This window comes from Brachionichthys hirsutus, unplaced genomic scaffold (genome assembly GCF_040956055.1).
Source record: "Brachionichthys hirsutus isolate HB-005 unplaced genomic scaffold, CSIRO-AGI_Bhir_v1 contig_479, whole genome shotgun sequence".
NCBI lineage: Eukaryota > Metazoa > Chordata > Actinopteri > Lophiiformes > Brachionichthyidae > Brachionichthys > Brachionichthys hirsutus.
The window spans coordinates 1-61,960 of NW_027180452.1; the positions used below are offsets into that span (position 1 = coordinate 1).

General features: G+C 55.2%; 2 protein-coding genes across 2 annotated transcripts; one reads left to right on the plus strand and one right to left on the minus strand.

Annotated features, from left to right (window-relative positions):
• Positions 1-17,669: 17,669 nt before the first annotated feature.
• On the minus strand, positions 17,670-25,640 carry LOC137915009 (SNF-related serine/threonine-protein kinase-like). Its single transcript, XM_068758488.1, is given in 8 exon segments — positions 17,670-17,985; positions 17,987-18,056; positions 18,632-19,314; positions 19,483-19,586; positions 19,676-19,874; positions 20,981-21,115; positions 22,982-23,194; positions 25,585-25,640. Coding segments are annotated over 8 exon segments (1,776 nt in total).
• A 1,763-nt stretch (positions 25,641-27,403) lies between these two features.
• Positions 27,404-35,387, plus strand: LOC137915006 (anoctamin-10-like; the record flags this gene model as incomplete). Its single annotated transcript, XM_068758485.1, has 10 exons — positions 27,404-27,527; positions 27,759-27,943; positions 29,658-30,042; positions 31,168-31,223; positions 31,313-31,387; positions 31,467-31,655; positions 31,743-31,934; positions 32,068-32,196; positions 32,922-33,038; positions 35,334-35,387. Coding segments are annotated over 10 exons (1,506 nt in total), but the record flags the coding sequence as incomplete, so codon positions are not given.
• Positions 35,388-61,960: the final 26,573 nt, after the last annotated feature.

The window sequence follows — 61,960 nt, forward strand, 5'->3', positions numbered from 1 at the left end:
CAGTGCTCCTCAGGGGACATCTACCCCGCGGCCGTCGCTCCACAGTGGTACTCAAACCACAGCTACCCGCGCCGTCGCTCCACAGTCGTCTTCAGGGGACATCTACCCCGCGGCCGTCAGACGTCGCTCCAAACTGGTCCTCAGGGGACATCTACCCCACGGACGGCGCTACACAACGGTTCTCAAAGGACATCTACCTCGAGACGGCGCTCCACAGCGGTACTCAAACCACAGCTACCCGCGCCGTCGCTCCACAGTCATCTTCAGGGGACATCTACCCCGTGGCCGTCAGACGTCGCTCCAAAGTGGTCCTCAGGGGACATCTACCCCACGGACGGCGCTCCACAACGGTCCTCAAAGGACATCTACCTCGAGACGGCGCTCCACAGCGGTCCTCAAAGGACATCTACCTGGAGACGGCGCTCCACAGCGGTCCTAAAAGGACATGTACCTGGAGACGGCGCTCCACAGTCGTCCTCAAAGGACATCTACCTGGAGACGGCGCTCCACAGTCGTCCTCAAAGGACATCTACCTGGAGACGGCGCTCCACAGCGGTCCTAAAAGGACATCTACCTCGAGAAGGCGCTCCACCGCGGTCCTCTGAGGACATCTACCTGGAGACGGCGCTCCACAGCGGTCCTAAAAGGACATGTACCTGGAGACGGCGCTCCACCGTGGTCCTCAGAGGACATCTACCTGGAGACGTCGCTCCACAGTCGTCCTCAAAGCACAGCTACCTGCGGACGTCGCTCCACAGCGGTCCTTAGGGGACATCTACCCTGGAGACGTCGCTTCACAGTGCTCCTCAGGGGACATCTACCCCGCGGCCGTCGCTCCACAGTGGTACTCAAACCACAGCTACCCGCGCCGTCGCTCCACAGTCGTCTTCAGGGGACATCTACCCCGCGGCCGTCAGACGTCGCTCCAAACTGGTCCTCAGGGGACATCTACCCCACGGACGGCGCTACACAACGGTTCTCAAAGGACATCTACCTCAAGACGGCGCTCCACAGCGGTACTCAAACCACAGCTACCCGCGCCGTCGCTCCACAGTCATCTTCAGGGGACATCTACCCCGCGGCCGTCAGACGTCGCTCCAAAGTGGTCCTCAGGGACATCTACCCCACGGACGGCGCGCCACAACGGTCCTCAAAGGACATCTACCTCGAGACGGCGCTCCACAGCGGTCCTCAACGGACATCTACCTTGAGACGGCGCTCCACAGCGGTCCTCAAAGGACATCTACCTGGAGACGGCGCTCCACAGTCGTCCTCAAAGGACATCTACCTGGAGACGGCGCTCCACAGCGGTCCTAAAAGGACATCTACCTCGAGAAGGCGCTCCACCGCGGTCCCCAGAGGACATCTACCTGGAGACGTCGCTCCACAGTCGTCCTCAAAGCACAGCTACCTGCGGACGTCGCTCCACAGCGGTCCTCAGGGGACATCTACCCTGGAGACATCGCTTCACAGTGCTCCTCAGGGGACATCTACCCCGCGGCCGTCGCTCCACAGTGGTACTCAAACCACAGCTACCCGCGCCGTCGCTTCCACAGTCGTCTTCAGGGGACATCTACCCCGCGGCCGTCAGACGTCGCTCCAAACTGGTCCTCAGGGGACATCTACCCCACGGACGGCGCTACACAACGGTTCTCAAAGGACATCTACCTCGAGACGGCGCTCCACAGCGGTACTCAAACCACAGCTACCCGCGCCGTCGCTCCACAGTCATCTTCAGGGGACATCTACCCCGCGGCCGTCAGACGTCGCTCCAAAGTGGTCCTCAGGGGACATCTACCCCACGGACGGCGCTCCACAACGGTCCTCAAAGGACATCTACCTCGAGACGGCGCTCCACAGCGGTCCTCAAAGGACATCTACCTGGAGACGGCGCTCCACAGCGGTCCTAAAAGGACATGTACCTGGAGACGGCGCTCCACAGTCGTCCTCAAAGGACATGTACCTGGAGACGGCGCTCCACAGTCGTCCTCAAAGGACATCTACCTGGAGACGGCGCTCCACAGTCGTCCTCAAAGGACATCTACCTGGAGACGGCGCTCCACAGCGGTCCTAAAAGGACATCTACCTCGAGAAGGCGCTCCACCGCGGTCCTCTGAGGACATCTACCTGGAGACGGCGCTCCACAGCGGTCCTAAAAGGACATGTACCTGGAGACGGCGCTCCACCGTGGTCCTCAGAGGACATCTACCTGGAGACGTCGCTCCACAGTCGTCCTCAAAGCACAGCTACCTGCGGACGTCGCTCCACAGCGGTCCTTAGGGGACATCTACCCTGGAGACGTCGCTTCACAGTGCTCCTCAGGGGACATCTACCCCGCGGCCGTCGCACCACAGTGGTACTCAAACCACAGCTACCCGCGCCGTCGCTCCACAGTCGTCTTCAGGGGACATCTACCCCGCGGCCGTCAGACGTCGCTCCAAACTGGTCCTCAGGGGACATCTACCCCACGGACGGCGCTATACAACGGTTCTCAAAGGACATCTACCTCGAGACGGCGCTCCACAGCGGTACTCAAACCACAGCTACCCGCGCCGTCGCTCCACAGTCATCTTCAGGGGACATCTACCCCGCGGCCGTCAGACGTCGCTCCAAAGTGGTCCTCAGGGGACATCTACCCCACGGACGGCGCGCCACAACGGTCCTCAAAGGACATCTACCTCGAGACGGCGCTCCACAGCGGTCCTCAACGGACATCTACCTCGAGACGGCGCTCCACAGCGGTCCTCAAAGGACATCTACCTGGAGACGGCGCTCCACAGTCGTCCTCAAAGGACATCTACCTGGAGACGGCGCTCCACAGCAGTCCTAAAAGGACATCTACCTCGAGAAGGCGCTCCACCGCGGTCCTCAGAGGACATCTACCTGGAGACGTTGCTCCAAAGTCGTCCTCAAAGCACAGCTACCTGCGGACGTCGCTCCACAGCGGTCCTCAGGGGACATCTACCCTGGAGACGTCGCTTCACAGTGCTCCTCAGGGGACATCTACCCCGCGGCCGTCGCTCCACAGTGGTACTCAAACCACAGCTACCCGCGCCGTCGCTCCACAGTCGTCTTCAGGGGACATCTACCCCGCGGCCGTCAGACGTCGCTCCAAACTGGTCCTCAGGGGACATCTACCCCACGGACGGCGCTACACAACGGTTCTCAAAGGACATCTACCTCGAGACGGCGCTCCACAGCGGTACTCAAACCACAGCTACCCGCGCCGTCGCTCCACAGTCATCTTCAGGGGACATCTACCCCGCGGCCGTCAGACGTCGCTCCAAAGTGGTCCTCAGGGGACATCTACCCCACGGACGGCGCGCCACAACGGTCCTCAAAGGACATCTACCTCGAGACGGCGCTCCACAGCGGTCCTCAACGGACATCTACCTTGAGACGGCGCTCCACAGCGGTCCTCAAAGGACATCTACCTGGAGACGGCGCTCCACAGTCGTCCTCAAAGGACATCTACCTGGAGACGGCGCTCCACAGCGGTCCTAAAAGGACATCTACCTCGAGAAGGCGCTCCACCGCGGTCCCCAGAGGACATCTACCTGGAGACGTCGCTCCACAGTCGTCCTCAAAGCACAGCTACCTGCGGACGTCGCTCCACAGCGGTCCTCAGGGGACATCTACCCTGGAGACATCGCTTCACAGTGCTCCTCAGGGGACATCTACCCCGCGGCCGTCGCTCCACAGTGGTACTCAAACCACAGCTACCCGCGCCGTCGCTCCACAGTCGTCTTCAGGGGACATCTACCCCGCGGCCGTCAGACGTCGCTCCAAACTGGTCCTCAGGGGACATCTACCCCACGGACGGCGCTACACAACGGTTCTCAAAGGACATCTACCTCGAGACGGCGCTCCACAGCGGTACTCAAACCACAGCTACCCGCGCCGTCGCTCCACAGTCATCTTCAGGGGACATCTACCCCGCGGCCGTCAGACGTCGCTCCAAAGTGGTCCTCAGGGGACATCTACCCCACGGACGGCGCTCCACAACGGTCCTCAAAGGACATCTACCTCGAGACGGCGCTCCACAGCGGTCCTCAAAGGACATCTACCTGGAGACGGCGCTCCACAGCGGTCCTAAAAGGACATGTACCTGGAGACGGCGCTCCACAGTCGTCCTCAAAGGACATGTACCTGGAGACGGCGCTCCACAGTCGTCCTCAAAGGACATCTACCTGGAGACGGCGCTCCACAGTCGTCCTCAAAGGACATCTACCTGGAGACGGCGCTCCACAGCGGTCCTAAAAGGACATCTACCTCGAGAAGGCGCTCCACCGCGGTCCTCTGAGGACATCTACCTGGAGACGGCGCTCCACAGCGGTCCTAAAAGGACATGTACCTGGAGACGGCGCTCCACCGTGGTCCTCAGAGGACATCTACCTGGAGACGTCGCTCCACAGTCGTCCTCAAAGCACAGCTACCTGCGGACGTCGCTCCACAGCGGTCCTTAGGGGACATCTACCCTGGAGACGTCGCTTCACAGTGCTCCTCAGGGGACATCTACCCCGCGGCCGTCGCACCACAGTGGTACTCAAACCACAGCTACCCGCGCCGTCGCTCCACAGTCGTCTTCAGGGGACATCTACCCCGCGGCCGTCAGACGTCGCTCCAAACTGGTCCTCAGGGGACATCTACCCCACGGACGGCGCTATACAACGGTTCTCAAAGGACATCTACCTCGAGACGGCGCTCCACAGCGGTACTCAAACCACAGCTACCCGCGCCGTCGCTCCACAGTCATCTTCAGGGGACATCTACCCCGCGGCCGTCAGACGTCGCTCCAAAGTGGTCCTCAGGGGACATCTACCCCACGGACGGCGCGCCACAACGGTCCTCAAAGGACATCTACCTCGAGACGGCGCTCCACAGCGGTCCTCAACGGACATCTACCTCGAGACGGCGCTCCACAGCGGTCCTCAAAGGACATCTACCTGGAGACGGCGCTCCACAGTCGTCCTCAAAGGACATCTACCTGGAGACGGCGCTCCACAGCAGTCCTAAAAGGACATCTACCTCGAGAAGGCGCTCCACCGCGGTCCTCAGAGGACATCTACCTGGAGACGTTGCTCCAAAGTCGTCCTCAAAGCACAGCTACCTGCGGACGTCGCTCCACAGCGGTCCTCAGGGGACATCTACCCTGGAGACGTCGCTTCACAGTGCTCCTCAGGGGACATCTACCCCGCGGCCGTCGCTCCACAGTGGTACTCAAACCACAGCTACCCGCGCCGTCGCTCCACAGTCGTCTTCAGGGGACATCTACCCCGCGGCCGTCAGACGTCGCTCCAAACTGGTCCTCAGGGGACATCTACCCCACGGACGGCGCTACACAACGGTTCTCAAAGGACATCTACCTCGAGACGGCGCTCCACAGCGGTACTCAAACCACAGCTACCCGCGCCGTCGCTCCACAGTCATCTTCAGGGGACATCTACCCCGCGGCCGTCAGACGTCGCTCCAAAGTGGTCCTCAGGGGACATCTACCCCACGGACGGCGCGCCACAACGGTCCTCAAAGGACATCTACCTCGAGACGGCGCTCCACAGCGGTCCTCAACGGACATCTACCTTGAGACGGCGCTCCACAGCGGTCCTCAAAGGACATCTACCTGGAGACGGCGCTCCACAGTCGTCCTCAAAGGACATCTACCTGGAGACGGCGCTCCACAGCGGTCCTAAAAGGACATCTACCTCGAGAAGGCGCTCCACCGCGGTCCCCAGAGGACATCTACCTGGAGACGTCGCTCCACAGTCGTCCTCAAAGCACAGCTACCTGCGGACGTCGCTCCACAGCGGTCCTCAGGGGACATCTACCCTGGAGACATCGCTTCACAGTGCTCCTCAGGGGACATCTACCCCGCGGCCGTCGCTCCACAGTGGTACTCAAACCACAGCTACCCGCGCCGTCGCTCCACAGTCGTCTTCAGGGGACATCTACCCCGCGGCCGTCAGACGTCGCTCCAAACTGGTCCTCAGGGGACATCTACCCCACGGACGGCGCTACACAACGGTTCTCAAAGGACATCTACCTCGAGACGGCGCTCCACAGCGGTACTCAAACCACAGCTACCCGCGCCGTCGCTCCACAGTCATCTTCAGGGGACATCTACCCCGCGGCCGTCAGACGTCGCTCCAAAGTGGTCCTCAGGGGACATCTACCCCACGGACGGCGCTCCACAACGGTCCTCAAAGGACATCTACCTCAAGACGGCGCTCCACAGCGGTCCTCAAAGGACATCTACCTGGAGACGGCGCTCCACAGCGGTCCTAAAAGGACATGTACCTGGAGACGGCGCTCCACAGTCGTCCTCAAAGGACATCTACCTGGAGACGGCGCTCCACAGTCGTCCTCAAAGGACATCTACCTGGAGACGGCGCTCCACAGCGGTCCTAAAAGGACATCTACCTCGAGAAGGCGCTCCACCGCGGTCCTCTGAAGACATCTACCTGGAGACGGCGCTCCACAGCGGTCCTAAAAGGACATGTACCTGGAGACGGCGCTCCACCGTGGTCCTCAGAGGACATCTACCTGGAGACGTCGCTCCACAGTCGTCCTCAAAGCACAGCTACCTGCGGACGTCGCTCCACAGCGGTCCTTAGGGGACATCTACCCTGGAGACGTCGCTTCACAGTGCTCCTCAGGGGACATCTACCCCGCGGCCGTCGCACCACAGTGGTACTCAAACCACAGCTACCCGCGCCGTCGCTCCACAGTCGTCTTCAGGGGACATCTACCCCGCGGCCGTCAGACGTCGCTCCAAACTGGTCCTCAGGGGACATCTACCCCACGGACGGCGCTATACAACGGTTCTCAAAGGACATCTACCTCGAGACGGCGCTCCACAGCGGTACTCAAACCACAGCTACCCGCGCCGTCGCTCCACAGTCATCTTCAGGGGACATCTACCCCGCGGCCGTCAGACGTCGCTCCAAAGTGGTCCTCAGGGGACATCTACCCCACGGACGGCGCGCCACAACGGTCCTCAAAGGACATTTACCTCGAGACGGCGCTCCACAGCGGTCCTCAACGGACATCTACCTCGAGACGGCGCTCCACAGCGGTCCTCAAAGGACATCTACCTGGAGACGGCGCTCCACAGTCGTCCTCAAAGGACATCTACCTGGAGACGGCGCTCCACAGCAGTCCTAAAAGGACATCTACCTCGAGAAGGCGCTCCACCGCGGTCCTCAGAGGACATCTACCTGGAGACGTCGCTCCACAGTCGTCCTCAAAGCACAGCTACCTGCGGACGTCGCTCCACAGCGGTCCTCAGGGGACATCTACCCTGGAGACGTCGCTTCACAGTGCTCCTCAGGGGACATCTACCCCGCGGCCGTCGCTCCACAGTGGTACTCAAACCACAGCTACCCGCGCCGTCGCTCCACAGTCGTCTTCAGGGGACATCTACCCTGCGGCCGTCAGACGTCGCTCCAAACTGGTCCTCAGGGGACATCTACCCCACGGACGGCGCGCCACAACGGTCCTCAAAGGACATCTACCTCGAGACGGCGCTCCACAGCGGTCCTCAACGGACATCTACCTCGAGACGGCGCTCCACAGCGGTCCTCAAAGGACATCTACCTGGAGACGGCGCTCCACAGTCGTCCTCAAAGGACATCTACCTGGAGACGGCGCTCCACAGTCGTCCTCAAAGGACATCTACCTGGAGACGGCGCTCCACAGCAGTCCTAAAAGGACATCTACCTCGAGAAGGCGCTCCACCGCGGTCCTCAGAGGACATCTACCTGGAGACGTCGCTCCACAGTCGTCCTCAAAGCACAGCTACCTGCGGACGTCGCTCCACAGCGGTCCTCAGGGGACATCTACCCTGGAGACGTCGCTTCACAGTGCTCCTCAGGGGACATCTACCCCGCGGCCGTCGCTCCACAGTGGTACTCAAACCACAGCTACCCGCGCCGTCGCTCCACAGTCGTCTTCAGGGGACATCTACCCCGCGGCCGTCAGACGTCGCTCCAAACTGGTCCTCAGGGGACATCTACCCCACGGACGGCGCTACACAACGGTTCTCAAAGGACATCTACCTCGAGACGGCGCTCCACAGCGGTACTCAAACCACAGCTACCCGCGCCGTCGCTCCACAGTCATCTTCAGGGGACATCTACCCCGTGGCCGTCAGACGTCGCTCCAAAGTGGTCCTCAGGGGACATCTACCCCACGGACGGCGCTTCACAACGGTCCTCAAAGGACATCTACCTCGAGACGGCGCGCCACAGCGGTCCTCAAAGGACATTTACCTGGAGACAGCGCCCCATAGTCATTCCCAAAGGACATGTACCCGGAGACCGCGCTCCATAGTCATTCCCAAAGGACATGTACCTGGAGACGGCGCGCCACAGCGGTCCTAAAAGGACATCTACCTGGAGACGGCGCTCCACCGCGGTCCTCAAAGCACAGCTACCCGGAGACGTCGCTCCACCGCGGTCCTCAAAGCACAGCTACCCGGAGACGTCGCGCCACAGTCGTCCTCAAAGGACATGTACCTGGAGACGGCGCTCCACAGCCGTCCTCAAAGGACATGTACCTGGAGACGGCGCTCCACAGCCGTCCTCAAAGGACATGTACCTGGAGACGGCGCTCCACAGCCGTCCTCAAAGGACATGTACCTGGAGACGGCGCTCCACAGCCGTCCTCAAAGGACATGTACCTGGAGACGGCGCTCCACAGCCGTCCTCAAAGGACATGTACCTGGAGACGGCGCTCCACAGCCGTCCTCAAAGGACATGTACCTGGAGACGGCGCTCCACAGCCGTCCTCAAAGGACATGTACCTGGAGACGGCGCTCCACAGCCGTCCTCAAAGGACATGTACCTGGAGACGGCGCTCCACAGCCGTCCTCAAAGGACATGTACCTGGAGACGGCGCTCCACAGCCGTCCTCAAAGGAGACGTACCTCGAGACGGCGCTCCACAGTCATTCCCAAAGGACATGTACCTGGAGACGGCGCTCCACAGCGGTCCTAAAAGGACATGTACCTCGAGACGGCGCTCCACAGTCATTCCCAAAGGACATGTACCTGGAGACGGCGCTCCACAGCCGTCCTCAAAGGACATGTACCTGGAGACGGCGCTCCACAGTCGTCCTCATAGGACATCTACCTGGAGACGGCGCTCCACAGCGGTCCTCAAAGGACATCTACCCGGAGACGTCGTCACATACGCCCACTGGGGGAATTATCGGCTCGCGTTCCGGAGCTCAGCCGTAACCGTGACGCTGCCCGTCAGTGGGACGCCGAGGCTGAGCTCAAAGAGGACACCAAAGTTGTTGTTGTTGTTGTTAAATCCGAGTGGGTTAGAGCAGAAAGACACTCTCCAACGTCCTACAGAAATTCTGTCCCGTGATTTTTAACAGAAACAAACGGTCTGCTTCATTTCTGCAGAGACAGAAGATTCTCCAGCGTCTCCTGATAACAGGATCAATAACAGTTTCTGCTTTAATCAGATTCGCTTCTCTGAACTGGAAGATTTTTTTAATTTTCTAAATTATTGTACGTTGACCAGACCTTAATTCACATTAAACATAGCGGATTAGTTTAGCATCACCCTTAATCCATACAATATCTTACCTTAATCACACGTTATTGACTCAACCGCCGGGGCCAAACGGCAGTTTTAGCTTTAGCATTAGCATTAGCTCCTCTACAGCAAGCATTTCCTCAGAAGTGACCTTCTCTACTTGCTAATTATTGCTCTAAGATTCTCAAAATACTGAATTAGAAGGGATGGATAACCGGATAAAAGCTACCGGCTCAACTGACGGGGCCCAACGGCAGTTTTAGCCTTAGCATTAGCATTAGCACCTCTACATCCAACACACATACCTACAATTGACTCAGAAATTATCTCCTCTACTTGCTAATTCTTACTCCAAGACTCTCAAAATACTGGAATGGAGAAATTACGTTTGATTAAATTGAAACTTGCACTTACCGTGTTCGTAGATTTTCTCCTAAACGAAAGACAAAGTCATGAAAAGTTGTCTTCAAGAAGAAGAAGAAATCTTTGATGAAGATATTCTCAAGAAAAGTTACTAAATGAAGGTTTCCTGTCGCTGCGTCTGCAGGTGCGGGTCCGGGTCCCTCCGGGTCCGGGTCCAGGTCCGGGTCCCTCCGGGTCCGGGTCCAGGTCCGGGTCCCTCCGGGTCCGGGTCCCTCCGGGTCCGGTTCTGGGTCCCTCCGCGTCCGGGTCCGGGTCCGGGTCTGGGTCCCTCCGCGTCCGCGTCTGGGTCCGGGTCTGGGTCTGGGTCCCTCCGGGTCCGGGTCCTGGTCCGGGTCCCTCCGCGTCCGCCCTCCACCTCAAAGAGTCAACGAATGAAAGCCGCCCGCGGGAAGGCGTCTTTTATAGTCGCAGATGACGTCACAACAACCGGCGTCATTTCGCTTTGATCGTGTCCCGTCGCTACAAATGTTTCTGTTTCTGTTCCTTTCATTTAAACGTCTGAAACTGGAAAGCTCCGTGTTGAAGATATATTATTGTAAAAGCCTTTATTTTGGGCTCATAAATATTTGAAAACAACAAATAGTGAATCCAGGACGAGTGATCGACGGACCACAATTGATTAGTTATGCCTGCAGAAGCCGAAAGGGGTTCCCGTCACGATCGGTTGGTTATGTCTGAAAAGGCCGGCAGGAGGAGCGCTGGGTCCGGACGCTCATTCTGGATCCGGGTTTCCCCAGGACACAGGGGCCCGGGGCCCGTTTAAATATTAATATACACTTTCATTTCGAGTCTTGGTTTGATTTGTGTTCAATAACTAAATCAGGTCCGCTGATAGTTTAACAGGATAAAACCCTGTAAAATAAACGCGTGATCATCTGAAGGACGTTGCTTTATCTCATACAGGTATCTCAGGTAACTTGGGTTCGTGGAAACACTGAACAGGCGAGCAATTAGAACAAATAAAGTTGCTTCAAGAACAAATATATAAGTCAATATTCGCAAAATCTGAAATCCAAAAATATTGAACTGAATTTCTGATGAATACAATTATGTGGTAATAAAATACATACATTTAAAATAAGTAAACTGTGAATAAAATTGAAATAATGTGGAACTGAAAATCATTCTTCATTTTTGCTCTACAAACGCTGCAGAATGTGACAAATGAGCATTAACAGTCACAACAGTCCATTTCTAGCACGTTACAACCATTTTATGTTGACCTCTTCATGAGACTCTCAGACATAATCAGGTCCAGTCTGGGTGGACTGGGGGCAAGTAGTAATGGTGCTCACGAAACCCCCTACTGGACAAGTGTTTAATGGCAGGCAGCGGTATCTGAACCACATCATGTGTGATGCATTGAATTTTTGTGTCTGTTGGGAATGACTATGAAGTAAAAAAAAGAATTGCTGTACATAAATTAACACATATATGTTTAATACATTTTTGAATGTATTCTATGAGCTTAAATGTTCCCAAAATGGTAATATAATATAGCAGGTTGTGCAATGTTTTATAGGCATAATCAGGCAGAGGGCGAGGAACGAGGACAATGATGTACAGGACAGGGGACAGGGGGACAGGGGGACAGGGGGACAAGGGGCTTCATCCAGATCCTGTTTTCTGGTGGCTGCTTAAAAGAGAATAAACACACACCATTATTTATTTGCACAATAATCAGAAGTAACCATGGAAACATTGTCATAGTGTGTTTATAATATTGATATGACTTACCATGGCTGGATGAAGGCCGAGTTTCCTCCTTATTCTCATGTAAGGCACCGTAACGCCTTCACATGGATGAACAGCAAAATAAACCATCCAGTCCAGGGGTCGGGAACCTTTTTGGCTGGGAGAGCCATGAACACCAAATATTTTTAAATGTAATTCTGGGAGAGCCATAAAATATGTTTAAAACTAAATACAAGTAAATGTGTGCATTTTATGTAATGACACTTTTAAAGGCCAATAAGTCTCTGAATTCTTTGTAATAACATTGTTATGCTGTTTCTAACCAACGATGGATATTTCTTACCATTAATGCTGCACTAAAACTAAAACAAAGTGAAAAGTACGATTCTCCTCGTCTTTTTTTCTTTCAGCCATCTTCTCCAAAGGGTTTCTAGAGTTAGCGAGCCGACAACGCGATTAAAACGAGGGAAGTTTACTTCCTGATCTCACAACCGGCCGTTGGGCGGACACTTTTGCACATCGACTGCTATTTTCGACAGCGAAATACAGCAACCCCACTTGAACAGTGTCGCTGCCTCATCTGCGTTGCCTAGGCGATAGATGGATAGATAGATACAGACACAACGACATGCATGTTACTTACCTACTGAAATGACTGCTTTGACTGTTTCTGAACGCAGATCGACCCGCTATCAATCACCGTTTGTCCCTTTCCCAGTGAGCAGAACGCCGTTTGTAAGCCGGACTTCCTGATCGCTGCCTCATAGCGAACCGGCTTTCTCGTCGCCGGTTCACACATGCACATTACAAAGATTGAAACAGAACAATTTTTTTTATAATCCAAGATTTGTCTGCGAGCCAGATGCAGCCATCAAAAGAGCCACATCTGGCTCCCGAGCCATAGGTTCCTGACCCCTGATCCAGTCAATCCTGCGCAGTTTGGGTAGGTCTGTAATCACCTCCTGAAACTCGTCTGGAAGAAATCTCCCCCGGTTTAACATCAAGCCGGGAGAACGTGCACGTGTGTCTGCGCTCTGAGGGTCGACCCCGCTACCTGCTGCATTTTCACTGCATAAAGTGTATTTTTCGTGGTAATATTCCGGTGAAAATGGGCAAAAATGTTTCCGTGTGTGGTAAACACTTTGAACGAGACGCTGCTAACTGAGTTGCTAGTAACACTGTCCAGTCGGCTGTGAGAGACGTTTCTCAACAGTGAAATCCAAAACCTAAAGCAGACCCGGGAGCACTTTGACCCGGAAGAAACTCGAGGTATTCATGCTCATGTGCACTGAGAAAGAAATGTATTAAGGTTGTCGGGTTGGCCATGTTTCTTTGAAACTGCTCTAATGCAGAGGAACAAAGGATAATGGCATCATTATAAAGTTATGTATACTGTGAATAACACATTTACAGAGAACAGTGCAATAATTATTTTATCCTTTATTCATAAGGATTAGATATGTGAACACTAATGAGCTTGATATTTGATATTGCAGAAAAGGACATTCTGATGTTGTAAAGCAGGGGGGTCAAAGTCAAATGGACAGAGGGCCAAATAAAACATGTAGCTACAAGCCGAGGGCCGGACTGATCGAATGCTCATTGATAAATGTTAAAATGGCCGCATATAGTCAAGCTGCTCTTTAGATTGATCTATTGATCGACTGGTCTATTCGCTCTGAACGGTGTTCCTGCTCAGGCTCACGTTTAAAGAGTTTCTTTTTTTCAGGGGAAACTACGTCACAAACTTTAAGCATTCATTTCTTGATGAAATCCCCGTCTGTAAATGGCCGGGCTGATTTAGCGATCTCTTCAGCCAGAATAAAACTGCCCTTGACAACAGCCTGATTTGTGATTTGGCTTTTCTGAACAGAGCCTGTTGAGATCTGAGGCCTCGTTTTAATTCCTCAACCTTCTGTAGCCTTTGTTCCGTGTCCGTATTCTTGTTTTTGTCCGTGTTTCGTTTCATAATGTCTCAGATTATACTCTTTCAGTACCGCCTCACTTCCTCCACACAGAAGACACGCAGGTTCTCCAGCTTCCTCCATGAACATGAACTCCGACCCCCACCTTGTCTGAAACCCCCGGTTCTCAGTGTGAAAGTTAACTTTACCGTTATGCTAACGACTGCTGCGTTAATAAATATTGAATTGAAGCGGCCGACTGCTCGGTGCGTCACCGTTGCATTGTGGGAAATGTAGTATTGGTGCGTGTAAAAGATCCGCAGGCTGCCGGCTTACTGCGGGCCGGTTCCAATAATAAATCAATATCATCCCAGGGGCCGGAGAAAACCTTCTCGCGGGCCTGATGTGGCCCCCGGGCCTTGACTTTAACATATGTGCTCTAAAAGCTTCGACAGGAATGCAGTTTGAAATTGGCCGATAGTTAGCCAAGACATCAGGATCCATTGTTGGTTTTTGTGAGTATTTTTTTGTATTCTTGACACCAGATATAAAGACATAAGGGGGCAAATAGTAAACGTTGTAGGAACTGTGGGGAGAAAAATGCAGACTATGTACATATTCGTTATGCATGCAAAAACAACACAATCTTACTGGAAAGAAGTACTTCAAAGGACAGATTTCACATTTGGAGAGAAATTGGACTTTAAACCAGAAAATATTATAGTAGGAAAAACTCACACAAACATAACTTCAGATTAAAAGTACTTTTTCCATATACTTTGAATTACAGCATTAAAAATAATTACAAAGGAATGGAGGAAAAGTAATTCACCAGATGTAAGGAATTGATTGATACAATAAAATAAGTGAAGTAAAATGAGAAGATAAATGTCCTTCATGGTCGATGAAGGACATTTATCATTTATAAACAGACACACGTCTGTCGGGCGTCAGCAGCAGAACCTCCAAACATCATCGGACCCCTCGAGGATCCGCCCAATAAGAACTGGTCACAGGTCAGATTAATTATTGCCATTTATCAATTTGACCAAATGATTATATACACCCAGAATGCCTTGTGACCTAAACAACATTGGCGTCCCGCAAACAAAACGGACGTTATGGCTTAAGAAATTCTTGTATATTTTTGTCTATGTATTTACGTAGTAGCGGTAAATACTTGTGTTTTTAGACCGATTAGTCAAAACAGTCAGGGATCACTAAGGTTGATTGCGTGCTTTAGGCGGCCCGGTGGCGCAGTGGTAAGCGCTGTTGCCTCACAGCGAGATGGTCACAGGTTCGTCTCCGACTCCAGTGAAGAGACAGAGCGGCTCCAGAGCGTCGCTGACCCCCAGCCCGTGGGGTGACCTCTGCAGCAGCACGTTCACTCTTCCTCTTCCTCCTCCTCCTCCGGACACACCGAGAGTCACACGAATAAATACGGTCGTTCAAACCGACTCCATGAAGACAAATCCTTCCGGTCCCGGATAACCAGCCAGTGGGAGACAAAGAAGGGGACACACAAGGGAGACAGTCCACATTTATTTTGGATATTACCATAGTTATATGTAACTTCTGACAACAGGTATCAACTACAGAATAATACACAGAGTATTTCTCGCTCCCCTCCCCCTGGTGTTTTTTGGTCCAGCAACATTTCTGTGGTCGACTCTGAACGTCAAACATTGAAACACGCACATCTGGATACATCCGAGAGAGACGGCCGGCGGCGTGAACAGAACCTGCTCGTGTACTTCTATCATCATAAGGCTAGATTAGCGTACAGCTAGCAACCCGCTGTTCTACATGAAGAGCACCATATTTACACTTTGTCTTCAAAGGAAAGCTCAGACAACAATCAAAGAGAAGTAAAACGTTAAAAACAGCGTCCTTTTTTCTTTAGTCCAATGTGGCCGTTTAGAAAGTAGAGCTGTACAGATAGCTGCAACACACAATAGAACTTATTGCCAATGCCCTTAAAAAATCCCATCTGAACTTTGCCGCTTCACCCGCCGCACCCGCCAGCTTCCACCGTTGAACACGCCTTTCCTTTAACAAGCCGACCATCAGATCACACAATAAATGTACACGCTTTAAAAATAAACTTTACTTTAACATATTCTATATACATACTGATACAAGTGGACACACTTCAGCCACGCACGGTAGGCGTCCGAAGCAGAGCGCACCAGAACACCGAGACCAACCCAGTGGGGCGCCGGGGGACACGGGACCCAGCTGAAAGGACGGATCTAGGACGTCGTCTTAGTCTTCTATTACTTGACTTTGATGCCGTTATTCGACCCCAGACGGAGCAGCGCTGCTAATCTCATTGTGTAGCCGCTACGCCATGACGATAACGGCTTTCTATTCTAGTCTAAGAACCGACTGAATCTCCCTGATCACTGAGCATGAGGAGCAACACGCCTGGGGACATCGGGCCCATCAGACAGCTGATTGGACGAGGTTCGATGGAACCCTCCAGTTGTCCAGAAGGAAACACGAGGGGGTCGCCGTGACGATGAGAAACAGCAACAGCATCAGAGTCGGGGTTCAGAAACGCATTCAATGAAATTTAGGTCAGAAAGGATCAAAAATAGAAAGAAATGAACGTCGTTTTATTGATATTCTGCCAGTTTGCAGAATCAGAGCGGCTTGTTGTAGTTTCTCCAGACGAGCAGCGTCCTCTAAGAGCGGCCAGCAGTAAGGGTCAGCAGTAAGGGTCAGCAGTAAGGGCCAGCAGTAAGGGCCAGCAGTAACGGCTAGCAGTAAGGGCCAGCAGTAAGGGCCAGCAGTAAGGGCCAGCAGTAACGGCTAGCAGTAAGGGCCAGCAGTAAGGGCCAGCAGTAAGGGTCAGCAGTAAGGGTCAGCAGTAAGGGCCAGCAGTAAGGGTCAGCAGTAAGGGTCAGCAGTAAGGGTCAGCAGTAAGGGTCAGCAGTAAGGGTCAGCAGTAAGGGCCAGCAGTAAGGGTCAGCAGTAAGGGTCAGCAGTAAGGGTCAGCAGTAAGGGTCAGCAGTAAGGGCCAGCAGTAAGGGCCAGCAGTAAGGGCCAGCAGTAAGGGCCAGCAGTAAGGGTCAACAGTAAGGGCCAGCAGTAAGGGCCAGCAGTAAGGGCCAGCAGTAAGGGTCAGCAGTAAGGGTCAGCAGTAAGGGCCAGCAGTAAGGGTCAGCAGTAAGGGTCAGCAGTAAGGGTCAGCAGTAAGGGCCAGCAGTAAGGGTCAGCAGTAAGGGTCAGCAGTAAGGGTCAGCAGTAAGGGCCACGTCCCGGTCACCAAGCTGGCGTTTAAAGGGTTTAACAAACCGCGGCTTAAAGAGACGACGGAACAAAGACATCAGGAGACACTCCCAGAGAGCACCGGAGGACGAGTGTGCCGACACCCTGTTCGCTAACCACACGAGGACACAAGCAGGACAGGGCAAGGGAGGACACAAACAGGACAGGACAAGGGAGGACACAAACAGGACAGGACAAGGGAGGACACAAGCAGGACAGGACAAGGGAGGACACAAGCAGGACAGGGCAAGGGAGGACACAAGCAGGACAGGACAACCCTTAAATGTGGCATTTGGAGCGTTTTCGTTCATCACAATGACGCAGTCAAAAACAATATTGTTAAGAAGTTTGCTGTGGTTGGTTGATTCCCTTTGTCACATGACATATAGCTCCTCCTCCTTGTATCTGCTCAACAGGAAGGACAGAAAGACGAGCCCGACAGAAAGTCAGCATTCCATTTGAGAACAATAAAAGAGGACGTCGTCATTTTGAGAGGACAGAAAGACATTTATCGTCATTCATTCGTTAAAATGAACTCAGTCCGTCACAAAATGAACGTTTCTCCTAAAAGTATTCTTGATAAATTACTAATATTTACGTATACTTATACTCAGAATGTACTTTAAAAAAATATTTTCTTGCACCTAGTACTCTGCTGCGAGTAAAGACGCGTACGTCTACCCGACGTCTTCTCCTGCGCCGTCCATCATGAGAAGACAAGCATGGAGGACAAGTCAGACGACGGGACAACTGGTGAGGGGGACGTGAGGGACCACACTGGACAGACACACTGAGCAGCGGCGTGTGAGGGGACAGAGGTGGGTGGAGCTTAGATGACCCGGCAGCAGCTGGGCGGGGCCGAGGTACAGCCCCCCCCCCGCTGGATGTTGACAGAGATGGTCTTCTCACACAGAGGTAGTTGAAGCAGAGCGCTCAGGTTGCTGGGGGGGTCCCTGCCGGCCCGTCCGTGCCCCCCCGCCCTGCGGTGGTGGTGCTGCACCGAATGGGTGCGAGCCGGGGCGGGAGGGGGGAGGGGGAGGGTGTCCAGCCTCTCGGTGGAGCTGATGCACACCCCCCAGGCTAATTTCTCCTGGATCTCTCCCCCTGAGAGGCTGCGGGGGTCTATGATGAAGCGCCCCCCCCCCACTGCGGTGGTGTTGCAGGCACAGACTCATCAGCTTCAGGCTCTCCACCAGCGCAGCGCTGCGGCTGGCCGTGTGGGGCGGGGCACGGAGGGAGGGGCTGGCCGCGTGGGGCGGGGCGCGGAGGGAGGGGCTGGGCGTGTGGGGCGGGGCGCGGAGGGGGGGCTGGCCGTGTGGGGCGGGGCGCGGAGGGAGGGGCTGCTCGTGTGGGGCGGGGCGCGGAGGAAGGGGCTGCTCGTGTGGGGCGGGACACGGAGGGAGGGGCTGGCCGTGTGGGGCGGGGCACGGAGGGAGGGGCTGGTCGTGTGGGGCGGGGCACGGAGGGAGGGGCTGGTCGTGTGGGGCGGGGCACGGAGGGAGGGGCTGGTCGTGTGGGGCGGGGCACGGAGGAAGGGGCTGGTCGTGTGGGGCGGGGCACGGAGGGAGGGGCTGCTCGTGTGGGGCGGGGCACGGAGGGAGGGGCTGGTCGTGTGGGGCGGGGCACGGAGGGAGGGGCTGGTCGTGTGGGGCGGGGCGCGGAGGGAGGGGCTGGTCGTGTGGGGCGGGGCACGGAGGGAGGGGCTGGTCGTGTGGGGCGGGGCACGGAGGAAGGGGCTGGTCGTGTGGGGCGGGGCACGGAGGGAGGGGCTGGTCGTGTGGGGCGGGGCACGGAGGGAGGGGCTGGTCGTGTGGGGCGGGGCACGGAGGGAGGGGCTGGTCATGCTGCTGTTGTTACAACAACTGGAGGGGCTGTCTTGTCCTTTGTTACACCCCCCTCCCCCGCCTCCTCCATTTCCACCCCCAGCAGGAGGACTTCCCCGGTCTGGACCAGAGGTCCCCCCTCCCTCTCCAGGAGGTTTGCTTGGCTCTGAGCTGCTGCCGCCCCCGTTGCCCCCGTTGCCCCCCCCCGGGCTGCCGGGCGGCCCCTCACTGCTGTCTCTCCGGTTCCAGCTGTACCCAAACCCGGAGTCTTTGTCCAGGCGCCTCCGGTGACTCTCGGAGTCGTCGTCGCTGGTCTCAGAGCTGGAACACGAGGAGCCCCTCCCCTGACTTTTGCGCCGGTGGTAGCGCTTCTGTGTGGCCCCCGGGGACGAGGAGGCCCCGGTACCGGCGCTCAGGTTGGTGGCGTGTCCCGCCATGTTCATCCTGAGGCGGCTGAGTTTGGGGGGCAGGCCCTCGTCCAGGCCGAAGTCATCGTCCGACTCCCCCTCCTCAAAGATCTGCTTGAGCACTGGAGCGCTCTTCCTGGACGTGAGGCGGTTGGTGATGGAGGGAGGCTTACGGCGCAGGACCACCTGCGTCCGGACGGGGGGTGGCTCCTGCTCTTCCTCCTCCTCCTCGTCTTCCTCCACCCTGAAAAAACACGATTGGCGAGACTTTAACCACCAGACCAGAAGAGACGAGACGAACGGCGATCTCCGGTGCAGCGGTTCTTTAGCGGGTTCCCGCGGGACGCTCGACGGGAACTGGATCAGCCAGAACCAGAACCAGAACCAGAACGGACACAAACACGCCGCTGACCTGAAGAGGCAGGCCCTCTGCTTGGCTGCTGCTGAAGTGGACGGCGCGGGGGCCCTGCTGGTACCAGAACCAGGAGCGGGGCCCGAGGTGGCAGCACAGGCACCCTGATAGGAGATGAACAAAAAGACGAGGCACTCGTGTTAGGATCATTCAGGGGGTGCGACCGACCACGGCGTGATGCCGATGAGCGGACCTGTGCCGGCTGCCCCGGAGAGTCGCTCGCCGTTTCCTCTCGCCGACCCAGCTCCAGCAAGCCTTTGGAGCGATGTCCATTGAGCAGGTTCTCCGTGCTGCGGGCCGGGGACTGGGGGCCTCCACCGTGGGAGATGGGGGACGCAGCCAGGCTGTCCTCGATGTCCTGGTGCATGTCCACCCTGGTCGGCCACGACTGCCTGGAGGAGTCAGACGGACCGGGTCAACCCAGACCTGAGACACCGAGTAGATGTCTTCCAAGCTCAAACATGCCTTTAGTCACGATGCATACAGGGTGACACGTGCAATAATCAATACTCGGGATGTCCCGGCCCGATCAGGAGCTCGCAGACTCGATGGGAGTCGGACGAGCGCCCAGTTCAGCCACGTGACGCCGCTCAGAGAGTTCGCTTCGCGTTAGAAACCACGGTGTGAAAGCAGACCTTCCATAAACTATAAATGCAGCAGCGTTGGGACTCTCAGCTCCCCAATCGAACCGAGTCCTCTTGGGCCAGTGTGAAAACGACCGAGGTGCAGTGGTGGGCCGTCGGGGCCAGCAAGGCCTCCTCTGCTGGCCTAAGATAACCAGAAGTCATGATCATATTTATGATAAAAGTTAATTTAATTTTACATCTATTCTCCCTATATATGTATATAAATATATAAAACGGGCACATATAGTTGAGAGATAGTTGCGATAGCCAATCAGATCACGAGTTGGCGACAGTACCGCCTTCTAGCTGGCCTCACGTTGAACGTGACATTTACGCGTCCTGTGATTGGATACCAGTCGTCCTTTTCCCTCACTACACACTTCTATCTCCACTCCACGGTTTCACACACACACACACACCCACACACACACAATGAGCTACCTAAACTGTCTTTCTTACATTAAACTGAAATTTCGCTATTTAGTGTACACAATTGTTAAAGCTTTCCTATTCTTGGTGGATTTATTCAAACTTTTTGGACAAATTATTTGAAATCCCCTTTTATTTGTAAGTTTGACAGTACCGCGTATAGTGATAAGTTTTAATTGCTGATGCAGGTTTATTGATTTTTAAATGCTCCGGAAAATAGCCCGTGTTGTACACGATTGAGGTGATGCCACACCAAATACTGCGAAGTGTGTTTCTGTACATCATTTCTGCAGCCGTGGTACTATGAGGGGTATATATTCAAGAATACATCACCGAATGCCGAGGAGTGAAGTGCACGGCCCGCCACTGCCTGGGCGTGTGCTCGGTTACCATGGCAGCGTGCAGCTGTGCGCGTGGCTGCTGTGACCTGCGCTGTTCTTTACCTGAATTGTGCCTTGATGTTGCTGGGGCTGGAGGAGCGGGTGGGAACGTCCTTTTCCTGCTTCTCCCGGAGGATCCGTTCTGCTAGCAGGTAGTACGTGGCTGTTATGTGGTTGTATTTGTTGGTCTCCAACGCTCTGGAAGGACACAGGTATAGTTTATGAGGAACATTGAATACGAGTAAAGAACATATTATCTATTTAATTACTATCGGGTGGCAGTGGCTTAGTGAGTTGGGAACTGAAGGGTCAACGGTTCAATTCCCGGCCCAGAAGACAATACGGCGTGAGGACTGCTGACTGGAGAGGGGCCAGTCTACCTCCAGGGCGCTGCCCAGGTAAACACAAGGAGCATCGGAGGAAACCGTCCAGACTCAGGGTCCTAAAAGAAAAGCTCATCTATTGGTAAAGTCAGTCAATAAGTAACGGGACACCTTCTTTAAGTAACAGGACGCCCTCTTTAAGTAACAGGACGCCTTCTTTAAGTAAGAGGACACCCTCTTTAAGTAACAGGACGCCTTCTTTAAGTAACAGGACGCCTTCTTTAAGTAACAGGACGCCTTCTTTAAGTAACAGGACGCCTTTAAGTAACAGGACACCTTTAAGTAACAGGACACCTTCTTTCAAGCAAGCAAGACAATCCAACATTGAATGGAGTTTTGAAAAGAGACAATGCATGATTCCACCGACTGCTGCAAAACGACCAACGTTACAGACCTCAGGAAGAGGAGCTTCAGAATGGTGAACGACAACATGCTGGTTGGGAGCAGAAGAACTTCTCCTCCTCCTCTAACTGACCTCCTACCTGTGGAGCAGAAGAACTTCTCCTTCTCCTCTAACTCACCTCCTACCTGTGGAGCGTAAGAACTTCTCCTTCTCCTCTAACTCACCTCCTACCTGTGGAGTGTAAGAACTTCTCCTCCTCCTCTAACTCACCTCCTACCTGTGGAGCGTAAGAACTTCTCCTTCTCCTCTAACTCACCTCCTACCTGTGGAGCGTAAGAACTTCTCCTTCTCCTCTAACTCACCTCCTACCTGTGGAGCGTAAGAACTTCTCCTTCTCCTCTAACTCACCTCCTACCTGTGGAGCGTAAGAACTTCTCCTCCTCCTCTAACTCACCTCCTACCTGTGGAGCGTAAGAACTTCTCCTCCTCTAACTCACCTCCTACCTGTGGAGCGTAAGAACTTCTCCTTCTCCTCTAACTCACCTCCTACCTGTAGAGCGTAAGAACTTCTCCTTCTCCTCTAACTCACCTCCTACCTGTGGAGCGTAAGAACTTCTCCTTCTCCTCTAACTCACCTCCTACCTGTGGAGCGTAAGAACTTCTCCTCCTCCTCTAACTCACCTCCTACCTGTGGAGCGTAAGAACTTCTCCTTCTCCTCTAACTCACCTCCTACCTGTGGAGCGTAAGAACTTCTCCTTCTCCTCTAACTCACCTCCTACCTGTGGAGCGTAAGAACTTCTCCTTCTCCTCTAGAACACTCTGCACCAACTCTTCCTTCCTCTTCCTCCTCCTCCATTCCTCTTTCCTCTCCTCCATTATGAACAACTTGAATCCTGCTCCTCAGCTTCTAGCCTTGCTTCCTTTCCTCCTGGTCTCCTGGACACACATCAACCTTCCTCCTCCTCCTCCTCCTCCTCCTCCTCCTCCTCCTCCTCCTCCTCCTCATGTTCACCGGCTCTCTAGCTTTCCCCGTCATCGTCCCGACATTCAGAGTCTCTACTCTCAGTCCTAAACGCTTCCATTCCCTCTTCTCTCGTTGTTGATGCACTCGTCTTCCTCCTCTTCCTCGTCTCTATCTTTGACCCACAGTAATCCAGTGTCCAGCAGGAGGGTGTGACCAAAAATGGTCGTCATTATTGAAGGCTGTCAAATCGTATCTTACTGCATTTTTGGTGTTCAGGCCGGCGTTCAGGCTGAAGCAGTTTATTATGTTAGGAGTGTTTAGATGCTCAACATGAAGGGAAAGAAGTCCAACAAGAACATGCAGCACAACTTACTCAACTATGGCCTCTCGGTCTGCGATGTCTCCGAGGACCATGCGCTGGATGATGCTGCCGTGTTCCTCCTCTGAGAGGTTTTTATGGGACACCAGTGGAGTGCTGAACTTGGTCGCTGGGGACGGGTCAACGCCCCGCAGCCAGGCATGGCTCTCGATCTCCTCCAATGAAGCGCGTTGCTTTGGATCCCTCTGAAGCATACGGTCGATCAGACTGAAATCAGGGACGGGACAAGGGAGGGGATAGGGACAGATGATTACGATGAATCGGCATCTGAAAGTTAACATCAGTGGAACATCTGAGGAAAGGACAGGAGGCGGAGCTAGAAGTGGAGGAGATGAAGATGCTGAGGTTCTCCTTGGGAGGGACCAGGTTGGACAGGATTAGAAATGAGACAATAAGAGGGACAGTGAAGGTTAGACGTGTTGGAGACAAGGTCAGAGAGACCAGACTTTGATGGTTTGGACATGTCCACCTACTAACCCGAATAGATACAGAACAAATAGTCCATGCGTTTGTGACTTCCAGACTGGACTACTGCAACTCCTTACTGTCCGGCTGCCCAAAAGGTCTATTACAGCGTTTCCCAACCTTTTTTGAGCCGCGGCACACCACGAACCAAAATGACACAAAATGACGTTCTAACACAGTACACATTATATTAGATGAGCTTTATTATAATATATAGAGTTAATAATATAGTTTTTTAATGTATTTACACTTAGTGGGAAACCTGGGGCTGTTTTGATGAACACAAAATGGATATCCTGCAGTAATGGTAGAAAGACACACACAAAGCTCTTCCTCAGTCTCTCTGTTTGTAGTTTTTATCGCCGTCGAGCTTGAGAAGCTCAGCTCACACAGATATGTGGTTGAAAACGGGAGCAATGTCAGAATAGCTTTGTTGGCTAGAACGGGGAACTCCTTGGCAACAGATAACCAGAAACTGTCCAAAGGAAGATCAGCAAAGTTTAGCTTTAAACCACCATCTTGTTTCAGTTCAGTGTAGTGATGGGAATTCCGGCTCTTTTAAGAGAGCCGGTTCTTTTGGCTCCCAAGTGGCTCCTCAGATTTTTTGTTGACAAAATTTATTTAATACCAAATCATGTGCATTGTGTAAAATTAGCTACTAATGTAAAAGCATGCAATATATCAAATGTTTATTAAATGTCTTTATTTAAATCCTCTTTGCACTGCTAGCTACAATAAACATATTATATAATATAAAATACAAAACCAAACCAAACACATCTCACAGAGAACAAGGTCAAATCTCTGCATGTAAATCTGAAACAACACATCAAGAAAACATAAATTAAAAAGTGCAAAAGATAAAGCAGCATCAGGTAACAGTTCTACTGTTTTACTGAAGATTGGCATCAAAGGAAACCGAGTGGCTCAGCTTGGAGGGGCTGATCCTGTTTCTCCTTTCTGTTATCATCTGTCCTGTTTTGGAGACTCTCTCTGGGGGGACAGTCTCCGTGCCATTGCGTGTGTGAGACGTGGGTAGACTGAACACCTGGACTCCCACCAGCTCAGTGGGTCTGCACTTCTTTGGATAAGCGGCTCCTCAAGATACGATCTTACTTTATTTTATTTTGCCTTTGTGTCAACCGCGTTAAAATGTCTCCAGATTTTTCTACGTTTTCTATCACTCGTTTTTTTCTCTCACCCTTTCTAGCGCGTCGTTTGTCTCTGGTCTAAAGTTCTCTCTCTCCCTGCCTCCCTTTCGTTTCGTCCGCTCGCTGTGCTGCGTGTGCGTAACCCCCCCCCCCCCTGCTCGCTGTGGACACGCACACGCCCACACACACATCTCGACCAATCACGTTAGACTTTAACAGACTTTTTTTTGGCTCACAATGACGGAAACCAGCTCCTGTCGTTCACTTCAAAGTCTGAAGCGCGATCTACGGGCGGCACGAACACTTTATTACAGCAGGACACCCGACAGTGTTAATTAGGTGATATTAGAAAAACACACCGGTTGGGAAACGCTGTTCTATAGTAAAGTCCCGCCCTGCAGCAGATCCGAGACACGGACGCCATTTTCATATTTGTGGATTATTTCCTCCTTTAATTCAACAGTTGTTCTCTCTGCTTTCCTCTTTTTCAGGCGTCTTACTGCCGCCTTTGTTTAGATCCAAAAGAATAACTCAGAGCAAACGTGCACACGAAGCTAAAAAGCTGCAGTGTTTCTGCTCCAGTCACACTGAACCTACTCGGGGAGACTCCACCTTCGGTTCGCCTCGGCTCCTCTCGTGTGTTTGAATTCTGAAAATGCGTTGGACTTCCGAGGCATATTAAACTCCGTTTTCTTTGTTGGAGAACCGAGGTTCCACGGTTCGGCTGGCAGTACCGTCATCCAGACTGAAACAGAACGGCTGTAGGGATGGGTGTCCCGCATTTCTGAATGTCTTCTATCGATGCCTAACAGTAAAATGTCCTGATTAGGGCTGGTCTCGGGGTGCTGACTTTCTACACACATTTTGTATATCCTCTGGCCTTGGCCTCAAAAAGCTGCACACTTGTGATTTTCAGAATCTTCTCGTCATTCCTGTCAGGGTCCCAGACGTACGCCAACTGGGTTTCCGCTTTTTGCCCACCAGATGGCGGCACGGAGCACGGGCGATGGCCTGAGACCGGAGCAGCTGCACCACATCACCCCTGATTACACTGCCTCCATAAAACCCCAGGTCCCACCAGCACCGGGTACTCGGATATCATCATCCATGCCGTCACCAAGTCCTCCGTCCGCCTATCGCCTTGCCTGCTCCCTGGTCCTCGGTGAATCTCCCGTGCTCCGCCTTGTTTACTCTGACCTGGTCGTTGATTCCGCGGTTGGGTATCTTTCAGGTTTTGCCTCTGGCCCCGCCACGCTTTTGTCCTTTTGTCCTTTTGTTTGGCGGTTCTCCTTAGTTGTACCTTCTCTGTTCTGTTGCTACTTTGTAGGTCCCTTGGTTGTTACTTTTATTGAAGAGGCCTTAGTTGTTTCTGGTTTCCGTTTCCTTTATTTTTTGGTAATAAATTTGGTATTTGTTACTTCCGCCTCTGCCTCCTACTTCAGGGCTCCACCATCTGGGCCAGGCCTGACAATTCCATGACAAACCATTCATTTTTATCGTGAATTATTTCACTGATTAATTTAGAATGAAACTGACGGTTAGTTGGTGAGCTCTGAAGGGAGATCTGATACCAGCCAATGCTGCTAAATTATGTTGATTTAGAGTACCAATGAGAAAAGCAATGAGAATTACTGCATCCATTATTCACATGGAGACGGCCACTAAGGACCAAATATTTGTGTTCCTTCTTTCTGTGATTATTGTTTTCACTTTCATCTCATTGTGCTCTTTCTGCAGCATTTCAAGCTTTATCCGTCTCCCACAGACTTCTGTCTTCATTGACCGTCTCGTCTTAAATCTGATTTGTCAAGCTCTGATTGGCTGAGGATCAAATACTGCATGACATATGGACAAGCTAGAAGTGTGCTCAAGAAAATCTGGTGCATCAAACTTAATATTTGTCTCCTGTGTAAGGGGGGGGGGGGGGGGGCAGGGCGTTCATGGTGTTGGTACACTCAGGAATACTTGAGCAGGGTTTTATCAGAATATTACTGATATTTCAAACAGGTTTCAATGTTCTTCATTCTGATGATGCTTCTGCGGTTGCCTGTTTTCCAGCGGGGGCTCGAAGTGGGACAGGAAGCTTGGAAGCAATCGTGTTGACAGGCTTGTGTTTAGCAGCTGCATCCCATGCAAAGAATCCAACAATCCTGATGTAAGAACATTAGTAGAACTGGACTCGCCATTCTGCTTCCATCTGTCCTTGGAAGCAACCTTACCCGACCAAGCACCCCCCCCTGCTGCCTCTGCACCTCCCTCTCTTTCCATGTCTCGCTCACTCTCTCCGTGCTGCAGCATGGAAGCAATAAATACGCAAATCCCAAAGCAAGATAAGGAAGCGATGAACTTGCGCTGGGATGGGGTGCCTCCGTTCAGGGACCGTGTTTGACGAGTCGCCTTAAAGCGGAATCGAATCAGTTTTGACTAATGGTGCACTCAGGAAATGGCAGATGACACGATAGAGCGTCCGTGTCCTTGTGTTTAGTCGCTCTACGTCAAACAGTGAGGATGCTTGCCTTGGGCACTCACCTGCACTGGGATGGCTCCCAGCCGTTGTTTGCCTGCCCTTGCTGCAGGATTATTTGGCTTGGAAAGTAAGTTCAGGCAAACAAAGAAGGGATTCTGTTTGAATGTCACTGAAACCTGTTCCACATCATGGGCATGCTTAGCAGACCTGCTCAGCTACCTGCTGTATACGCCGTGAGATGAGTGAAGCAGGGATGCTGTGGTGCTGCCGCTGGAATAAAGGGATTAGAACCGGAAGGGAAACACGGAACACAGGAAGTAACCTTTTTGCTCCTTAGTCCGCAGACTGCAGTCCAAAGGGATCCTGATTCAAATCTTTCCTCTCCAAGAACTGGAAGCGCTGAAGAGGTTGTCTTTCTCTTGGTACAAGAAGGTGAAGCTGGCGCCTCAGCCTCTAGGTCAGTACCGAGTTCCCATCGATAAGCACAGAATCCCCAACATTCAGGATGAGCAGCTCTCGGGTACAGAGGGAATCTGGTTCCTCGTTGTTGCTCCTCCCATATGCTGAAATAGCTCAGACTTCACAATGCCCCGTTGGCCCTTGACTCCATGGAGGTGTTAACCTTTAGGAATGCTGAAATGCTCATTCATATTTCTCGTCACTACCTGTCCTCTCTCATTATCCCTAGATAACATCAGGCGCTACTATGGGGAGGGTCTGGCCCTCTACTTTGGCTTCCTGGAGTACTTCACCTTCGCGCTGTTGCCTATGGCTTTCATTGGAGTGCCTTACTACTTGTTTGACTGGGAGGACTACGACAAATATGTCGTCTTAGCTGTGTTCAACTTGATCTGGTGCACCGTTCTCCTGGAGGTATGGACGGTTGTGTTTATTTATTCAGCCGAACTGGAATTAAAGTTTCCAGAGGTCAAGAAAAAAGTTTAAAATTGAACAATTTATTTACAATTAATACACATACTTGCCACATGAGGAAGAAAAAAGTGATTATTTGAAACTGTCCTGTCCTTAAAGTCCTCTACATCAGGGGTCTCAAACTGAAATTGCCGGGGGGGGGGGCATCGGGTATTCCACAAAAAAAGCGATGACTAACAGTTCCTTAGTTTAGGTTAGTTTTACCCGACTGATTATGTATAACATACATAAACCGTGGGACACAGTTATGTCTGCGTTATTTAGTGGCATTTAGCTTTTAGTAATGGTTACTTGGTTACTGTTACTTTTCAAAATAAAATATATTTAGACGCAGAGCACGGATACAGGGACGCACATCTTGTGCACGTTCCCCCGCTTGACGTCAAGCCAGGAGAGATTTCTTCCAGACGTGTTTCAGGAGGTGATTCCAGACTTACCAAACGACGAAGGATCGACTGGATGGTTTATTTCTCTGCTTTTGGTTGATCAGGACCTAAAATCACCAGAATAGAGTAGAAACATGGGAAAAGTGAGTTTTTCATAACATGTCCCCTTTAAATGAAGCCACGCCTCCCAGTTATGTTAACTCTCACATTTCTGGAGACGCCGGCCGAGGAGGTGGAGTCGGAGCCATCTATAACTCTGAGCTCCAGATGAACCCTAAACCTAAATTAAACTATACCTCCTTTGAGAGTCTTATTCTTAGTCTGTCACTTCCAACATGGAAATCAAGCCAGCCAGTCCTGATTGTTCTAGTTTACCGCCCTCCAGGCCCAGACTCTGATTTCATGTCAGAATGTTCTGAATGTTTAACAAGCTTAGTTCTGAAAGCAGAACAGATACTTGTTGTGGGAGATTTTAACATTCATGTAGATTCAGTGACGACTGCCTTGCTACTGCCTTCCTCTCATTACTGGACTCAATTGGCTCCTCCCACAGAGTGAACATTTCATTGGATCTAAGTTAGACCGGGAACCATCTTCAAACTAGAAAGACAATCAGAGATTGCAGACCCCGCCTCCAAAAGACTATTGGATCTTGTGAGACAGTAAACAGGGCTTCCGGATCAGAGGGGCCAAACCTGCTCTAGCTTGCTGCTCCGGAACGTACTACAAGACTCCTTCTGGACTCTTTTTCCCATCATGCCATTCGTGTCCCTCCCTCTTAAAGTGGCAGTTTACAGCACAGGCACAATTCCAGATGTAAAAATAATTCTAGAATCTGGATCCAGATCCAGATCAACGCCATTCTCGGGGAGGACCGAGCCACGGACGGAACCTTGCTTGTGTAAAAATTTCAAGTCGATTGGATTACTAGTTTTTGAGTTATGCGCTCAAACGAACAGACAAGCGGACCAAATTGCAATACCCTCGCCTCCTCTTTGGCGAGGGTAAAAAAACACATTTCCGTCGAGATCCATGCAGCAGCTTTCCAACCAAAGGCAGGCCCTCCCTGGCCGAGGCGATGGGTGCTTGCGCTGCCACTGCTGTCCTGTTTGTAGGAGCTCTGACAGCAGCTGCTTAGTCAAATACTACATAGTGATAAACCCACCGGCTTAGAAGATACTCACACCAGCACCACGCCTACAACCAGTTTAATGAGACCAGTTGTTGCTGGGATGAATATCTTTGTAAGAAAAGCTTTCCTCCTCCAGCTGTGGAAGCGCCGCAGTGCCTCTCTAGCCTACCGCTGGGGCACGCTGAGCAGGAAGAAGGCCTTCGAAGAGCCCCGTCCTGGGTTCCACGGCGTCCTCGGGCTCAACCCCGTGACGGGCCGCGAGGAGCCTCTCTACCCCAACACCAAGAGGCAGCTGCGCATCTACCTTGTGTCCCTGCCCTTCGTCCTGCTCTGCCTCTCCCTCTCCCTCCATGTCATGATGATCTACTTTGTGATGGAGGGATGGGCACACGCCCTCCACGACGAGGAGCCCACATTCTGGACGGGCATGCTGCTGTTCGTGCCCAGTATCGTCTACGCTGTGGTCATAGAGGTGATGAATCTCATCTACAGATGCGGTGCCGAGTTCCTGACCGACTGGGGTGAGTCGTTCTGCGTATTTAATGCTGCAATGCAGTGGTGGAAACGTGTTTGTGTACGCAACAGTACGCATATGTGCTAGTTTCAGACTGTTTGACAGGCAGGATCTGTTACGTATCACGTTCTACCGGCTACTACTGCAGTACAGCAGATACTGCTTCTACCGGCTCCTACTGCAGTACAGCAGATACTGCTTCTACCTGCTACTACTGCAGTACAGCAGATACTGCTTCTACCTGCTACTACTGCAGTAAAGCAGATACTGCTTCTACCTGCTACTACTGCAGTACAGCAGATACTGCTTCTACCTGCTACTACTGCAGTACAGCAGATACTGCTTCTACCTGCTACTACAGCAGTAAACAGGATACTGCTTCTACCTGCTACTACTGCAGTACAGCAGATACTGCTTCTACCTGCTACTACTGCAGTACAGCAGATACTGCTTCTACCGGCTACTACTGCAGGACAGCAGATACTGCTTCTACCGGCTCCTACTGCAGTACAGCAGATACTGCTTCTACCTGCTACTACTGCAGTACAGCAGATACTGCTTCTACCTGCTACTGCAGTACAGCAGATACTGCTTCTACCTGCTGCTACTGCAGTACAGCAGATACTGCTTCTACCTGCTACTACTGCAGTACAGCAGATACTGCTTCTACCTGCTACTACTGCAATACAGCAGATACTGCTTCTACCTGCTACTACTACTGCTTCTACCGGCTACTACTGCAGAACAGCAGATACTGCTTCTACCGGCTCCTACTGCAGCACAGCAGATACTGCTTCTACCTGCTACTACTGCAGTACAGCAGATACTGCTTCTACCTGCTACTGCAGTACAGCAGATACCTTTTTTTGTGACGCTGTATGCGTGAGGACGCGTGTCTCCGTGGACACAGCTGCCATTAGCTGTAGCTGCCATTAGCTGTGGCTGCCATTAGCTGTAGCTGCCATTAGCTGTAGCTGCCATTAGCTGTAGCTGCCATTAGCTGTGGCTGCCATTAGCTGTGGCTGCCATTAGCTGTAGCTTCCATTAGCTGTAGCTGCCATTAGCTGTAGCTTCCATTAGCTGTAGCTTCCATGCTCCTGCTCCAAACGGCTTCTCTTCTCTGTGCCTTTAGAAAATCACAGGCTGGAGTCTTCGTATCAGAATCACTTGGTCCTCAAAGTGTTGGTCGTGAGTAGGAATCGCATACTTATGTCTTTCAGCTTTGCCACTTTCATGCTTCCGTGATCAGAGTGCAGAATTTCTTTTCATTTTCACAGTTCAACTTCGTCAACTGTTTCTCCTCACTGTTCTACATCGCCTTCGTCATGCAGGACATGGTGCTTCTGAGGCAGGTAGGCTTTCTGTCCCCCCGTCTGCCCACCCGAGCCGCTGCTCCACTCGTCCTGGTTAGCATTGTGCTCTTCTGTCCAGAGTCTGGCCACCTTGTTGATCACCAGTCAGATCTTGAATCAGTTTATGGAAGCCTTCATGCCTTATTGGCTTCAGAGGAGACGTAACAAGAAGATGATCCGGAAAGTCCAGGTGACAAGTTCTCTGCAGGACAAAGAGCTTCCTCTGGCGGAGCAGGTCCGGCTGGAGGCCTACATGAGCACGTACCTGGTAGGTTCACGCAGATCTGCATCTTGCTCTCCTGTTCGTTCGTGTGTGTGCTACGTAGATCTGCGTGTCTGCGTCTCGCCCCGTCAGGGTACCTTCGACGACTACCTGGAGCTGTTTCTGCTGTTCGGGTACGTCAGCCTGTTCTCCTGTGTCTACCCTCTGGCTGCTGTCCTGGTGTTGTTGAACAACTTCACAGAGATGTACTCTGATGCCTTCAAGATGTGTCGTGTGTTCCAACGTCCCTTCTCTGACCCGGCGGCCAACATGGGCGTCTGGCAGGTGATGGAAGAAACCGAACATCTGACTATACAAGCAAATTCACACCACCTCAAGAGCTTAAGACAATGTGTCGGACGTCTCTGTCTCTGTCTCTGTCTCTGTCTCTGTCTCTGTCTCTGTCGTCTCTGTCTAGCTCGCCTTCGAGGCCATGAGTGTGATTGCTGTTGTGACAAATTGTGCGCTGATCGGCATATCTCCACAAGTCAAGGCTTACTTCCCAGCATCAGAGACACAGCTCATACTTTGGACAGCAGCCATTGAGGTAATTCACCGACGCACAGATGTTGGTTATTCAACTCAATTCTATTTTAAGTCAATTGAGTTTCTATAGCACCAGATCAGAACAGGAAGTCATCTCAAGGTACTTTACAGGAGTAGCAGGGAAACACAGAACCCAACTTAACCCACAAGAGCAAGAACTTTGGAGACGGAGGCAAGAAAATACTTCCCTTTAACAGGCAGAAACCTTGGACAGAACCTAGGCTCATGGTGGACGGCCATCTGTCTGACCGGCTGGGTTGACAGAGAGAGTGTGACTGACTGGAGGAGAGTCAAAAACAAGGAGATGTATCGGGAAGCGATAGCGAGACAGGGCAGGAGCAGACAAAATCGAGATGCTAATGCTAATGTCAGTGTTGACAGATCATCAGATTCTGTTACAGAGGCTGGAACAATCTGTTGGTGTTAGAGGATCTGCATTGAACTGGTTTAGATCATATTTATCTGATAGATTTCAGTTTGTACGTGTTCATGATAAATCTTCTATGTACACAGAAGTTAAATATGGAGTTCCACAGGGTTCAGTGCTTGGACCTATTCTGTTCACGCTGTATATGCTTCCCTTAGGTAACATTATTAAGAAGCATAGCACGGTCTTCCCTTTCAAAGCGTGTTCATGTCCTTGCTGTTTTTATTTAATAAATGATGCATATAAAAGCTGTCCCAGAAGTATTTTAATGTAAGATGTTTGCTATTCTGTGATTTTAGCATGTGCTGCTAGCCTTCAAGTTCATCCTGGCCTTCCTCATCCCAGATGTTCCCAAACACATCCGCATTAAACTGTCCCGCTTGGAGTTTGAATCGCTGGAGGCCCTCAAGAAAAAGGTGAAGCACCGCAGAGACGCCGTTTCAAAGACAACATCTCAACACTTTAGTCAGCAAGATGGCGTCAACACTACAAACAACAGCGACCACAGTGCCGTTTGTTTCTGTGCTGTCCTCACATTGAGAACTCCTGTCCTTTCGTCTTGTCCCGTGAGCAGCAGCAGATCAACCTTCTCCACTTCACCCTGTCCTTTGCATCGTCCTCCCCAACACCAGCCACTCTCGTTTCCTCCCTCACTACGTGAGGTTGGGTTGCTGTGGCAACCCTCACGGGACAAGAAGGCGGGACAGTAGAATGCTGGAAACGATCAGTTATCCATGTAATTAGTGAAGGAATGTTGCGTTTGCTTTCAGGTCTTAATGAGCCTCCATTTGTGACAATAAAAGTTTGATCTGGTTTCCTCCCAACATCCTGTCAGTGTCAGCAAAAACAAAACGTGATGCCTCGGAACAAGGTGTCTGGAGAAATAACAGCAGAAACCAACATCTAAATATGACTTAGTCCAGGCAAAAGCCTTCTTCAAATCCACAAAACGCATGTGGACTGGTTGGGAGAACTCCCACGAACCCTCGAGTACCTGATCGAGGGTGTACAGCTGATCCAGTGTTCTCTGACCATGACGAAAACCACATTGTTCGTCCTGAATCCGAGGTTTGACTATTGGTCAAATCCTCCTCCCAGCGCCCTGGAAGGCTGATGAGCGTGAACCCCCTGCAGTTAAAGCACACCCTCCACTTCCCCTTCTTGAAAAGGACAGTCCCTGCACATCCAGAGACTTAAGATAGTCAGGGTGAATCTCGTCCTGCTGGAGAACCGCCTCAGTCACCTCAGCCCGGCGGTGGAGGCGTCCGCCTCTGCTTCCTCCATAAAAGACACGGTACCGGGATTGAGGAGACCTTTGAATTGTTCTTTCCACTGTTCAACAATATCGCCAGTCGAGGTCAGCAGCTCGCCGCTTTCGCTGTAAAGTGTTGGCTGTGGATCGCTTTCCCCTCCTGATGCGCCGGACAATTCGCCAGAATGTATTCGAGGCTGACTGATGGTCGTTTTCCATGGCCTCGCCGAACTCCTCCCAGGCCCGGGTTTTTTGCTTCCATAACCACTCGGGCCGCAGTACGCTTAGCCTTCTGGTACCTGTTAGCTGCCTCCCGAGTCCTACGAGTCAACAAGACTCGATCAGACTCCTTCTTCAGCTTGACGGTATCCCTTACTTCCAGACTCCACCACCGGGTTCGGGGGTTGCTGCCTGCAGACGACATGGAGAGCATGGTCCACTCGGACTTAATGCCCTCAGTCTCCTCCAGGATCTTGTAAAAGTTCTCCCGGAGGTGGGAGTCAAACACCGCACTGACTGAGGCCTCCTAACCTGCCGGCGGATCCGACTCGCCACCAGGTCGTGATCAGTTGTCAGCTCTGCCCCTCTCTTCACTCGAGTGTCCGAGACAAGCAGCCAGAGGTCAGATGACACAGCAATGAAGTCGATCGTCGACCTCTGGCCTGGGGTGTCCTGGTGCCACGTGCACTTATGGACATCTCTGTGCTTGAACAAGGTGTTCGTTATGGACAAACTGTGACTAGCACAGAAGTCCAACAGCATCAAGGAGGCCATTCACCCCAATCACCCCCCCTCCAGGTCTCATTGTCACTGCCCACATGAGTGCTGAAATCCCCCAGAAGAACAATGGAGTACCAGCACCCCTCCCAAGGACTCCAAGAAGGCCAGGTACTCTGCACTGAACTCACACCAAGGAGACGCCTGTCCCTGACCTGAAGGCACAGGGACGCGACCCTTTCGTTCACTGGGGTGAACTCCAACACATGGCGGCTGAGTTGTGGTGCTAAGCAAGCCCACACCAGGCCGCCGCCTCACCGTGGGCATTTATTGATTCAAAAAGGGAATCTGATCAATTGCCTTTACAGTTTGATGTAAGAAACACGCAGGTCCCATATTTGGTCGAGGTCTTTCAGGCGTCAAGGAAACATGTCCTCTTCATGCATGTTCAAGTTAGATGTACATTTAGAATCTGCACCAGATTAACTGAACTCAATGAAAGGGCATCAGCCAACCATTGGATGTGTCCTTCAGGCAGGTCATGGCACCGCGTTGTCGTCCAGCGCTGCACACAGTCCATTAATGTCCTCCATGTCTCTCCCAGTTAGATGCGGTCTGACGTTCAGCCACTCCGAGCTCTGCGTCCCCCCTGCCTTTTAGAAACACAGCTAACAAGGAAGGAGGGGATGCCCCCCCCCCCCCCTGCAACAAATCCACATTGTGTGTTTTGTTCTGTTTGCAGAAAATGCTTGAAGCCTCGGAGCTCAGTGAGGAGAGGCGGGGCTACAGGTGCTGATGGGCGGAGTCGACACACCTCACTCCCGTGTTTTCACACGATGCTGCTTTGTGTGTGCTGTTTCCCTGCAACGTCTCTTTACTGTCACCGAGGAGGGGAGGGTCAGCGACGCGCCCCCCCAGGAGCTGACCTCGGTTTTAGAACAGCTGCTTACCAACGCCTGACATTTTAATGAGATGTACTGTAATAACGTTTTATTTTCGGAAGGTGGAACAAATGATGGTTGTAATTATGACATGCTAATAATCTAGAACATATTGATTTTGTATCAGAACTCCATGTTCCCTTCACTTTGGGTTGAACTTTAGGTTTAGGTTTACCTTCAAGGAGGTTTTGTCTGTTTGTTTGTTGTTGGGTTTACTCAAAAGGTTCTGAACAAACATTCTGGAGGACGGGTTCGATGATTGGCTAAAAGGGTCTGATGACATCAGCGTAGGGTCTACCACATACTGTAGTCTACATGTGTAGGACTCTGGAGACAACAGTCTAGAGTGCGACGGACTGAACTGAGATCAGATCAACTCTCTGTCCGGTGCTCTGCCGACGTCAAATCAACCAATCGGATCGATGCGTTTCAAAGGGCAGCATTTAATTGTCTCCTTTCAGCTTCAGCACCAACGTTTAATGTTGAACTCTCACTGCTAGCTATTTAGATGAGTCAATGACGCAGCGGGGGGGGGGGGGGGGGGGTACGTTGGCAGGAAGTGAAACTATGCATCAACTCTGCTTTGTGCATCATGCATTCAATCTGATGCTGAGAAAATAAAGAGACGCCTTCCTGGGTGGGACGTGATGGAGGGACCGTGTCTGAAAACACTGTTTGTGAGCAACTTGGTCCAGCAGCAGCTCGGTTGTAGCACGAAACCTCCTAAGTCTCAAGTAGCATGTTTATTACCACCGACTTGGTTTCAGCACCTTCAGTGACCGGGATCACGGCCTCATGTCTGTAGCTATAATCTATAATCAGGGGATGCAGGGGGGGGGGGGGGTTGGGTTCGGGCTGCCAGACAGAGACATCTTGAAAGTAGCTCAGGTGAATGTTTGGATAAGTGACGGAAACAAATAAGGTACAGTTAATAAAATCTGCCATATTCAGACTCAGCATGAGAAAACACTTGTATAGGAAACATTAAGGTCTGTCAAAGAATTATTAAAGGTATGAAATTTAAAGAGCAAGAAATGGTTTATTTGAGATAAATATCCAGAGATCCGGATTTTACAGCAGATACAATCTTCAAATCAGACAATCTTCGTAAGATTCCATCAATTGTTGATTTAGCGATCTCTTCTGCCAAACAAACTGCCCTTGACGACAGCCTGATTTGTGATTTGGCTTTTCTGAACAGAGCCTGTTGAGATCTGAGGCCTCGTTTTAATTCCTCAACCTTCTGCAGCCTTTGTTCCGTGTCCGTATTCTTGTTTTTGTCCGTGTTTCGTTCCATAATGTCTCAGATTATACTCTTTCAGTGCCGCCTCACTTCCTCCTCACAGAAGACACGCAGGTTCTCCAGCTTCCTCCATGAACATGGACTCCGACCCCCACCTTGTCTGAAACCCCCGGTTCTCAGTGTGAAAGTTAACTTTACCGTTATGCTGCGCTAATAAATCTTGAAATGAAGCGGCCGACCGCTCGGTGCGTCACCGTTGCATCGTAAGTTACATTTACAGTGCGTTAGTTACAACTGGCCCTTTGAAGACAACCATAAGGCTGATGTGGCCCTCGGAGAATATGACTTAGGCCCCTGCTATAATAGATAGCTGCACCTTTTTAGACTGTCAATGATTTACCATGGTGTCATATTAAAATACTGTCAAGTGAAACATTTAGAAATATATCATTTATAGACTTTTAAACACTGGAGTTCACTTTGGGGAGTTTTAAATTGTCCACTAGAGGGCGACGTGCTGCTTCACTGTGAAAACCAGGGACTGATGTGCTGCCATGTTACACTGATCAGTGAAGAGCTTCTCCTTGTCCTGAGGCAGAATGTGAAGGAGTAACGCAGTGCAGTGTCCAGAGTCCTCCAGCAGAGGGCAGTGGTTTGGACTGGTTTTATCCCACTGCCTCGCCCCATTGCAGTGTCCAGAGTCCTCCAGTAGAGGGCAGTGGTTTGGACTGGTTTTATCCCACTGCCTCGCTCCAGTGCAGTGTCCAGAGTCCTCCAGCAGAGGGCAGTGGTTTGGACTGGTTTTGTCCCACTGCCTCGGCCCGGTGCAGTGTCCAGAGTCCTCCAGTAGAGGGCAGTGGTTTGGACTGGTTTCGTTTCTGATGGCTCCTCGGTGTGATCTTTTCGGTGTGAGCTCCTCCCTCGGCGCCTCCTGCTGGCCTGTAGCAGAGTCATTAAGTGCTGGTTAAAGGACGATGCAGAATATTAGATATCAGATAAAAACGCTGCACAGCCCTCTAAATATCATTTAGCAATATATCCATGATGATTTAGTTATCAACCGCAATTGGAATTTTGTGTTTTAACAATGTGCAAAGAGTCGGCAGTAGATCAGATTATTATCTGTGTTAGGGGGGGGGGGGGGGTCCTACCTGCAGTCACAGCTCCCCCTGCAGGACATTGGGATCCATTCAATGTTCCATCAGACTGACCTCAGCTCCCAGATTCCTGATCCTGTGGAGTAGAGCAGCAAACAGATCTGTGTGTGTGTGTGTGTGTGTGTGTGTGTGTGTGTGAGAGACAACGCACCACATGGAGGAAGACAGGAAGCAGGTCATCCGTGCACCACAGGAAGTCGCCGTGGAGCACAGGCTTGACTTCCTGTATGGGCTCCCCAAACGTCTGATGGGGTGAAGCTGCTGCTGAATAAAGACGCGGACTTTCAGGAACACAATAAAACACTTTCAACATTTATAATGTTTCAAGTTACACTTCAGTATAATGTTGCCTCAGTTCAACAAACAGAATGTCCCGTTTAGGGACACGTGTCGAGTGCGTATTTAGAAGTACTGAAAGAATGCAAAAAACAAACAAACTAGAAAAGCATGCTTCTATTACGTATTCCTGAATCACACAAATGACCTGAGCGGAGCCCGCTGGCGCCTGCAGCTCCTCAGGCCACACCTCAAAGGTATGTTATGAATACTTGTACTCATCCTGTTGTTCATAATACACGCCGTACTGGGAGCAGACAACAGCGTTGCCATGACGCTGAGTGTCCAACCACTGTCCCAAGTATTTCTTACCTCCTGGAGAGACACGAAGGAGCAGCGATGGTTCACTCAGTGAAGCAGGACAACAAACCTTCAGGGACAGTTAGCTAATGAAATGAACTGTTCCGGGACAGACGTCCTCAGAGGACACCTACCTGCAGACGTGGCTCCACAGTCGTCCTCAGAGGACACCTACCTGCAGACGTCGTCCTCAGAGCACACCTGCTTGCAGACGTCGCTCCACAGCGGTCCTCAGGGGACAGCTACCTCCAGACATCGCTCCACAGTCGTCCTCAAAGGACATGTACCTGGAGACGGCGCTCCACAGCGGTCCTCAAAGGACATCTACCTGGAGATGGCGCTCCACAGTCGTCCTCAAAGGACATGTACCTGGAGACGGCGCTCCACAGCGGTCCTCAAAGGACATGTACCTGGAGACGGCGCTCCACAGTCGTCCTCAAAGGAAATGTACCTGGAGACGGCGCTCCACAACCGTCCTCAAAGGACATCTACCTGGAGACGGCGCTCCACAGTCGTCCTCAAAGGACATCTACCCGGAGACGTCGTTTTACAGTCGTCCTCAGAGGACACCTGCTTGAAGACGTCGCTCCACAGCGGTCCTCAGGGGACATCTACTCTGCGGCCGTCGCTCCACAGTGGTCCTAAAAGGACATGTACCTGGAGACGGCGCTCCACGGCGGTCCTCAAAGGACATCTACCTGGAGACGCCACTCCACAGTCGTCTTCAGGGGACATCTACCCCGCGGCCGTCAGACGTCGCTCCAAAGTGGTCCTCAAAGGACAGCTACCCGCGCCGTTGCTCCACAGTCGTCTTCAGGGGACATCTACCCCACGGACGGCGCTCCACAACGGACCTCAAAGGACATCTACTTGGAGACGGCGCTCCAGTCATCCTCAAAGGACATCTACCTGGAGACGGCGCTCCACAGTCGTCCTCAACGGACATGTACCTGGAGACGGCGCTCCACAGTCGTCCTCAAAGGACATCTACCTGGAGACGGTGCTCCACAGCGGTCCTAAAAGGACATGTACCTGGAGACGGCGCTCCACAGCGGTCCTCAAAGGACATCTACCTGGAGACGGCGCTCCAGTCATCCTCAAAGGACATCTACCTGGAGACGGCGCTCCACAGTCGTCCTCAAAGGACATGTACCCGGAGACGGCGCTCCACAGTCGTCCTCAAAGGACATCTACCTGGAGACGGTGCTCCACAGCGGTCCTAAAAGGACATGTACCTGGAGACGGCGCTCCACAGCGGTCCTAAAAGGACATGTACCTGGAGACGGCGCTCCACAGCGGTCCACAAAGGACATGTACCTGGAGACGGCGCTCCACAGTCGTCCTCAAAGGATATCTACCCGGAGACGTCGCTCCACAGTCGTCCTCAAAGCACAGCTACCTGCGGACGTCGCTCCACAGCGGTCCTCAGGGGACATCTACCCCGGAGACGTCGCTCCACAGCGGTCCTCAGGGGACATCTACCCCGGAGACGTCGCTCCACAGTGCTCCTCAGGGGACATCGACCCCGCGGCCGTCGGTCCACAGTCGTCCTCAAACCACCGCTACCCGTGCCGTCGCTCCACAGTCGTCTTCAGGGGACATCTACCCCACGGACGGCGCTCCACAACGGTCCTCAAAGGACATCTACCTCGAGACGGCGCTCCACAGCGGTCCTCAAAGGACATCTACCTGGAGACGGCGCTCCACAGTCGTCCTCAAAGGACATCTACCTGGAGACGGCGCTCCACAGTCGTCCTCAAAGGACATGTACCTGGAGACGGCGCTCCACAGTCGTCCTCAAAGGACATCTACCCAGAGACGTCGCTCCACAGTCGTCCTCAAAGCACAGCCACCCGGAGACGTTGCGCCACAGTCGTCCCCAAAGCACAGCTACCTGCGGACGTCGCTCCACAGCGGTCCTCAGGGGATATCTACCCCGGAGACGTCGCTCCACAGTGCTCCTCAGGGGACATCTACCCCGCGCCGTCGCTCCACAGTCGTCTTCAGGGGACATCTACCCCGCGGCCATCAGACGTCGCTCCAAAGTGGTCCTCAGGGGGCATCTACCCCACGGACAGCGCTCCACAGCGGTCCTCAAAGGACATCTACCTCGGGACGGCGCTCCACAGCGGTCCTCAAAGGACATCTACCTCTAGACGGCGCTCCACAGTCGTCCTCAAAGGACATCTACCTGGAAACGGCGCTCCACAGTCGTCCTCAAAGGACATCTACCTGGAGACGGCGCTCCACAGTCGTCCTCAAAGGACATCTACCTGGAGACGGCGCTCCACAGATGTCCTCAAAGGACATCTACCTGGAGACAGCGCTCCACAGCGGTCCTCAAAGGACATCTACCTGGAGACGGCGCTCCACAGCGGTCCTCAAAGGACATGTACCTGGAGACGGCGCTCCACAGCGGTCCTCAAAGGACATGTACCTGGAGACGGCGCTCCACAGTCGTCCTCAAAGGATATCTACCTCGAGACGGCGCTCCACAGTCGTCCTCAAAGGACATCTACCTGGAGACGTCGCTCCACAGTGCTCCTCAGGGGACATCTACCCCGTGGCCGTCGCTCCACAGTCGTCTTCAGGGGACATCTACCCCGGAGACGTCGCTCCACAGTGCTCCTCAGGGGACATCTACCCCGCGGCCATCGCTCCACAGTGGTACTCAAACCACAGCTACCCGCGCCGCCGCTCCACAGTCGTCTTCAGGGGACATCTACCCTGCGGCCGTCGGACGTCGCTCCAAAGTGGTCCTCAGGGGACGTCGCTCCACAGTCGTCCTCAAACCACAGCTACCCGCGCCGTCGCTCCACAGTCATCGTCAGGGGACATCTACCCCGCGGCCGTCAGACGTCGCTCCAAAGTGGTCCTCAGGGGACATCTACCCCACGGACGGCGCTCCACAACAGTCCTCAAAGGACATCTACCTCGAGACGGCGCTCCACAGCGGTCCTCAAAGGACATCTACCTGGAGACGGCGCTCCAGTCGTCTTCAAAGGATATCTACCTGGAGACTGCGCTCCACAGTCGTCCTCAAAGGACATCTACCTGGAGACGGCGCTCCACAGTCGTCCTCAAAGGACATGTGTACCTGGAGACGGTGCTCCACAGCGGTCCTAAAAGGACATGTACCTGGAGACGGTGCTCCACAGCGGTCCTAAAAGGACATGTACCTGGAGACGGCGCTCCACAGTCATCCTCAAAGGACATCTACCTGGAGACGGCGTTCCACAGCGGTCCTAAAAGGACATCTACCTGGAGACGGCGCTCCACAGCGGCCCTAAAAGGACATCTACCTGGAGAGGGCGCTCCACAGTCGTCCTCAAAGGACATCTACCTGGAGACGGCGCTCCACAGCGGTCCTCAAAGGACGTCTACCTGGAGACGGCGCTCCACAGTTGTCCTCAAAGGACATCTACCTGGAGACGGCGCTCCACAGCGGTCCTAAAAGGACATGTACCTGGAGACGGCGCTCCACAGCGGTCCTCAAAGGACATCTACCTGGAGACGTCGCGCCACAGTCGTCCTCAAAGCACAGCTACCTGTGGAAGTCGCTCCACAGTGCTCCTCAGGGGACATCTACCCCGCGGCCATCGCTCCACAGTGGTACTCAAACCACAGCTACCCGCGCCGTCGCTCCACAGTCGTCTTCAGGGGACATCTACCCCACGGCCGTCGGATGTCGCTCCAAAGTGGTCCTCAGGGGACATCTACCCCACGGACGTCGCTCCACAGTGGTCCTCAGGCGACAGCTACCTCTAGACAGCGCTCCACAGTTGTCCTCAAAGGACATCTACCTGGAGACGGCACTCCACAGCGGTCCTAAAAGGACATCTACCTGGAGACGGCGCTCCACGTTCCTCAAAGGACATGTACCTGGAGACGGCGCTCCACAGCGGTTCTAAAAGGACATGTACCTGGAGACGGCGCTCCACAGTTGTCCTCAAAGGACATCTACCTGGAAACGGTGCTCCACAATTGTCCTCAAAGGACATCCACCAGGAGACGGCGCTCCACAGCGGTCCTAAAAGGACATCTACCTGGAGACGGCGCTCCACAGCGGTCCTAAAAGGACATGTACCTGGAGATGGCGCTCCACAGCGGTCCTCAGAGGACATCTACCCCGGAGACATCGCTCCACAGTGCTCCTCAGGGGACATCTACCCCGCGGCCGTCGCTCCACAGTGGTACTCAAACCACAGCTACCCGCGCCGTCGCTCCACAGTCGTCTTCAGGGGACATCTACCCCGCGGCCGTCGGCCGTCGCTCCAAAGTGGTCGTCAGGGGAACTCTACCCCACGGACGTCGCTCCACAGTGGTCCTCAGGGGACATCTACCCCGCGGCCGTCGGCCGTCGCTCCAAAGTGGTCGTCACGGGACATCTACCCCACGGACGTCGCTCCACAGTGGTCCTCAGGCGACAGCTACCTCCAGACGTCGCTCCACAGTCGTCTTCAGGGGACATCTACCCCGTGGCCGTCAGACGTCGCTCCACAGTGGTCCTCAGGCGACAGCTACCTCCAGACATCGCTCCACAGTGGTCCTCAGGGGACATCTACCCCGCGGCCGTCGGCCGTCGCTCCAAAGTGGTCGTCACGGGACATCTACCCCACGGACGTCGCTCCACAGTGGTCCTCAGGCGACAGCTACCTCCAGACGTCGCTCCACAGTCGTCTTCAGGGGACATCTACCCCGTGGCCGTCAGACGTCGCTCCACAGTGGTCCTCAGGCGACAGCTACCTCCAGACATCGCTCCACAGTCGTCCTCAGGCGACAGCTACCTCTAGACAGCGCTCCACAGTCGTCCTCAAAGGACATCTACCTGGAGACGGCACGCCACAGCGGTCCTAAAAGGACATCTACCTGGAGACGGCGCTCCACGGTCCTCAAAGGACATGTACCTGGAGATGGCGCTCCACAGCGGTTCTAAAAGGACATGTACCTGGAAACGGTGCTCCACAATTGTCCTCAAAGGACATCTACCAGGAGACGGCGCTCCACAGCGGTCCTAAAAGGACATCTACCTGGAGACGGCGCTCCACAGCGGTCCTAAAAGGACATGTACCTGGAGACGGCGCTCCACAGCGGTCCTCAGAGGACATCTACCCCGCGGCCGTCGCTCCACAGTGGTACTCAAACCACAGCTACCCGCGCCGTCGCTCCACAGTCGTCTTCAGGGGACATCTACCCCGCGGCCGTCGGCCGTCGCTCCAAAGTGGTCGTCAGGGGACATCTACCCCACGGACGTCGCTCCACAGTGGTCCTCAGGGGACATCTACCCCGCGGCCGTCGCTCCAAAGTGGTCGTCACGGGACATCTACCCCACGGACGTCGCTCCACAGTGGTCCTCAGGCGACAGCTACCTCCAGACGTCGCTCCACAGTCGTCTTCAGGGGACATCTACCCCGTGGCCGTCAGACGTCGCTCCAAAGCGGTCCACAGGGGACATCTACCCCACGGGCGGCGCTCCACAACGGTCCTCAAAGGACATCTACCTGGAGACGGCGCTCCACAGTCGTCCTCAAAGGACATGTACCTGGAGACGGCGCTCCACAGTCGTCCTCAAAGGACATGTACCTGGAGACGGCGCTCCACAGTTGTCCTCAAAGGACATCTACCTGGAAACGGTGCTCCACAATTGTCCTCAAAGGACATCTACCAGGAGACGGCGCTCCACAGCGGTCCTAAAAGGACATCTACCTGGAGACGGCGCTCCACAGCGGTCCTAAAAGGACATGTACCTGGAGACGGCGCTCCACAGCGGTCCTCAGAGGACATCTACCCCGCGGCCGTCGCTCCACAGTGGTACTCAAACCACAGCTACCCGCGCCGTCGCTCCACAGTCGTCTTCAGGGGACATCTACCCCGCGGCCGTCGGCCGTCGCTCCAAAGTGGTCGTCAGGGGACATCTACCCCACGGACGTCGCTCCACAGTGGTCCTCAGGGGACATCTACCCCGCGGCCGTCGCTCCAAAGTGGTCGTCACGGGACATCTACCCCACGGACGTCGCTCCACAGTGGTCCTCAGGCGACAGCTACCTCCAGACGTCGCTCCACAGTCGTCTTCAGGGGACATCTACCCCGTGGCCGTCAGACGTCGCTCCAAAGCGGTCCACAGGGGACATCTACCCCACGGGCGGCGCTCCACAACGGTCCTCAAAGGACATCTACCTGGAGACGGCGCTCCACAGTCGTCCTCAAAGGACATGTACCTGGAGACGGCGCTCCACAGTCGTCCTCAAAGGACATGTACCTGGAGACGGCGCTCCACAGTTGTCCTCAAAGGACATCTACCTGGAAACGGTGCTCCACAATTGTCCTCAAAGGACATCTACCAGGAGACGGCGCTCCACAGCGGTCCTAAAAGGACATCTACCTGGAGACGGCGCTCCACAGCGGTCCTAAAAGGACATGTACCTGGAGACGGCGCTCCACAGCGGTCCTCAGAGGACATCTACCCCGCGGCCGTCGCTCCACAGTGGTACTCAAACCACAGCTACCCGCGCCGTCGCTCCACAGTCGTCTTCAAGGGACATCTACCCCGCGGCCGTCGGCCGTCGCTCCAAAGTGGTCGTCAGGGGACATCTACCCCACGGACGTCGCTCCACAGTGGTCCTCAGGGGACATCTACCCCGCGGCCGTCGCTCCACAGTGGTCCTCAGGCGACAGCTACCTCCAGACGTCGCTCCACAGTCGTCTTCAGGGGACATCTACCCCGTGGCCGTCAGACGTCGCTCCAAAGCGGTCCACAGGGGACATCTACCCCACGGGCGGCGCTCCACAACGGTCCTCAAAGGACATCTACCTGGAGACGGCACTCCACAGTCGTCCTCAAAGGACATGTACCTGGAGACGGCGCTCCACAGTCGTCCTCAAAGGACATGTACCTGGAGACGGCGCTCCACAGTCGTCCTCAAAGGACATGTACCTGGAGACGGCGCTCCACAGTCGTCCTCAAAGGACATCTACCTGGAGACGTCGCTCCACAGTTGTCCTCAAAGGACATCTACCTGGAGACGGCGCTCCACAGCGGTCCTAAAAGGACATGTACCTGGAGACGGCGCTCCACAGCGGTCCTCAAAGGACATCTACCTGGAGACGGCACTCCACAGTCGTCCTCAAAGGACATCTACCTGGAAACGGCGCTCCACAGCGGTCCTAAAAGGACATCTACCTCGAGACGGCGCTCCACCGCGGTCCTCAGAGGACATCTACCCGGAGACGGCGCTCCACAGCGGTCCTAAAAGGACATGTACCTGGAGACGACGCTCCACCGTGGTCCTCAGAGGACATCTACCTGAGACGGCGCTCCACCGTGGTTCTCAGAGGACATCTACCTGGAGACGTCGCTCCACAGTCGTCCTCAAAGGATATCTACCCGGAGACGTCGCTCCACAGTCATCCTCAAAGCACAGCTACCCGGAGACGTCGCGCCACAGTCGTCCTCAAAGCACAGCTACCTGCGGACGTCGCTCCACAGCGGTCCTCAGGGGACATCTACCCTGGAGACGTCGCTCCACAGTGCTCCTCAGGGGACATCTACCCCGCGGCCGTCGCTCCACAGTGGTACTCAAACCACAGCTACCCGCGCCGTCGCTCCACAGTCGTCTTCAGGGGACATCTACCCCGCGGCCTTCAGACGTCGCTCCAAAGTGGTCCTCAGGGGACATCTACCCCACGGACGGCGCTCCACAACGGTCCTCAAAGGACATCTACCTCGAGACGGCGCTCCACAGCGGTACTCAAACCACAGCTACCCGCGCCGTCGCTCCACAGTCGTCTTCAGGGGACATCTACCCCGCGGCCATCTGCCGTCGCTCCAAAGTGGTCGTCAGGGGACATCTACCCCACGGACGTCGCTCCAGTGGTCCTCAGGCGACAGCTACATCCAGACGTCGCTCCACAGTCGTCTTCAGGGAAAATCTACCCCGTGGCCGTCAGACGTCGCTCCAAAGCGGTCCACAGGGGACATCTACCCCACAAGCGGCGCTCCACAACGGTCCTCAAAGGACATCTACCTGGAGACGGCGCTCCACAGTCGTCCTCAAAGGACATGTACCTGGAGACGGCGCTCCAGTCATCCTCAAAGGACATGTACCTGGAGACGGCGCGCCACAGTTGTCCTCAAAGGACATGTACCTGGAGACGGCGCTCCACAGTCGTCCTCAAAGGACATCTACCTGGAGACGTCGCTCCACAGTTGTCCTCAAAGGACATCTACCTGGAGACGGCGCTCCACAGCGGTCCTAAAAGGACATCTACCTGGAGACGGCACTCCACAGTCGTCCTCAAAGGACATCTACCTGGAGACGGCGCTCCACAGCCGTCCTCAAAGGACATCTACCTGGAAACGGCGCTCCACAGCGGTCCTAAAAGGACATCTTCCTCGAGACGGCGCTCCACCGCGGTCCTCAGAGGACATCTACCCGGAGACGGCGCTCCACAGCGGTTCTAAAAGGACATGTAACTGGAGACGACGCTCCACCGTGGTCCTCAGAAGACATCTACCTGAGACGGCGCTCCACAGCGGTCCTAAAAGGACATGTACCTGGAGACGGCGCTCCACCGTGGTTCTCAGAGGACATCTACCTGGAGACGTCGCTCCACAGTCGTCCTCAAAGGATATCTACCCGGAGACGTCGCTCCACAGTCATCCTCAAAGCACAGCTACCCGGAGACGTCGCGCCACATTCGTCCTCAAAGCACAGCTACCTGCGGACGTCGCTCCACAGCGGTCCTCAGGGGACATCTACCCCGGAGACATCGCTCCACAGTGCTCCTCAGGGGACATCTAACCCGCGGCCGTCGCACCACAGTGGTACTCAAACCACAGCTACCTGCGCCGTCGCTCCACAGTCGTCTTCGGGGGACATCTACTCCGCGGCCGTCGGCCATCGCTCCAAAATGGTCCTCAGGAGACAGCTACCTCCAGACGTCGCTCCACAGTCGTCCTCAAAGCACAGCTACCTGCGGACGTCGCTCCACAGCGGTCCTCAGGGGACATCTACCCTGGAGACGTCGCTCCACAGTGCTCCTCAGGGGACATCTACCCCGCGGCCGTCGCTCCACAGTGGTACTCAAACCACAGCTACCCGCGCCGTCGCTCCACAGTCGTCTTCAGGGGACATCTACCCCGCGGCCTTCAGACGTCGCTCCAAAGTGGTCCTCAGGGGACATCTACCCCACGGACGGCGCTCCACAACGGTCCTCAAAGGACATCTACCTCAAGACGGCGCTCCACAGTCATCTTCAGGGGACATCTACCCCGCGGCCTTCAGACGTCGCTCCAAAGTGGTCCTCAGGGGACATCTACCCCACGGACGGCGCTCCACAACGGTCCTCAAAGGACATGTACCTGGAGACGGCGCTCCACAGCGGTCCTCAACGGACATCTACCTCGAGACGGCGCTCCACAGCGGTCCTCAAAGGACATCTACCTGGAGACGGCGCTCCACCGTCGTCCTCAAAGGACATCTACCTGGAGACGGCGCTCCACAGCGGTCCTAAAAGGACATCTACCTCGAGACGGCGCTCCACAGTCGTCCTCAAACCACAGCTACCAGCGCCGTCGCTCCACAGTCGTCTTCAGGGGACATCTACCCCACGGACGGCGCTCCACAAAAGTCCTCAAAGGACATCTACCTCGAGACGGCGCTCCACAACGGTCCTCAAAGGAGATCTACCTCGAGACGGCGCTCCACAGCGGTACTCAAACCACAGCTACCCGCGCCGTCGCTCCACAGTCATCTTCAGGGGACATCTACCCCGCGGCCGTCAGACGTCGCTCCAAAGTGGTCCTCAGGGGACATCTACCCCACGGACGGCGCTCCACAACGGTCCTCAAAGGACATCTACCTCAAGACGGCGCTCCACAGCGGTCCTCAAAGGACATCTACCTCGAGACGGCGCTCCACAGCGGTCCTCAAAGGACATCTACCTGGAGACGGCGCTCCACAGTCGTCCTCAAAGGACATCTACCTGGAGACGGCGCTCCACAGCGGTCCTAAAAGGACATCTACCTCGAGACGGCGCTCCACAGTCGTCCTCAGAGGACATCTACCTGGAGGCGTCGCTCCACAGTCGTCCTCAAAGGACATCTACCTGGAGACGGCGCTCCACAGCGGTCCTAAAAGGACATGTACCTGGAGACGGCGCTCCACAGCGGTCCTCAACGGACATCTACCTCGAGACGGCGCTCCACAGCGGTCCTCAAAGGACATCTACCTGGAGACGGCGCTCCACAGTCGTCCTCAAAGGACATCTACCTGGAGACGGCGCTCCACAGCGGTCCTAAAAGGACATCTACCTCGAGACGGCGCTCCACCGTGGTCCTCAGAGGACATCTACCCGGAGACGTCGCTCCACAGTCGTCCTCAAAGGACATCTACCTGGAGACGGCGCTCCACAGCGGTCCTAAAAGGACATGTACCTGGAGACGGTGCTCCACAGCGGTCTTCAACGGACATCTACCTCGAGACGGCGCTCCACAGCGGTCCTCAAAGGACATCTACCTGGAGACGGCGCTCCACAGTCGTCCTCAAAGGACATCTACCTGGAGACGGCGCTCCACAGCGGTCCTAAAAGGACATGTACCTGGAGACGGCGCTCCACCGTGGTCCTCAGAGGACATCTACCTGGAGACGTCGCTCCACAGTCGTCCTCAAAGGATATCTACCCGGAGACGTCGCTCCACAGTCGTCCTCAAAGCACAGCTACCCGGAGACGTCGCGCCACAGTTGTCCTCAAAGGACATCTACCTGGAGACGGCGCTCCACAGCGGTCCTAAAAGGACATGTACCTGGAGACGGCGCTCCACAGCGGTCCTCAACGGACATCTACCTCGAGACGGCGCTCCACAGCGGTCCTCAAAGGACATCTACCTGGAGACGGCGCTCCACAGTCGTCCTCAAAGGACATCTACCTGGAGACGGCGCTCCACAGCGGTCCTAAAAGGACATGTACCTGGAGACGGCGCTCCACCGTGGTCCTCAGAGGACATCTACCTGGAGACGTCGCTCCACAGTCGTCCTCAAAGGATATCTACCCGGAGACGTCGCTCCACAGTCGTCCTCAAAGCACAGCTACCCGGAGACGTCGCGCCACAGTTGTCCTCAAAGGACATCTACCTGGAGACGGCGCTCCACAGCGGTCCTAAAAGGACATGTACCTGGAGACGGCGCTCCACAGCGGTCCTCAACGGACATCTACCTCGAGACGGCGCTCCACAGCGGTCCTCAAAGGACATCTACCTGGAGACGGCGCTCCACAGTCGTCCTCAAAGGACATCTACCTGGAGACGGCGCTCCACAGCGGTCCTAAAAGGACATCTACCTCGAGAAGGCGCTCCACTGCGGTCCTCAGAGGACATCTACCTGGAGACGGCGCTCCACCGTGGTCCTCAGAGGACATCTACCTGGAGACGTCGCTCCACAGTCGTCCTCAAAGCACAGCTACCTGCGGACGTCGCTCCACAGCGGTCCTCAGGGGACATCTACCCTGGAGACGTCGCTTCACAGTGCTCCTCAGGGGACATCTACCCTGCGGCCGTCGCTCCACAGTGGTACTCAAACCACAGCTACCCGCGCCGTCGCTCCACAGTCGTCTTCAGGGGACATCTACCCCGCGGCCGTCAGACGTCGCTCCAAACTGGTCCTCAGGGGACATCTACCCCACGGACGGCGCTACACAACGGTCCTCAAAGGACATCTACCTCGAGACGGCGCTCCACAGTGGTACTCAAACCACAGCTACCCGCGCCGTCGCTCCACAGTCATCTTCAGGGGACATCTACCCCGCGGCCGTCAGACGTCGCTCCAAAGTGGTCCTCAGGGGACATCTACCCCACGGACGGCGCGCCACAACGGTCCTCAAAGGACATCTACCTCGAGACGGCGCTCCACAGCGGTCCTCAAAGGACATCTACCTCGAGACGGCGCGCCACAGCGGTCCTCAAAGGACATCTACCTGGAGACGGCGCTCCACCGCGGTCCTCAGAGGACATCTACCTGGAGACGTTGCTCCACAGTCGTCCTCAAAGGACATCTACCTGGAGACGGCGCTCCACAGCGGTCCTAAAAGGACATGTGCCTGGAGACGGCGCTCCACAGCGGTCCTCAACGGACATCTACCTCGAGACGGCGCTCCACAGCGGTCCTCAAAGGACATCTACCTGGAGACGGCGCTCCACAGTCGTCCTCAAAGGACATCTACCTGGAGACGGCGCTCCACAGCGGTCCTAAAAGGACATGTACCTGGAGACGGCGCTCCACCGTGGTCCTCAGAGGACATCTACCTGGAGACGTCGCTCCACAGTCGTCCTCAAAGGATATCTACCCGGAGACGTCGCTCCACAGTCGTCCTCAAAGCACAGCTACCCGGAGACGTCGCGCCACAGTTGTCCTCAAAGGACATCTACCTGGAGACGGCGCTCCACAGCGGTCCTAAAAGGACATGTACCTGGAGACGGCGCTCCACAGCGGTCCTCAACGGACATCTACCTCGAGACGGCGCTCCACAGCGGTCCTCAAAGGACATCTACCTGGAGACGGCGCTCCACAGTCGTCCTCAAAGGACATCTACCTGGAGACGGCGCTCCACAGCGGTCCTAAAAGGACATGTACCTGGAGACGGCGCTCCACCGTGGTCCTCAGAGGACATCTACCTGGAGACGTCGCTCCACAGTCGTCCTCAAAGGATATCTACCCGGAGACGTCGCTCCACAGTCGTCCTCAAAGCACAGCTACCCGGAGACGTCGCGCCACAGTTGTCCTCAAAGGACATCTACCTGGAGACGGCGCTCCACAGCGGTCCTAAAAGGACATGTACCTGGAGACGGCGCTCCACAGCGGTCCTCAACGGACATCTACCTCGAGACGGCGCTCCACAGCGGTCCTCAAAGGACATCTACCTGGAGACGGCGCTCCACAGTCGTCCTCAAAGGACATCTACCTGGAGACGGCGCTCCACAGCGGTCCTAAAAGGACATCTACCTCGAGAAGGCGCTCCACTGCGGTCCTCAGAGGACATCTACCTGGAGACGGCGCTCCACCGTGGTCCTCAGAGGACATCTACCTGGAGACGTCGCTCCACAGTCGTCCTCAAAGCACAGCTACCTGCGGACGTCGCTCCACAGCGGTCCTCAGGGGACATCTACCCTGGAGACGTCGCTTCACAGTGCTCCTCAGGGGACATCTACCCTGCGGCCGTCGCTCCACAGTGGTACTCAAACCACAGCTACCCGCGCCGTCGCTCCACAGTCGTCTTCAGGGGACATCTACCCCGCGGCCGTCAGACGTCGCTCCAAACTGGTCCTCAGGGGACATCTACCCCACGGACGGCGCTACACAACGGTCCTCAAAGGACATCTACCTCGAGACGGCGCTCCACAGTGGTACTCAAACCACAGCTACCCGCGCCGTCGCTCCACAGTCATCTTCAGGGGACATCTACCCCGCGGCCGTCAGACGTCGCTCCAAAGTGGTCCTCAGGGGACATCTACCCCACGGACGGCGCGCCACAACGGTCCTCAAAGGACATCTACCTCGAGACGGCGCTCCACAGCGGTCCTCAAAGGACATCTACCTCGAGACGGCGCGCCACAGCGGTCCTCAAAGGACATCTACCTGGAGACGGCGCTCCACCGCGGTCCTCAGAGGACATCTACCTGGAGACGTTGCTCCACAGTCGTCCTCAAAGGACATCTACCTGGAGACGGCGCTCCACAGCGGTCCTAAAAGGACATGTGCCTGGAGACGGCGCTCCACAGCGGTCCTCAACGGACATCTACCTCGAGACGGCGCTCCACAGCGGTCCTCAAAGGACATCTACCTGGAGACGGCGCTCCACAGTCGTCCTCAAAGGACATCTACCTGGAGACGGCGCTCCACAGCGGTCCTAAAAGGACATGTACCTGGAGACGGCGTTCCACCGTGGTCCTCAGAGGACATCTACCTGGAGACGTCGCTCCACAGTCGTCCTCAGAGGATATCTACCCGGAGACGTCGCTCCACAGTCGTCCTCAAAGCACAGCTACCCGGAGACGTCGCGCCACAGTTGTCCTCAAAGGACATCTACCTGGAGACGGCGCTCCACAGCGGTCCTAAAAGGACATATACCTGGAGACGGCGCTCCACAGCGGTCCTCAAAGGACATCTACCTGGAGACGGCGCTCCACAGTCGTCCTCAAAGGACATCTACCTGGAGACGGCGCTCCACAGCGGTCTTAAAAGGACATCTACCTCGAGAAGGCGCTCCACCGCGGTCCTCAGAGGACATCTACCTGGAGACGGCGCTCCACAGCGGTCCTAAAAGGACATGTACCTGGAGACGGCGCTCCACCGTGGTCCTCAGAGGACATCTACCTGGAGACGTCGCTCCACAGTCGTCCTCAAAGCACAGCTACCTGCGGACGTCGCTCCACAGCGGTCCTCAGGGGACATCTACCCTGGAGACGTTGCTTCACAGTGCTCCTCAGGGGACATCTACCCCGCGGCCGTCGCTCCACAGTGGTACTCAAACCACAGCTACCCGCGCCGTCGCTCCACAGTCGTCTTCAGGGGACATCTACCCCGCGGCCGTCAGACGTCGCTCCAAACTGGTCCTCAGGGGACATCTACCCCACGGACGGCGCTCCACAACGGTCCTCAAAGGACATCTACCTCGAGACGGCGCTCCACAGCGGTACTCAAACCACAGCTACCCGCGCCGTCGCTCCACAGTCGTCTTCAGGGGACATCTACCCCGCGGCCATCTGCCGTCGCTCCAAAGTGGTCGTCAGGGGACATCTACCCCACGGACGTCGCTCCAGTGGTCCTCAGGCGACAGCTACATCCAGACGTCGCTCCACAGTCGTCTTCAGGGGACATCTACCCCGTGGCCGTCAGACGTCGCTCCAAAGCGGTCCACAGGGGACATCTACCCCACAAGCGGCGCTCCACAACGGTCCTCAAAGGACATCTACCTGGAGACGGCGCTCCACAGTCGTCCTCAAAGGACATGTACCTGGAGACGGCGCTCCAGTCATCCTCAAAGGACATGTACCTGGAGACGGCGCTCCACAGTTGTCCTCAAAGGACATGTACCTGGAGACGGCGCTCCACAGTCGTCCTCAAAGGACATCTACCTGGAGACGTCGCTCCACAGTTGTCCTCAAAGGACATCTACCTGGAGACGGCGCTCCACAGCGGTCCTAAAAGGACATCTACCTGGAGACGGCACTCCACAGTCGTCCTCAAAGGACATCTACCTGGAGACGGCGCTCCACAGCCGTCCTCAAAGGACATCTACCTGGAAACGGCGCTCCACAGCGGTCCTAAAAGGACATCTTCCTCGAGACGGCGCTCCACCGCGGTCCTCAGAGGACATCTACCCGGAGACGGCGCTCCACAGCGGTTCTAAAAGGACATGTAACTGGAGACGACGCTCCACCGTGGTCCTCAGAGGACATCTACCTGAGACGGCGCTCCACAGCGGTCCTAAAAGGACATGTACCTGGAGACGGCGCTCCACCGTGGTTCTCAGAGGACATCTACCTGGAGACGTCGCTCCACAGTCGTCCTCAAAGGATATCTACCCGGAGACGTCGCTCCACAGTCATCCTCAAAGCACAGCTACCCGGAGACGTCGCGCCACATTCGTCCTCAAAGCACAGCTACCTGCGGACGTCGCTCCACAGCGGTCCTCAGGGGACATCTACCCCGGAGACATCGCTCCACAGTGCTCCTCAGGGGACATCTAACCCGCGGCCGTCGCACCACAGTGGTACTCAAACCACAGCTACCTGCGCCGTCGCTCCACAGTCGTCTTCGGGGGACATCTACTCCGCGGCCGTCGGCCATCGCTCCAAAATGGTCCTCAGGAGACAGCTACCTCCAGACGTCGCTCCACAGTCGTCCTCAAAGCACAGCTACCTGCGGACGTCGCTCCACAGCGGTCCTCAGGGGACATCTACCCTGGAGACGTCGCTCCACAGTGCTCCTCAGGGGACATCTACCCCGCGGCCGTCGCTCCACAGTGGTACTCAAACCACAGCTACCCGCGCCGTCGCTCCACAGTCGTCTTCAGGGGACATCTACCCCGCCGCCTTCAGACGTCGCTCCAAAGTGGTCCTCAGGGGACATCTACCCCACGGACGGCGCTCCACAACGGTCCTCAAAGGACATCTACCTCAAGACGGCGCTCCACAGTCATCTTCAGGGGACATCTACCCCGCGGCCTTCAGACGTCGCTCCAAAGTGGTCCTCAGGGGACATCTACCCCACGGACGCCGCTCCACAACGGTCCTCAAAGGACATGTACCTGGAGACGGCGCTCCACAGCGGTCCTCAACGGACATCTACCTCGAGACGGCGCTCCACAGCGGTCCTCAAAGGACATCTACCTGGAGACGGCGCTCCACAGTCGTCCTCAAAGGACATCTACCTGGAGACGGCGCTCCACAGCGGTCCTAAAAGGACATCTACCTCGAGACGGCGCTCCACAGTCGTCCTCAAACCACAGCTACCAGCGCCGTCGCTCCACAGTCGTCTTCAGGGGACATCTACCCCACGGACGGCGCTCCACAAAAGTCCTCAAAGGACATCTACCTCGAGACGGAGCTCCACAACGGTCCTCAAAGGAGATCTACCTCGAGACGGCGCTCCACAGCGGTACTCAAACCACAGCTACCCGCGCCGTCGCTCCACAGTCATCTTCAGGGGACATCTACCCCGCGGCCGTCAGACGTCGCTCCAAAGTGGTCCTCAAGGGACATCTACCCCACGGACGGCGCTCCACAACGGTCCTCAAAGGACATCTACCTCAAGACGGCGCTCCACAGCGGTCCTCAAAGGACATCTACCTCGAGACGGCGCTCCACAGCGGTCCTCAAAGGACATCTACCTGGAGACGGCGCTCCACAGTCGTCCTCAAAGGACATCTACCTGGAGACGGCGCTCCACAGCGGTCCTAAAAGGACATCTACCTCGAGACGGCGCTCCACCGCGGTCCTCAGAGGACATCTACCTGGAGGCGTCGCTCCACAGTCGTCCTCAAAGGACATCTACCTGGAGACGGCGCTCCACAGCGGTCCTAAAAGGACATGTACCTGGAGACGGCGCTCCACAGCGGTCCTCAACGGACATCTACCTCGAGACGGCGCTCCACAGCGGTCCTCAAAGGACATCTACCTGGAGACGGCGCTCCACAGTCGTCCTCAAAGGACATCTACCTGGAGACGGCGCTCCACAGCGGTCCTAAAAGGACATGTACCTGGAGACGGCGCTCCACAGCGGTCCTCAACGGACATCTACCTCGAGACGGCGCTCCACAGCGGTCCTCAAAGGACATCTACCTGGAGACGGCGCTCCACAGTCGTCCTCAAAGGACATCTACCTGGAGACGGCGCTCCACAGCGGTCCTAAAAGGACATCTACCTCGAGAAGGCGCTCCACTGCGGTCCTCAGAGGACATCTACCTGGAGACGGCGCTCCACAGCGGTCCTAAAAGGACATGTACCTGGAGACGGCGCTCCACCGTGGTCCTCAGAGGACATCTACCTCGAGACGGCGCTCCACAGCGGTCCTCAAAGGACATCTACCTGGAGACGGCGCTCCACAGTCGTCCTCAAAGGACATCTACCTGGAGACGGCGCTCCACAGCGGTCCTAAAAGGACATGTACCTGGAGACGGCGCTCCACAGCGGTCCTCAACGGACATCTACCTCGAGACGGCGCTCCACAGCGGTCCTCAAAGGACATCTACCTGGAGACGGCGCTCCACAGTCGTCCTCAAAGGACATCTACCTGGAGACGGCGCTCCACAGCGGTCCTAAAAGGACATCTACCTCGAGAAGGCGCTCCACTGCGGTCCTCAGAGGACATCTACCTGGAGACGGCGCTCCACAGCGGTCCTAAAAGGACATGTACCTGGAGACGGCGCTCCACCGTGGTCCTCAGAGGACATCTACCTGGAGACGTCGCTCCACAGTCGTCCTCAAAGCACAGCTACCTGCGGACGTCGCTCCACAGCGGTCCTCAGGGGACATCTACCCTGGAGACGTCGCTCCACAGCGGTCCTCAAAGGACATCTACCTGGAGACGGCGCTCCACAGTCGTCCTCAAAGGACATCTACCTGGAGACGGCGCTCCACAGCGGTCCTAAAAGGACATGTACCTGGAGACGGCGCTCCACCGTGGTCCTCAGAGGACATCTACCTGGAGACGTCGCTCCACAGTCGTCCTCAAAGGATATCTACCCGGAGACGTCGCTCCACAGTCGTCCTCAAAGCACAGCTACCCGGAGACGTCGCGCCACAGTTGTCCTCAAAGGACATCTACCTGGAGACGGCGCTCCACAGCGGTCCTAAAAGGACATGTACCTGGAGACGGCGCTCCACAGCGGTCCTCAACGGACATCTACCTCGAGACGGCGCTCCACAGCGGTCCTCAAAGGACATCTACCTGGAGACGGCGCTCCACAGCGGTCCTCAACGGACATCTACCTCGAGACGGCGCTCCACAGCGGTCCTCAAAGGACATCTACCTGGAGACGGCGCTCCACAGTCGTCCTCAAAGGACATCTACCTGGAGACGGCGCTCCACAGCGGTCCTAAAAGGACATGTACCTGGAGACGGCGCTCCACCGTGGTCCTCAGAGGACATCTACCTGGAGACGTCGCTCCACAGTCGTCCTCAAAGGATATCTACCCGGAGACGTCGCTCCACAGTCGTCCTCAAAGCACAGCTACCCGGAGACGTCGCGCCACAGTTGTCCTCAAAGGACATCTACCTGGAGACGGCGCTCCACAGCGGTCCTAAAAGGACATCTACCTCGAGACGGCGCTCCACAGCGGTCCTCAAAGGACATCTACCTGGAGACGGCGCTCCACAGTCGTCCTCAAAGGACATCTACCTGGAGACGGCGCTCCACAGCGGTCCTAAAAGGACATCTACCTCGAGACGGCGCTCCACAGTCGTCCTCAAACCACAGCTACCAGCGCCGTCGCTCCACAGTCGTCTTCAGGGGACATCTACCCCACGGACGGCGCTCCACAAAAGTCCTCAAAGGACATCTACCTCGAGACGGAGCTCCACAACGGTCCTCAAAGGAGATCTACCTCGAGACGGCGCTCCACAGCGGTACTCAAACCACAGCTACCCGCGCCGTCGCTCCACAGTCATCTTCAGGGGACATCTACCCCGCGGCCGTCAGACGTCGCTCCAAAGTGGTCCTCAAGGGACATCTACCCCACGGACGGCGCTCCACAACGGTCCTCAAAGGACATCTACCTCAAGACGGCGCTCCACAGCGGTCCTCAAAGGACATCTACCTCGAGACGGCGCTCCACAGCGGTCCTCAAAGGACATCTACCTGGAGACGGCGCTCCACAGTCGTCCTCAAAGGACATCTACCTGGAAACGGCGCTCCACAGCGGTCCTAAAAGGACATCTACCTCGAGATGGCGCTCCACCGCGGTCCTCAGAGGACATCTACCTGGAGGCGTCGCTCCACAGTCGTCCTCAAAGGACATCTACCTGGAGACGGCGCTCCACAGCGGTCCTAAAAGGACATGTACCTGGAGACGGCGCTCCACAGCGGTCCTCAACGGACATCTACCTCGAGACGGCGCTCCACAGCGGTCCTCAAAGGACATCTACCTGGAGACGGCGCTCCACAGTCGTCCTCAAAGGACATCTACCTGGAGACGGCGCTCCACAGCGGTCCTAAAAGGACATCTACCTCGAGACGGCGCTCCACCGTGGTCCTCAGAGGACATCTACCCGGAGACGTCGCTCCACAGTCGTCCTCAAAGGACATCTACCTGGAGACGGCGCTCCACAGCGGTCCTAAAAGGACATGTACCTGGAGACGGTGCTCCACAGCGGTCCTCAACGGACATCTACCTCGAGACGGCGCTCCACAGCGGTCCTCAAAGGACATCTACCTGGAGATGGCGCTCCACAGTCGTCCTCAAAGGACATCTACCTGGAGACGGCGCTCCACAGCGGTCCTAAAAGGACATGTACCTGGAGACGGCGCTCCACCGTGGTCCTCAGAGGACATCTACCTGGAGACGTCGCTCCACAGTCGTCCTCAAAGGATATCTACCCGGAGACGTCGCTCCACAGTCGTCCTCAAAGCACAGCTACCCGGAGACGTCGCGCCACAGTTGTCCTCAAAGGACATCTACCTGGAGACGGCGCTCCACAGCGGTCCTAAAAGGACATGTACCTGGAGACGGCGCTCCACAGCGGTCCTCAACGGACATCTACCTCGAGACGGCGCTCCACAGCGGTCCTCAAAGGACATCTACCTGGAGACGGCGCTCCACAGTCGTCCTCAAAGGACATCTACCTGGAGACGGCGCTCCACAGCGGTCCTAAAAGGACATCTACCTCGAGAAGGCGCTCCACTGCGGTCCTCAGAGGACATCTACCTGGAGACGGCGCTCCACAGCGGTCCTAAAAGGACATGTACCTGGAGACGGCGCTCCACCGTGGTCCTCAGAGGACATCTACCTGGAGACGTCGCTCCACAGTCGTCCTCAAAGCACAGCTACCTGCGGACGTCGCTCCACAGCGGTCCTCAGGGGACATCTACCCTGGAGACGTCGCTTCACAGTGCTCCTCAGGGGACATCTACCCTGCGGCCGTCGCTCCACAGTGGTACTCAAACCACAGCTACCCGCGCCGGCGCTCCACAGCGGTCCTCAAAGGACATCTACCTGGAGACGGCGCTCCACAGTCGTCCTCAAAGGACATCTACCTGGAGACGGCGCTCCACAGCGGTCCTAAAAGGACATGTACCTGGAGACGGCGCTCCACCGTGGTCCTCAGAGGACATCTACCTGGAGACGTCGCTCCACAGTCGTCCTCAAAGGATATCTACCCGGAGACGTCGCTCCACAGTCGTCCTCAAAGCACAGCTACCCGGAGACGTCGCGCCACAGTTGTCCTCAAAGGACATCTACCTGGAGACGGCGCTCCACAGCGGTCCTAAAAGGACATGTACCTGGAGACGGCGCTCCACAGCGGTCCTCAACGGACATCTACCTCGAGACGGCGCTCCACAGCGGTCCTCAAAGGACATCTACCTGGAGACGGCGCTCCACAGCGGTCCTCAACGGACATCTACCTCGAGACGGCGCTCCACAGCGGTCCTCAAAGGACATCTACCTGGAGACGGCGCTCCACAGTCGTCCTCAAAGGACATCTACCTGGAGACGGCGCTCCACAGCGGTCCTAAAAGGACATGTACCTGGAGACGGCGCTCCACCGTGGTCCTCAGAGGACATCTACCTGGAGACGTCGCTCCACAGTCGTCCTCAAAGGATATCTACCCGGAGACGTCGCTCCACAGTCGTCCTCAAAGCACAGCTACCCGGAGACGTCGCGCCACAGTTGTCCTCAAAGGACATCTACCTGGAGACGGCGCTCCACAGCGGTCCTAAAAGGACATCTACCTCGAGACGGCGCTCCACCGCGGTCCTCAGAGGACATCTACCTGGAGACGTCGCTCCACAGTCGTCCTCAAACCACAGCTACCCGCGCCGTCGCTCCACAGTCGTCTTCAGGGGTCATCTACTCCGCGGCCGTCGGCCATCGCTCCAAAATGGTCCTCAGGAGACAGCTACCTCCAGACGTCGCTCCACAGTCGTCTTCAGGGGTCATCTACTCCGCGGCCATCGGCCATCGCTCCAAAATGGTCCTCAGGAGACAGCTACCTCCAGACGTCGTTCCACAGTCGTCCTCAAAGCACAGCTACCTGCGGACGTCGCTCAACAGCGGTCCTCAGGGGACATCTACCCTGGAGACGTCGCTCCACAGTGCTCCTCAGGGGACATCTACCCCACGGACGTCGCTCCACAACGGTCCTCAAAGGACATCTACCTCGAGACGGCGCTCCACAGCGGTACTCAAACCACAGCTACCCGCGCCGTCGCTCCACAGTCATCTTCAGGGGACATCTACCCCGCGGCCGTCAGACGTCGCTCCAAAGTGGTCCTCAGGGGACATCTACCCCGCGGCCGTCAGACGTCGCTCCAAAGTGGTCCTCAGGGGACATCTACCCCGCGGCCGTCAGACGTCGCTCCAAAGTGGTCCTCAGGGGACATCTACCCCACGGACGGCGCTCCACAACGGTCCTCAAAGGACATCTACCTCGAGATGGCACTCCACAGCGGTCCTCAAAGGACATCTACCTCGAGACGGCGCGCCACAGCGGTCCTCAAAGGACATCTACCTGGAGACGGCGCTCCACAGTCGTCCTCAAAGGACATCTACCTGGAGACGGCGCTCCACAGCGGTCCTAAAAGGACATGTACCTGGAGACGGCGCTCCACCGCGGTCCTCAGAGGACATCTACCTGGAGACGTCGCTCCACAGTCGTCCTCAAAGGATATCTACCCGGAGACGTCGCTCCACAGTCGTCCTCAAAGCACAGCTACCCGGAGACGTCGCGCCACAGTTGTCCTCAAAGGACATCTACCTGGAGACGGCGCTCCACAGCGGTCCTAAAAGGACATCTTCCTCGAGACGGCGCTCCGCCGCGGTCCTCAGAGGACATCTACCTGGAGACGTCGCTCCACAGTCGTCCTCAAACCACAGCTACCCGCGCCGTCGCTCCACAGTCGTCTTCAGGGGTCATCTACTCCGCGGCCGTCGGCCATCGCTCCAAAATGGTCCTCAGGAGACAGCTACCTCCAGACGTCGCTCCACAGTCGTCCTCAAAGGATATCTACCCGGAGACGTCGCTCCACAGTCGTCCTCAAAGCACAGCTACCCGGAGACGTCGCGACACAGTTGTCCTCAAAGGACATCTACCTGGAGACGGCGCTCCACAGCGGTCCTAAAAGGACATCTTCCTCGAGACGGCGCTCCACCGCGGTCCTCAGAGGACATCTACCTGGAGACGTCGCTCCACAGTCGTCCTCAAAGGATATCTACCCGGAGACGTCGCTCCACAGTCGTCCTCAAAGCACAGCTACCCGGAGACGTCGCGCCACAGTTGTCCTCAAAGGACATCTACCTGGAGACGGCGCTCCACAGCGGTCCTAAAAGGACATCTTCCTCGAGACGGCGCTCCACCGCGGTCCTCAGAGGACATCTACCTGGAGACGTCGCTCCACAGTCGTCCTCAAACCACAGCTACCCGCGCCGTCGCTCCACAGTCGTCTTCAGGGGTCATCTACTCCGCGGCCGTCGGCCATCGCTCCAAAATGGTCCTCAGGAGACAGCTACCTCCAGACGTCGCTCCACAGTCGTCCTCAAAGGATATCTACCCGGAGACGTCGCTCCACAGTCGTCCTCAAAGCACAGCTACCCGGAGACGTCGCGACACAGTTGTCCTCAAAGGACATCTACCTGGAGACGGCGCTCCACAGCGGTCCTAAAAGGACATCTTCCTCGAG